The sequence below is a fragment of the Ornithorhynchus anatinus genome, chromosome 4 (genome assembly GCF_004115215.2).
Source record: "Ornithorhynchus anatinus isolate Pmale09 chromosome 4, mOrnAna1.pri.v4, whole genome shotgun sequence".
In the NCBI taxonomy this organism is placed as follows: Eukaryota; Metazoa; Chordata; class Mammalia; order Monotremata; family Ornithorhynchidae; genus Ornithorhynchus; species Ornithorhynchus anatinus.
Window position 1 is genome coordinate 114,087,183 of NC_041731.1, and position 72,089 is coordinate 114,159,271.

The window sequence follows — 72,089 nt, forward strand, 5'->3', positions numbered from 1 at the left end:
TCTTCTCTGTGAGCCTGGAATCTTTAATGTGTTGGTAATTCTACTATTTCTAGGAACTCATCAACTGAAGAATTATTATTTTGTTAAACTCTTCACTCTCCCCAACTCGCAAACACTGAGAAGCTGAGGTCTGGGAGATGGCCTGAATCAACTGGTTAAAAATGAATGAATATCTGAACTTCCTTCCCTGAAAATACCACAAAGCAAATCAAGTGGCTTCTACAACCAATCAGCATTTAAGTACATAAGCCTATAGTTACACCTATCTTCAACACTTGGACATTCAATTTTATTTATTCTTATTCCATCATTTGTAAAGATGTTTAGATCTATCTCCAACCTTAGAGTTTAAATCACCCATGGGCAGGGCCTATGCCTTGCGTTTCTGCTACACTTTTTCAAACACAGTGCAGAGCATTAAATTTGGTAGGGGCTGAATCAGTGTCATTAATGAATCATTGGAGGAGAGTGTCCACACTAAAATATTAAACATCACTGTAGACTCTTGCTATCATACCATATCAGACATGGAGTGCGAATTTGTTGCTGGTCTAAATCAAAGTGTCAACTTGTTTTTCATTTTCTGGTTTGTGCTGATCTCACTGACAGCAATTTTGTCCCTGAAATGTGGTTGTTTTAGAATTTTTGGATACAGGCTTCTCGAAGCCACAGTGAAATAGTTTGGGTCTCTTCTGACTAGTTTCCACTCTGTAATGTATCTTCCTCTATTACTTTTATTCCCTCTAAATAAACAGCATTATGGTTTAAGTAGAATTTTAAATGTTAGCACTTCGATTATAAATTTGGCAAACATCCGTAATTAGCCTCGCCAGGGTGCGTTTTGAGAGGGAGAAGTCTCAGTTGTAATCAAAGGTGCACAGTCAGGAAATGAAGCAAAGCTCTCTTTTCTGCGGCAGAAGAGAAGAGGCTCCCTTGAGTTTGCTCGACATTATTGTAAAACGCCTGAAGGTAAAGGTCCATTATGCCTGACCTTTGTCTGCACATGAAAAAAACAATTGTTGTCACTTGGGATGCTAGCTAGACTACGAACTCTGCTGTAATTATCAGTGCACCATTTTAGTATCATTTCGAGTCGATGTTGCTATTTGTATAATGCAGAGGCATCCTCAGTGATGTCTTTGGCCTGACGTTCTCTATCTGTCTTTTCTGTTTCATTAGTTGATACCATATTTCGGTGTTCTCAAGCAGGGCTTGTTTTTCAAGGATATTTTTAGATATTTCAGAAGAAGGGAGGATGTAGCAAATTTGTTCCATGCTGTTATGTACTGGGAAAATGACTTGTATTTGAAGGGAGTTTACTCTTGGTATTTAGGAGAAACCGGACGAGCTTTTACAACTTGGTCGATTGCCTTTCGTTTCTGGCACTGATGTGTTGAAGGGCACCGGGACTCCACTGGAGATAGTACATTCTTCACAGTTCCCAGCCTGTATTTTCTTTATCCCAACCGATTCTGGCCCCAACCCTCCTCACCTTCAACCTCAAATGCACCCCAAAACCTCTGAACCCCTTAGCTGCCTCTTGCTCTAATGTATTTATTCATATAATCCCTTCCTTGGGGCTTGTGCATTTCAATTCAGTTTATGTATTTGGCTCCATTGTTTATGAATACTTTCATGTTTCCCATGATAGAGTTCAAGCTGCTCTGGGCAGGGAACACATCTAATACTTCTGAAGGACTTTCCCAAGCACCTAATGCAATGTCTACATTCAGTAGTTACTCAGAAAACTAAATTTCTGCTACTACTACTGTTTTGACTTTGGACCAGTTAGAAGTTGTAATTTATACAGTGTTCTGTATTTCTAAAAACTCTGTCAATTTGTTAGAAGTTGGAATTTATACAGTGTTCTGGATTTATAAAAACTCTGTCAGTTTGTACCCCCAGTTCTATAATTCATGTCTTCTAAATCACCTTACTCTAAGAATCAGGAAGGAAAGAAGAGCAGTGACCAACGAGCTCAAAGAGAAACAGCCTGGTCTAGTGGAAAGAGTATGGCCTTGGCAGTCAGAGGACATGGGTTCTAATCCCAGCTCTACCATAGCCTGCTGAGTGACCCTAAACAGGCCACTTCACTTTCTCTGTGCCTCAGTTACCTCAAAGGTAAAATGGGGTTGAAGATTGTGAACCTCATGAAGGACTCGGACTCTGCCTAGCCTTATTATCTTGTATCCATCCCAGTGCTTAGTTCATTACTGGCACATAATAAGCGCTGAACAAATACCATTCAAAAAAAAAAAAGGCTGCCATTTTGAACTCTGCTACCTGCACTCCACCATCATGGAGTTTGTTTGGCCTGGGATGGTCCTCAGGGTTACCAGATAGACACATATGATGTCATGTGCACTTTGCTGGGCTTGCAACCTAACATAATGGCATCTTAAGCACCATTTGACCAAAGCCCACTCAAGGACAAGTGAGGATGGAAGCTCTGACTCCAGTACTTTCTCCCGTATCCTTGCATTCCATTCCTGGCACTCTCTGGACATGGACACTAGTAATTGTGGTATTTGTTGAGTGCTTGCTATGTGCCAGACACTGTACTAAGCACTGGGGTGGATTCAAGCAAATTGGGTCAGGCACAGTCCCTGTCCCATGTGGGGCTCATAGTCTCAATCCCCATTTTACAGATGAGGTAACTGAGGCCTAGAGAAATTCATTCATTCATTCATTCAATAGTATTTATTGAGCGCTTACAATGTGCAGAGCACTGTACTAAGTGCTTGGAATGAACAAATCGGCAACAGATAGAGACAGTCCCTGCCATTTGACGGGCTTACCGTCTAATCGGGGGAGACAGACAGACAAGAACAATGGAGATAAATAGAGTCAAGGGATAGAACATCTCGTAAAAACAATGGCAACTAAATAGAATCGAGGCGATGTACAATTCATTAACAAAATAAATAGGGTAATGAAAATATATACAGTTGAGCAGACGAGTACAGTGCTGAGGGGATGGGAAGGGAGAGGGGGAGGAGCAGAGGGAAATGGGGGGAAGCTGCGGGGAGGTGAAGGGGGGGTGGTAGAGGGAGTAGAGGGAGAAGGGGAGCTCAGTCTGGGAAGGCCTCTTGGAGGAGGTGAGTTTTAAGTAGGGAAATGACTTAACCAAAGTCGTACAGCAGACAAGGGCCAGAGATGGGATTAGAACATATGACCTTCTGACTCCTAGATCTTTGCTCTATCCACTCTGCTATGCTGTGGAACTCAGGTGGCAGGAACCATGACTTGACGGAGCATTAAAATAAATACAGCAGACATATAGGGATGGTATGTCTTGTCCATACTGGACAGGGGACAAACCAGCTAAAAACCCAGATCGACGGGCTAACTAGCAGCTGCGTGTTTCTCAATCAATAGTACGTATTGAGTGCTTACCCTGTATAGAGCTTCTTTCTCGATCTCTGTAGTGTGAGAGCCCAATGTAGAGTGTCAAATTATGCAAATGGGATTTAATTTTGGTCTGGGCTCCGAAAAGGATATCGAAAAGGGGAGGAGTATAATGTAAACTGTGGTGATAATTTTCCCCATAAAGCAAGAAAACCACTCTAAGGAGAGGGACCAAAATTGTGAGAACAGCTGGCGAAAGGACATGGAACACTCCCCTGTAGGAATATCCAGATGTGTTGATAAAGAAACATATTGTATCCTACAGGCAGACAGAAGGAGGATGGCGGTGCATAACAACGAGAGTAGAAACAAAGGCCTTAGGGAACATGGACAGAGAGAGGAGAATTGTGGCCCAGGGTCCAGGTGTAATATATGAGCAATACGAAGCAGGTTGTGAATTTTGCAGAAAAGTGTTATTTTTGCCCTCCCCTGCTTCTTGAGTGTGGTCTTCTGAGTATGCCACCCACTTCTCTGCTTGTGAATCTTCAGAATTATAATAATAATAATGACTGTGGTATTTGTTAAGTGCTTACTATGTGCCAGGCACTGTACTGAGTGCTGGGATGGATACCAGGTAAATCGGGTTCGACGCAGTCCCTGTCCCGCATAGGACTCATAGTCTTTATTACCAATTTACAGATGAGGTAGCTGAGGCACAGAGAAGGGAAGTGATTTGCTCAAGGCCACACATCAGAGAGGTGGCGGAGCTGGGATTAGAAGTCATGCCCTTCTGACTCCCATGCCTGTGTTCTATCCACTATGCCATGCTGCTCCTGTGTGTGTAGATGTGTGTGTATGTGTTGCACAATAATAATAATAATTATGGCACTTGTTAAGCACTTACTATGTGCAAAGCACTGTTTTAAGCGCTGGGGAGAATACAAGGTGATCAGGTTGTCCCACATGGGGCTCACAGTCTTCATCCCCATTTTACAGATGAGCTAATTGAGGAAGAGAGAAGTTAAGTGACTTGCCCAAAGTCACACATCTGGCAAGTGGCTGAACCAGGGCTTGAACCCATGTCCTCTGACTCCCAAGCACGGGTTTTTTCCACTGAGCCAAGCTGCTTCTTACACAAGAGGTAGTTTAACTTACCAGGTGTGGCTGGACAAGCCAGATCTTAACCATAGGAGAAGCAGCATGACCTAGTGGTTAAACCACAGGTCTGGAAGTCAAAGGACTTGGATTCTAATCCCAACTCTGCCATTTGTCTGCTGTGTGACCTTGGGCAACTCACTTAACTTCTCTGTGCCCAAGGTACCTCATATGTAAAATAATCACTTCCATGGTGAGCCCAATGTGGGACATAGACTATGTCCAACCTAATTAGCATGTATCTACCCCAGCACTTAATATAGTGCTTGGCTTATAGTAGGTATTTAACAAATGCCATAAAAAGAAGACATATGGTGCACATAAAAAGGACATCTTTTGTGTGGTGACTCACTGGCTATTTGCAAAGCTTTAAGGGTTTTGAGGATTTTTTTGGTTTTAGTTTCAGCAGCATATTTGAAATCTTGTGCAATTTCTCAGTCAGTGCATCCATGGCATTTATTCAGAATTTACTGAGTTTCAGACCTTATACTGGATCAATGCAACAACATCTCCTTTGCTGAGGAAGATCTAATTGCAGATAATCAAAGATGATGACTTCTTCCTTTTAGATGTCTCTAGGAATATCTTTAAATCTGGGTTTTTTTTTTCCAATTTTCATGGCTTTGACAGTAGAGGTCAAGTCCCCAAAAGTTAAAGGTAAAGCCATGCCTTCAATCAATCAGTCGTGCTTATTTAGCACTTATTATGTGCAAAGCACTCTACTAAGGTCTTGGGAGAGTGCAGTACAACAAAATTAGCAGACACATTCCCTGTCCGTAGCCAGCTTACAGTCTTCACATTTGCTCAGTTTTCTATGGTCAAATGACTTCTCTTGGGATGGTGGTAGTTGAGTATCAGGATCTCACTATAAAGAGCTTGCCATGTGTGTAAAATCCCTTCTTTGCTTGCATGGAGGGCAATTCCATTCACATTCTTCAGCAGTGTTGTAACTGTGTCTATGGGGCCAAACCACAGAGCTTTCTTAGTGATGAACAAAAATCTGGAATTTGATGCTGGACAGCCTGATTTTGCATATAGCTTCAGCTTTGGTATTTACCACTGGTTAGACAGGTTTCTTGGTTTGTATGACCTGTCACTGGTTTTCGCAGACCTCTATTTTATTTTGATCAGGAAGGGAGGTAAGGAATTTCCAGTGCCTTCCTTTCTTTGCTCTAAATAGTTTTTTAAAATCTATGAGTCATTTTTCTCTGACTAAAGACTATTTGTATGCTTGGACATCAAAAGGTTTTCAAGACAATGTGAGTATACTCCCTTCTTTTCTCCTTCAGCCTTCTCTGTTGTATCTTCTTCTTGAAAGTACAATTTAGGCTACATTCCTAACCAATTTTTACTCTTTCTATTCAGTCCAAGCATCCATTTTTTGAGGTTTATTTGTGATGAACCTAAAATTTTCAGGAATCTGTTCCATGAGAATATTTGTCATGGCATATAGCTACTACCACCCATAGTGTCTAGAAGCCATGAACTCCAGCTAAAAAACTGGTATTGTCTAGACAGCACAAAAAAAACACTTTAGTTTTAATTTTGATTCTATCATTCACTTTCCATGGGGCCTTATAAAATTTGCTTAGTCTTTCTATGTTTTATCTTTCTCGCTATAATAGAGGGATAATTATATTGACCTATCTCTCAGGGGGTTGTATGGTTTAACTAATTAACACTGTAAAACATTTTTAAAATTATACATGTGTGACCCAAATGTGAGTACTATTAGTAGCTCATTACTAATTCCATGAGCCATCAGTTTCCCACTCACATTAGATGTTCTTGACCACAAAACTAGGGATTTGGCTGCTGCCCAGTTTTAATGGTTTCTGTTTAATATCTTCTAGCTAAAAACCTGTTTTGCACATATTTTCCTCAATCTTCCCTAGCATTTTCCCTCCCACTTAGACTGTGCACCTCAGGTGGGACAGGGACTGTGTCCAACCTGATTATCTTGCATCTACCCCAGCGCTTAAAAAGCACTTTACAACACTATCATTATTATTATTATTTTAAAAGACAAACTTTACCATAACCCTTCACACAGATCATTTTTGCAAGTCATCATCATTATAGCTAATATGAAGGATTTTCTTCCTCCTTAAACCTATATTGGTGTTTAGGTTCATTTATTTCGGTCATTTTTAAATTGGTAGCTATAAGAGAAAAACATGGATTTTTTCTTAGTAAATATTCATTCATTCAATCGTATTTATTGAGTGCTTATTGTGTGCAGAAAACTGTACTAAGCGCTTGGAAAGTACAATTCAGCAATAGAGACAATCCCTACCTAACAACAGGCTCACAGTTTAGAAGAAGGAGACGGACAACAAAGCAAAACAAGTAGACAGACATCAATACCATCAAAATAGATAAATAGAACCATAGATAAATGCACATCATTAATGAAATAAATAGGGCAATAAATATGTATAAATATATACAAGTGCTGTGGGGAGGGGAAGGGGGTAGAGCAGAGGGAGGGAGTAGGGCAATGGAGGGGGGGATAAGCAGAGGGAAAGGGAGGGTTCAGTCTGGGAAGGCCTCCTGGAGGAGGTGAGCTCTCAGTAGGGCTTTGAAGAGAGTTAATTTGGCGGATGTGAGGAGGGAGGGCATTCCAAATCAGAGGTAGGACGTGGGCCAGGGATCGACAGCAGGACAGGTGGGAATGAACCACAGTGAGGAGGTCAGTGGCAGAGGAGTGGAGTGTGTGGGCTGGGATGTAGGAGAAGAGAAAGGAGGTGAGGTAAGAAGGGACAAGGTGATGGAGAGCTTTGAAGCCAATCACTATTTTTTGCTTCATGTGAAGGTTGATAGGCAACACCTGGAGATTTTTGAGGAGTGGAGTGACATGCCCAGAGCGTTTCTGCAGAAAGATAATCCCGGCGGCGGAGTGAAGTATAGACTGAAATGGGGAGAGGCAGGAGGATGGGAGATCAGAAAGGAGGCTGATGCAGCAATCCAGTCGGGATATTATGAGGGATTGTACCAGCAAGGTAGCAATTTGGGTGGAGAGGAAAGAGTGGATCTTGGCGATGTTATGAAGGTGAGACCGGCAGGTTTTTGTGACGGATTGGATGTGTCGGGTGAATGAGAAAGCAGAGTCAAGGATGACACTGAGGTTATGGGCTTGTGAGACAGGAAAGATGGTAGTGCTGTCCACAGTGATGGACAGGGAGGGAGGGAAGGGTTTGGGAGGGAAGATAAGGAGCTCAGTTTTAGACATTTTGAGTTTTAGGTAGCGGGCTGACATCCAGGTAGAGACGTCCCAGAGGCAGGAGGAGATATGAGCCTGGAGGGAGGGAGAGAGAACAGGGGAGGAGATATAGATTTGGGTGTCATCTGCGTAGAGATGATAGTTGAAGCCGTGGGAGCGAATGAGTTCACCTAGGGAGTGAGTATAGATGGAGAACAGACAGGGACCAAGAACTGACCCTTGAGGAACCCCTACAGTTAGGGGATGGGAGGGAGAGGAGGAGCCCATGAAGGAGATCGAGAATGAATGGACAAAGAGATAAGAGGAGAACTAGGAGAAAACAGAGTCTGTGAAGCCAAGGTTGGATAATGTGTTGAAGAAGAAGGGATGGTCTACAGTGTCAACGGCAGCTGAGAGGTCGAGGAAGATTAGGATAGAGTAGGAGCCATTGGATTTGGCAAGAAGGAGGTCATTGGGTTATGTTTTAAAATGGAATTAATTAGAAACATCTGATGAATAGGAAGACCCAGTATCTGTCATTTTGTCTGAAAACTCTGCTTCCCGCTCCTGGAACCACAGGCTCTAGGATCTCATTCTAGACTGTTGACTGCAAGTACTGGTCTGAAAGCTTGTTGTGGGTAGGGAAAGTGTCTGCCAATTATGTGATATTCTACTCTCCCAAGCGCTTTGTTCAATTCTCTGAACACATTAAGTGCTCAATAATTATGATTAATTGCTTCTTCCAGTAGAAGAAGCCTGATGTAGCCTGGGGAGCCTGATGTAGAACAGGGACTAGGTTCAACCTGATTACCTTGTATCTACCCCGGTGCTTTCCCCACTCAGGATCACACTTGGAGAGTTGCCAATACTTTACCAGTCTCAGCTTCGGGAGGGAGAGTTAAGCAGAGGCCTACCCCTTCCTCTCCTAGCTTGGTCAGTGACTAGCGAGTGGAAGGCAATTTGCTACAAGTCAAAACTCCTGTCCTGGGCAGCAGCAGCATGGGAGAGAGTCGAGGGTGGAGACTCAAGTTTACAATGCGGAAGAAGGCAGTGGTAAACTACTTCCATATATTTACCAAGAAAACTCCAAAGATACACTACTTGAATGATTGCAGATGGAGAGTGGGGTGTTCTGGGAGAGATGTGTCCATGGAGTCCCTATGTGACAGAGATGACTCAACAGCATGAGACAAGACTCCAGTGCTTAGTACAGTGCTTTTTGAGGACAGGACTGTGTCACTAACTCATTTCAATCAGTATCCTAGTTGCAGAACACTGGGGACAATGCAATTTTCAAAATCAATGAATCAATCATTCATATTTATTGACTATTTACTGTGTGCAGAGCACTGTACTAAACAATGAGGAGAGTACAACACGGGCTTTGGAGTCAGGGCTTATGAGTTCGAATCCCAGCTCTGCCACTTGTCGGCTGTGTGACTGTGGGCAAGTCACTTAACTTCTCTGTGCCTCAGTTCCCTCATCTGTAAAATGGGGATTAAGACTGTGAGAACCACGTGGGACAACCTGATTCCCCTGTCTACCCCAGCGCTTAGAACAGTGCTCGGCACATAGTAAGCGCTTAACAAATACCAACATTATTATTATTAATGGTGTAACAGACACTTTTTCTTCTCACATCAGGCTTGCAGTCTGGTTGGGGGACAAGCATTAATAAATAAATTATGGATATGTACATTAGTGCTATGGGACTGAGGAAGGGGGTGAATAAAGGGAGCAAATCAGGGTGACGCAGAAGGGAGAGGGAGGAAAGGAAATGACGAGTTAGGGACAGTCTCTTGGAGATGTGTGCCTTCAATAAGGCTTTGAAGGTGGGGGTAGTAGTTTTCTATTCTATATGAAGAAGGAGAACATTCCCAGCCAGAGGAAGTATTTGGGCAAGAAGTCACTGATGAGATAGATAAGATCCAGGTACTGTGAGTAGGTTGGGATTGGAGGAGCAAAGGATGCTGAGTTGTAATAAGATAGTAGTGAGGTGAAGAAGGAGGGAGCAAGGTGATTGCTTTAAAGCTGATGGTAAAGGCTTTCTTTCTGATGAGGAGGTGGATGGGCAATGATTGAAGTTTCTTGAGGAGAGGAGAAATATCGACGGAATGTTTTTGTAGAAAAATTATCCGGGCAGCAAATTGAAGTATAGACTGGAGTGGAGAAAGATAGGAGCCAGGAAGGTCAGCAAGGACACTGATACAGTCAGTAATCAAGGCAAGATAGGATAAGTACTTGAATTAACATGGTTGGAGTTTGGATGGAAAGGAAAGGGTGGATTTTAGCCCTGTTGTGAAGGTTGAACTGACAGGATTTAGTGATAGATTGAATGTGTGTGTTGAATGAAAGAGAGAAGTCAAGGATAACACCAAGGTTATGGGCTTGTGAGACAGGAAGGATGATGGTGCTGTCTTCAGGGATGGAAAAGTCAGGGTTTGGATGGAAAGTTAAGGTATTATGTTTTGGAATGATCCCTGCCCTCAGGGATCTTTCAGAAGTGTTTAACACAGTGTTTTGCACCCAGTAAGCCCTCAGTGAATACTACTGATTGACCACAATGCTAATTTGAAAGAGTGGGTGTTGTAAACGTATTGGTCACCAGGGCCTAACACAGAGGATTGGCCATGTACTTCCTATCACGATTGAATCAACCATCCATCCTCAGTCCAAGTGGAGGAGCACTGTGGCCTTATGGAAAGAGCATGGGCTTGGAAGTCAGAGGCTCTGGGTTCTAATACTGGCTCTACTACTTGTCTGCTGGATGACCTTGGCCAAGTCACTTAACTTGTCTCTCCCTCAGTTACCTCATATGTAAATGGAGATTGAGACTGTGAGCTTCAAATTGGAGAAATACTGTGTTCAAGCTGATTAGTTTGTGTCTACCCCAGCACTTAGTACAGTGCCTGGTACATAGTAAGTGCTTAACAAATACCATTAAAAACACAGAAGTGGCAGTGGGGTGATGTCTGACAGTGACCTCATTGCCCTATTTGAAACCAAGATACCGACAAGGGTTAGACAAAGACTCCACAATTAAAATAACATTTTAGAATGGAGAATGAAACCCCAGAAGAATGAAGCCAAAATAAAAAGTGACAGACAATGAAAGCAGAAGGAGATTAGATGCAGAGCACCATGCAAGGAAGCGAGCAGATGAAAGTCACAGGAAACATTTGCAAGATGACGATTAGAACAGGGTCTCATTTCAAATGGAATTGAAAACAAGAAATGAAGTTTTAATGAATAAATTGCAACCTGTCATTTCTGATGGGCATTGATGCTGGTAGAACGATGAAATTCTTCCTAGAACATGTACCAGCTATACATTTAATGAAAGAGAAAGCGCTTCTCCAAATGTGTTTGGGGTTTGTTGAACATTTGAAGAATTTGCAGAAAATTCATAAGTTCGTGGACATCAGCTCTTGATCTCAATGAGGTTTCACTTCTGATGGAAAAAACTTCCATAGGAGATTTTAGTTAGGTGTGAAGATGCTTAGCTACCTGGGCTTCTTTCAGTTTGTTTGTTTTTTATGGCATTTTTTAAGTGCTTACCATGTGTCAAGCACTGTACTATGCTGAGGGGTAGATAAAACCTAATCAGATTGGATACAGTCCCTGTCCCAAATGAGGCTCACAGTCTTAATCCCTGTTTTACAGATGAGATAATTGAGACTCAGAGTAGTTAAGCGACTTGCCCAGGTCACACAGCAGACTAGTGGCAGAGTGGGAATTAGAACCCAGGACTTCTGACACTCAGGCCCATGGCCTATCTACTAGGCCATGATGATTGATCTACGGCTCTGATTGATCTATGGCTGTGTCTGACCTCTGTTCCTGCCCTCCCCCTGCCCTTTAGTTGTGGGGAAGACCAGTGGGCCTAACACATGCTGGTACATCCATGTTTCTGGGCTGTTTCTATACATCCCTGGGTAGTAAGATAATTAGTAGCAGCAACTTCCCCAGCTGAGCTGGACAAAGGATGGTGACTGCAACCTTGGGGGCCAGAAAGCAAACTACTCTGGTATTTTCTGGAAGATGTTTTCCAGAACTCTGTCTCCTGGCCTCAGAATTCCCTATTCACCCAAACCCGGGACTGGCCCACAGTTTTGGGTGCTGACTGGGTGCTTTGCAACTGGAAATGGGCCTATGGATGGCTGGAAAGTTCAGAAGGGAATAGATGGAGGCTTTACCAAGCACCTTTGAGACTCCAAAGAGAAAATCAACCTATTGCTCTGAAATAGAAGAAAAGCAGAAATAGTTTGTGTTTTTCACTCCTTCCAAGCAAAATCAGTCTCCTTTAACCCAGTGGTCACTTCTAGCCCCTCCCTGAAATATTCTACCTCCTCAGAAACAAAACCATTTCCTCTCATCTTTCAAAACTCTTCTTAAAGTTCACAACTCTAGCTGGTATTCTTTGGTTCCCCTGACCTTCCCAGACATGCCACCCCTCTAGCCACATTGGCACACATTTACTCACTTTTTAATTCATTTATTAACCATTCACTTGTGCCTACTTCCCTCTTAGCTATGGCGTATTCATCAATTTATATCAGCTGTCTCTCCAGTAGATTGGCATCTCCTCTGAGGTGGGAGTTGTGTCTTTGGCATTTGTATGGTTCCCAAGGGCCTAATATATTCTCTTCTCAGTGTAGACACTCATAAATACTGCTGAAAACGATACGTATGCAATTCCAGTTGCTGCCTTTGCTATTGATGTCTTGAAACACTACTTTTTCATTTTTTTTAAGGACAATTCATTTGCTTTATAATGATCGACTAAGGCTTTTTAGTTGGCAAGACTTGGGATATATTTCAGTATTTCGTCAGTCAATCAGAAGCATTTACTGAGCCCTTATTGTGTGCAGAGAACTGTACTAAGTGCTTGGGAGAGTACAATAATAATAATAATGGTATTTGTTCAGCACTTACTATGTGCCATTCACTGTTCTAAGCATTGGGGTAGATAAAAGGTGATCAGGTTGTCCCACGTGGGGCTCACAGGCGCAATCCCCATTTTACAGATGAGATAACTGAGGCGCAGAGAAGTTAAGTGGTCACACCACAGACAAGCGGTGGAGGCGGGGACTGTAACCCACCACCTCTGACTCCCAAGCCCATGCTCTTGCCACTAGGCCGTTCTCCTTCATAGACCCGGTAGATAAATTCCCTGCCCATAAGGAGCATTCTGTCTAGAGGGAGAGACAGATATTAAAGTAATGATATGTACATAAGTGCAACGGAAGTAAGGGTGGAGTAAATATCAAGTGCTCAAAAGGTACAGATTTAAGTGTGAGATACAAGTTCATTCTCATAAAAATCAATGATAAAAATAATCTCCTAAAATTCCTTTTATAGTGGATCTATTTCACTAACCTAAAGCTTATTGCAGTTGGTGCTACAGTAATTGGTCCTTCAGGGCATTTTTCAATGTCAATTGATACGTGACATTTATTGAGCTCTTACTCTTTCAGAGCACTGTATTATGCGCTTGGGAGAGTACAATAGGACAGAGTTGGTAGACAAATTCCTTCCCATAGTGAGTTTACAGTCTAGGTGGAGAGACAGACAATAATATAAATATATATTTTACAGATATGTATGTAAATACTGCGGGGCTGAGTGTGGGGTAAATACCAAAGACCCAAAGGATACGGATTCAGAGACATAGATGACACAGAAGGGAGAGGGAGTTGGGGAAAAGAGGGCTTAATCAGGGAAGACCTGTCCTAAGGTGACCCCAGGGTACCCACCATATCAAGGTCAAATTCTTTCTTGTGTCTACCTGAGCCATCAGGCGGAACTGGGGAGTGTGGGTGGGATACCGCCCCCACAACCAAAACTACTAGATTGACAGCCCAAGCCAGGAATACAGGAGGTGTCCTTCCCCCCGTGCCAATCAAATTAGATATGGAGGAGGGAGAAGGGTGGCTAATGGATAAACAGAGGCCGGAAAGTGGAATAACCTAGAAGCACAGGTGATAGATACCTATGGCCTCTGACCTTTTATGCAGTCAATCGAGAACTGCAGCAGCCGGTTGCAGGTCACCTCTGCCCAGAGCATGAGATGCCCACTATGCCTACACCAAGTGAGGAGCTGTGGGATTGGTGAGTGTCCCATCCCCCTGAAGGCTCCTAGGGCTGGAAGCCAGCTCCTTTGCCATGGGTGTGTAACACATAAGTGGATTCCTCCCAAATAGAAAGTACTCATGAGTGGGACCCAGGTGCATCAACACAGGTGTGTAACTCATAAATGGATTCCTCCTAAGTGGGAAGTGCACGTGGGTGAGAGCTAGCTGCCTCACCACATGCGGGTAATGCATAACTGGATTCTGCCAGAGTGGAAAGTGCTCGTGGGTGGGAGCTAGCTTCCTCACCTTTTACGAACAAACCAAAAGTGAATTTCACCTGGGTGGGACCTGGGTGTTCTTCCATGCACGAGTAACATATAAGTATATTCCTCCCAATAGGGAAGCTCTAAAATCATTAAACATTCATATTTCTCCTGAAGGGGCAGTTTTATTTGCTGTGTCTAAATTAATCAAATAACTCAGTTTGCCTTGTGGAATAAATTTTATCTAAAACTCAGGCTTTCTGTCCCTAACCTCTCTCTCTCTCTTTCTCTCTCACCGTGCCGATTCCTGAACAAACACATCCCCCGGTGACAGGTGACAAGACCTCTTGGGGGAGATGTAACCTTAAGAAGTCTATGAAAGTGAGGAGAGTGATGGTCTGCCATATAAAGAATTGGGGGGAGTTTCAGGCCAGAGGGATGATGTGGGAAAGGGATTGGTGGAGTGATTGATGAGATTGGGACATGATGAGCAAGCTGGCACTAAGGAGCAAACTATGAGGGAAATGGAGTTCAGAGAAGTAAATACGGTACAAACCAATCTCCATATCACCGGTATTGCACTAGGATGATATCCCTTCGGGGGCAATTACCAAGGAAGCTTGAGCCCATCATTAAGCAGAGATTGTCTCTATCTGTTGCCGAATTGTACATTCCAAGCGCTTAGTACAGTGATCTGCATATAGTAAGTGCTCAATAAATACTATTGAATGAAATAGTATTGAATGAAGGGGAGAAGCTCCCCTTCTCCCTCTACTCCCTCTACCACCCCCCTCTTCACCTCTCCGCAGCTTAACCCTCTTTTCCCCCCATTTCCCTCTGCTCCTCCCCCTCTCCCTTCCCATCCCCTCAGCACTGTACTCGTCTGCTCAACTGTATATATTTTCATTACCCTATTTATTTTGTTAATGAAATGTACATCGCCTTGATTCTATTTAGTTGCCATTGTTTTTACGAGATGTTCTTCCCCTTGACTCTATTTATTGCCATTGTTCTTGTCTGTCTGTCTCCCCCGATTAGACTGTAAGCCCGTCAAATGGCAGGGACTGTCTCTATCTGTTGCCGACTTGTTCATTCCAAGCGCTTAGTACAGTGCTCTGCACATAGTAAGCACTCAATAAATACTATTGAATGAATGAATGAATGTATGAATGAAATGATTTAGGAAAAAAATTTAAAAATGAAACTGTTAAAAATTTAAACAAAGCCCCAAAGAATTGCTGTCATCACAGCTCCTTGTGTTGTCTCCTTCAACAGGTTAGATTGCAACTATATTCATTCATTCATTCATTCAATAGTATTTATTGAGTGCTTACTATGTGCAGAGCACTGTACTAAGCGCTTGGAATGTACAAATCGGTAACAGATAGAGACAGTCCCTGCCCTTTGATGGACTTACAGTCTAATTGGGGGAGACAGACAGACAAAAACAATAGCAATAAATAGAATCAAGGGGATGAACATCTCATTAAAACAATAGCAAACAAATAGAATCAAGGTGATGTACATCTCATTAACAAAATAAATAGGGTAATGAAAATATATACAGTTGAGCGGACGAGTACAGTGCTGAGGGGAGGGGAAGGGAGAGGGGGAGGAGCAGAGGAAAAGTGGGTGTTTTGTGATTTTCCAGCTCTTGTTTAAGAAAATCTCCATGAACAAAACACAAATTCACCATTCAGTGCCCTGGGTGAATCAATCAATAATATTTATTGAGACCTCCTGTTCACAGAACAATATACTAAGCTCTTGGGAAAATGCAATAGAGTTAGTTTGAATTAGAGTTAATTTGTGTCTCGGGAGTTTGTATGCTCTGTAATAGAGTACTGAATTTTGGCATCTAGTACTCCTGAAAGGAGTATTATATAATCCCGAAATACATTTCCATATTTCCTCCTGGAACAGTAGTTCTCAAATACCAATTTCCTTTACTAATGAGCTCTGATAAAATATACCTGTTAGATTTAGAGAGGAGCCTATTTCTAGACCGCCTGGATGAAATCTATTTAAGCAAATTATTCATCTGGGCCACCAAATTTTTTTCCAACCTCATAAAAAAAATTGCTAGTGATTTTCTAGGTGATTTTTAAACTTACTTGACACTAAATATTTAGGTACATAAAAAAATAATGAATGGCAGGAAGAGATGCAATTTTTGATGTAATGGGCCTGCAAATTTCAGAAATGAGGAAGTCTTCCCTTGTATTATACCACAAATAAATACAAATTGAATTCCTAAGACATTAAATATTGGAAGAGTGGCAGTAGACTCAAATCTCTACCTCAAGTGCTGGAGATATTAGCAAATATATTAGGCTAGTTTGAAAAAGAGAACATAATGAATTCATTATTTTAGTCAATATTGCATGACCGTAGCCCAAAGAGTGTTTTAACAAAGGTCTTTAAAATTTAAAATTGCATAAAAATGATAATTATTTCCATGGTCATGCTTATCAAGGCTAGATTAGCAAGGTTATTTGATTAAAATGGAGTTGGAACATAACATTATCTGAAAAGTCAGCAGTTGAGTCCACATCCTTTGTCATTTTCCCTCAGGTCTCCTTGGTGAAGAATTGTTGTGCTAATGAAGCCCTAAAGCTCCTTCACTTCTCAGTTTAGAATGACTATATTGTGTTGTTTTTTTTCCCTTGACTGATCTGCCATTTTGGAGTGGATTAAAGGGAAGGGTGGGAAGAAATAGTCCCCAAAGTTAAAATAAAGAAGAGGTACGAGTCAACTGATGTCTTCCGGTTCTGTCAGTCACTCAGTGGTAATTTTTTGAGTGTTTATTCTGTGGAGAACACTAACTATACTGATCATTTTTTGAACTTTTTAAAAGCTTAAAGTTAATTTCAACTTTATCCCTTCTTGATTTCGTGGCCATGGACCTTCCTCTTCCTAACCATTATTAGTAACATTTAATGAGGACCTACTTTATGCATAGCACTTTTCCAGACATGATAGGAATGCAGAAAAATAAAATAGAGCCTTAGTTTCAAAGTACTTACAGTCTAATGGAGAAAAGACATGGAAGGAATGCAGAAAAATTTAAGATGGAGTCCCTAACTTCAAAGCATTTTCAGTCTAATGGAGAAGACAAGCTTTCATAGAATGCTTGAACAAACCTAAAAGATTCTGAGAAGAGTGGAAAAATGAATAAGCAGCATGGTCTAGTGGACAGAGCATTGGCCTGGGATTCAGTGGACCTGGGTTGTAATCCCAGCTCTGCCTTTTGCTTGCTGTGTGATCTTGGGCAAGTCACTGAACTTCTTTGGGCCTCAATGCCCTCAACTGTAAAATGGGGATCAACTGCCTGTTCTCCCTCCTGGACTGTGAACCCCTTGTGGGCAGGGACTGTGTTCAACCTAATTAATTTGTTCCTATCCCAGTGCTTAAAACAGTGTTTGACACATAGTGTTAAACAAATACCAGAAAAAAAAATTAAAACAATAACAACAAAAAACCAAAGGACAGATGTGGATGGTGATAATGGGTGCCATGGAGACTGATTAGATGTATTCACCAAACTGATGGAAGGAATAATCAGGGAATGCCTTATAGGGGAAATGGCTGTTTTAGAATTTAGAGGGGAGGTAGGACTCTTGCCTTTCATAGAATAATAATAATGGTATTTGTTAAGTGCTTACTATGTGCCAAACACTGTTCTAAGCACTGAGGGGTGGGGAGAAGAGGTAATCAGGTTGTCCCACATGGGGCTCACAGTCTTAATCCCCATTTTACAGATGAGGGAACTGCACAGAGAAGTGAAGTGACTTGCCCAAAGTCACACAGCAGACAAGTGGAGGAGTCAGCATTTGAACCCATGACCTCTGACCTCCAAGCCCAGGCTCTTTCCACTGAGCCACACTGCCTTCTTGTATGAATTACAGTATTCTTTAAGCAGTGTATTAAACTCTGTGCTAAGTCTTGAGGTAATTGCACGATAATGACCTTAGAATGCTCTTACCCATTCTGAATGCTCTTTCCCTTTCTCATCTCTAGTCTGGCTTCAGGTCAGAAATTTTCAATTTATGTCTTTTGGCATTTTCCCCTGTTCACATGCTCAGTAGATTATATGACTGTCTCCCCCTTATGAGAGACAAAGATTTGTCACTCACAGCTTATCACTGTTTATCATCACATGTTGATTTCTGCTGTTAATATGCAGCCTATGAAATATTTTTAAGAATATGGGCTTAGGAATCAGAGGACATGGATTCTAATCCCAGATCAGCCACTTGTCTGCTGTGTGACCTTGAGCAGTCACTTAACTCCTCTGGGCCTCAGTTTCCTCATCTGTAAAATGGGGATTTAGAATTGAGTCCCACCCGTGGGACATCCGGATTACCTTGTATCTATTCCAGTGCATAGAACTGTGCTTGGCAAATACTAAGCACTTAACAAATACCATCATTATTATTATTATCCACATAAATCCAGGAAATCAGAAATGAAATGGAAGGTGTGCAATCATTCCAAGCACAGACAAGGGGCCCAGGTTACACCTAGGGTGAGGGTTGCAGTTCAATAAAGAGAAAGGTTGGCTCTAGTCACGCTCTTGATCTGTGAACATTTTGAGTTTTCAAATGTGACTTTTGATCCTGCCAACCCATTTTTGTTCTTTATGTTCTTTTTCTGATTCTGTCACTTTCTCTATTTGTGTGTTCATTGGGTTTGTGTTGTCTTCCCCATTAAACTCCTTGAGAACAGAGGACATATTGATTCCTTCCTGTAAATCTCCCCGCAGGATTGAAGATGATGTCTTGAATCCAGAGATAGGTCGGTAAATCCTCTTTCCTGATGGACTGACTGACTGCAGATTGGAAGGCAATTGGAGCTTCTCAATGAACTCTTCTGTCCCATCATTGCTCTCTCAAGAATGTAATTGAGTGTGGGTGTGGGGAATAATCTCTGTTTCCCATCCTGTATTTTCTGCATGAACTGTGCATTTGCCAGCTGGGCTTAGATAATCCAAATAGTCATTCAAACAATCAATATTTATTGAGAACTAACTTGAGCAGGACACTGGCTTAGTGCTTAGGAGAGTATAATGTCGTTGATAGATATGATCCGTGCCCTCAAGGAGCTTGCCATCTAGAAGGCTACAAACATTAAATCACTCTACTCTTCCAAGCACTTAGTACAGTGTATGCACTCAATAGATTGATTAATTGATTAAAAGAAACTATTAGTTTAAGGATATGTACACAAGTCCTGCAGGGGTGGGGTGAGTATATATGTGCTTAGAAGGTTGGACAAAGTATATGAGTGATTAGAAGGGAGAGAAAATACAGGGTGGATGAAAGAATAGTCTGGGAAAGCTTTCTGGAGGAGACACAATTTAGTTGGGCTTTGAAGATGGGGAGAGTAGTGATCTGCCAAATAGGTAAAGGGAGGTAAGTCCAGGCAGGAGGGAAGATGTGAGTCAGAGATGATGGTGGGTAAGGAGAGAGTGAGACACAGTGAATAGGTTGGTGTTAGAGGAGCAAAGTGGGTATGGTGGGTTGTAGTGGATGAGGAGCAAGGATAGGTAACGAAGAAAAAGTTGATTGTGGATCTTGATTCTGATGATGAGTTTCTGCTTGATGTGGAGATAGAAGGGCAACCAATGGAAGCACTTGAGAAGTGGGGAGACTTTTGCAGCATGATTTTTTAGAAAAATTATCTAGGCAGAAGAGTGAAGCTTGATTGGAGGCAGATAAAAGCCAAATTCACTAGTGCCAGGGGATTTATTTTTTATTTTTAAATAAAAATAATTGCCCAGCAACACCTTCCCCCAACCAGTTGTATCCATTGGTGGGGGATTTGTTTTTTATTCAGGGCAACAGTAACGGCAGCTCATTGTCTCCCTCCCCTCCCTTCCTGCAACCCCAAGAAGAGTGGTGGTGGTGGGCGGGGAAGGAACAGCAGCTCCCCATGTCCAGCCAGGAGACACCTGGCTGCAGCACCCAAATTGGGGTCCCTTCTGCCACAGGGGTCAGCCTCAGGTTGACCCACACATCTTGGAGGAGACTACATCCAGGACATCTCCCCTTGAACGTCTCGCCAACTCCTCCAATTTAACACAGCCAAAACGGAACTCCTTATCTTCCCACCCAAACCCAGTCCTACCCATGTCTTTCCCATCATTGTAGACAATACCACTACCCTCCCTATCTCACAAGTCTATAACTCTGGCTTTGTCCTCAACTCACATCTCTCATATAATTCCCATGTTCAATCTGTCACCAAATCCCTTTGGTTCTGCCTTCACAGCATCACTAAAATCCACCATCTCCTCTCTGTCTGAACCACTACCACTTAAATCCTAGAATTAAACCTATCCCACCTTAATTACTTTATCAGTCTCCTTGCTGACGTCCCTGTCTTCTGGCTCTACCCACACCAGTCCATATTTTACACTGCTGCCGGATCATTTTCCTTAAAAAATGTTCAGCCATATCTCCCCACTACTATAGAACCTCCAGAGGTTCATTCAATTGTTTTTATTAAAGCTTACTGTGTATAGAGCACTATATTCTGCATCACACAGAAACTCCTCAAAATTGGCTGAAAAGGACTAATTCAGCTTGGCCCCTCTTGCTTTACCTCACTGATCTCCTTCTACAACCAAGCCTGTGCACTTCATTCCTCTAGTGCCAGGTTGCACACTGTGCCCAAATCTGATCTACCTCACTGCCAACCTCTTTCTCATTTCCTCCCTCTGGTCTGGAACTCTCTCCCCCTCTATTTATGTCAGAACAGCACTCTCAGCACCTACAAAACCAATGTGGTCTAGTGGATAGAGCACGGGCCTAGGAGTTAGAAGGACCTGGGTTCTAATTCCAGACCAACCACATGCCTCCTGTGTCTCTTTGGGCCTGTGCTTCAGTTACCTCATTTTATGGGGATTAAGACTCTATCTTAGAGTTGCCGGGGGAGACGGACATTAAAATAAATTATAGAAAGAGAAATAAACTACAGATAGGGGATTACAAACTTGTTAGACTGTGAACCCTATATGAGGCATGTACCTTATTTGATCCAATTGTATCTTTTTCAGAGCTTAGCACAATGCTTGGTACATTGTCGGCACTTAAAAGACCACTTTTATTGTTATTATTATCATCAATATTGTCATCATAATTCTGCTGCATAGCAGAGTGATAATTCAGACAAAAGGGGGGGTCAAGGGGAGGCAGCTGAAAGGTCTGGGTAAACCAAGCTGGGTGTTCCAAAATTTTCCTGTCTGTTGCAACCTAGATAATTAGAATAGGATAAGTATACCAAAAAAAACCCTGTCATTTGAACTTCCCCACCACATCTTTGGATTTCGTTATCTGGGAACAGTTCTGCAATATCTAATTAGGGGTCACTATACATGATTCGTTCCTTGGCCACCCATTTTGAGTATTTCACATGACTCTGAGTTTCTAAAGGTTAGTTTGGGCAAAAGAGCTTCCTGGATACAGCACGTAGCAGGACAAAAATGCCATTCAGTTCCAGAAGCTGAACGCGCTTCCCCAGAGAAAACTGACTATAATGATATAACTTTAAGGCAGAATGTGCTTCTTTTTGCTGAGAAGTCTTTAATGTTTCTGTTAGGGCAGAAACATCACTTGGAAAATTACTCGATGCATTTAAGTTACCCTAATGATGTCTTCTCAACCATTGGAAAATGAACATAATTGTGATATTTTCCCACCTGATCATTATGGCTGTAGCTCCAGGCAGAAGCAGGAGAAGGTGCTCAGTTTTAGCTGGGTCTCTTGATAGACCAGATTAGAAGTATGACTAACCGAAAAGAATAGACACCGTTTCCCCTGCCATCAAAGCCTTATGATTTGAGACAAGAGAACCGTTTGGAAAGGACTAGAGGGTTAACACACGCTTCATTAGCTAGCTTGTGGCTGAATGCATTTGTAAGGTTTCAAAGGTGGGAACTGAAAATTAGGTAGAGCATCTTGGGAATTCTTTATACCTGAGAATGTTATCCACTATTTACCCTAGAGGAGTGGTTACAATCTAATTTTCTCACGGAGTCCAGGCAGGATGAGGTGTGTGATGGGAGGAAAGGAGAAAGGAAGGGGGGAATAATAATTTAGGGTGAAGATGGTGTGGGGGAGAAACTTATAGTACTGTGAAAGTCCCCTTCACATAGCCATGTGCTCACTGGAGGCATGGAAGATGATTCTTCTCTCCTCCACATTTTGTTTCTGTGTGTGGAGAGAGGAGAGACTGAAAGCTCATTGTGGGCAGGAAATGTGTCTGCTCATTGTTATATTGTACTCTCCTAAGTGCTTAATACAGTGCTTTGCACACAGTAAGTACTCAGTAAATATGGTTGATTGACTGAGACTGGGCAGATCTAAAAGAAAGGAAAATGAGGAGCAGCAATATAATGTCAGCAAGGTTGTCCCACATCAGCACTCCCATGATCCATCTCCCTTTTCTCTTTCTTCATTTACACTTCAATTCCCTCTTCCACATTCTCTCCTTCTGTTTGCCCATTTTCTTTGTTGTCCCAAACCTCCATTGAGTGCTGTGCTGACTATGCAGAGCACTGAACTACTACTAGAAGTCATAATAGTATTTATTAAATCCTGTATGCAGACAACTGTGCTAAGTGCTGGAAAAGAATGCACAAGTGGGAATCCGACATTGTCCCTGTACCTTGGGGAACTCACAGTCTGAGTTTAAGTGGGGAGGAGGGATAGGAGGCAGATACATCAAGAGAGATAAAACATCAAGAGAGATAAAACATCAAAACACACTATAAACAAATTCCCAAAATGTGTTCAAAGTTTCAGCAGGGATGGAGGTGTCTGAAAGCACGAGAACAGCTCTTACCCTCAGCTCAGCATGCACAAAGTGTTTCAGGAGCGGTGACCTTTGGTGGTGGTAGGGATGGGTTCAACTTTTATTCCTGGTCCTGCTAATGGTGCATGCCAGCACCAGGGTCCCTCTACTGATTGTGGTAATTATTAAGCATTTTACTTTGTGCTGGGTATTGAGCTGAGCACTGGGCTTTTGCTCTTGAGGACAGCAGGGAGGAAAAAGAAGAAAAAAAGTGAGGGGGAAAGAGATTGATAAGAAGGGTAAGAGAGAAAAGGGAAATAGCAATGAGAGGAGAGAAAGGGAGAGAGAGGAAACAGAATGACCTAATGGAAAAAACATGGGCCTGGGAGTCAGAGGACCTGGGTTCTTATCTCAGCTCTGCCAATTGCTTGTTGTGTGACCTTGGGCAAGTCACTTAACTTTTCTGTGCCTCAGTTTCTTCAACTGCAAAATGGGGATTCAATATCTGTTCTCACTACCTAGACTGTGAGTCCCATGTAGGACATGGACTGTGTCTGACCTGATGAACTTGTTTCTGCCTCAGTGCTTAGTACAGTGCTTGATACATAGTAATTGCTTAACAAATGCCAAAATGATTATCATGATGAGAATGGCATAACCACTGGTTACTATCAGGACAGGCCAGTTCAGCTGGGCTGCTACTGATGCCAGTCTCAGCTGTGTGCCGCACAGGAAGATGGTAACCTTGACTTAATTGGGCCATTCTGGACTGTGCTGCCAGGACTGCTGCCATCTCCATCTTATTCCCTTCTCATTCCTGCTGCCACAACTGGTAGTCAAGAAGGTCATGAAAAGTGGATGGTGAAGATGAGATGTTGCTGGGGCCTGGAGAGTCTATACCTGAAACCTGAGGGTTTCAGCTTTTAGTAGAGTGAAGTGGAGAGGAAGTAAAGATCTAGAGTGTTTCATGGTATTAGCTCAGAAGTTTTGAGTGGGTTAAGTAGCATGTGCTCTGAAGGAATCTAGACTCAGTACTGGTTATTACACAGGTCTTTTCACAAATAAGGGCACAAGAACACTTCAGTGTTTATGTACTTCTTACAGAAGACGGAATAAATGTAATTGCTTTATCTTTCAAATGTCTGCTTCAAGATGTGAGTCACATTAACATGCTTCCTTCCTGCTGACCAGGTGATGTTTTTATTTATTGAACCTTTTGAAGTTTATTCACAGATTTGCTTAACACACCATATTCTTATCTGCCTCACCTTTGCTCTCCTTTGTTCTTTGCTACTTTTTCCAGACTGATGACATCCTCAGAAACCCATGACCACAAGGTGATTAAAGCCTGATGATAAATATTGATTTCACATGATTGTGTTGTTCCACTGAAGTCCTCTCGGAGAAAAACCACGTCAGCCTTGTAAAAAGAGATCACAAAAGGTGATTGGTTCTCTTACCGATCTGCTTCTACAGTCTTTAGCTCTTTTGTTGCTAGTATTCACTCAGTTTTATTAAAGACAGTCTCTAATCTTTAATCATAGGTCAGTATAGTATAGCCCAATTCACCGTCTTGCTTGTTCCATGGAAAATTTTGTAAAGATGTAAACTTAACTTGCCATTTAAGTCTCAACGATTATATTATGCCCAGAGAAATTTTTGTCAGTGTGTGAAGATGTGATTTGTGACCTAAAGTAATGATGGTAATAATAGTAATAATAAAAATGACATTCGTTAAGTGCTTATTATGTGCCACGCACTGTTCTAAGTGCTGGGGTAGATACAAGGTAATCAGGTTGTCCCATGTGGGGCTCAAACTCTTAATCCCCATTTTACAGAAGAGGTAACTGAGACACAGAGAAGTAAAGTGACTTGCCCAAAATCACACAGCTGACAAGTGATAGAGCTGGGATTAGAACCCATAACCTCTGACTCCCAAGCCTGTGCTCTTTCCCTTAAGCCACCCGGCTTCTCTTAACAATAATGAGAAATGGTGTTTAAGTGCTTACATGTGCCACACACTTTGCTAAATTCTGAGTTAAATACAGGACAATCAGGTCAGATACAATTCCTGTTCCACAAGAGCTCACAGACTAAAAGGTGATAGAGTGGATATCTCATTGCTGTTTAACAGATGAAGAACCTGAGACACAGAGCAGGGCAAGTCACTTAACTTTTCTTTGTCTCAGTTTCCTCAACTGTAAAATGAGCAATACATCTATTCTCCCTCCCTCTTAGACTCTGAGCTCCATGTGGGACAGTGACTCCCTACCCAAGTAACACAATTCTGAAAAGAAAACAGATCTATTTTTAATTTAGCTGTTTTTCATGGGATTTATTGGATGAGAAACTGAGAACATATTGTAATGATCAATATCAATAACTTTCCCTAAGTCTTTATTTCAGTATATTTCTTACTTTAATGGTTTGCTTGTGCAGACTCTACAACCTATTTTTCATTAGCCAGGCATTACTCAAGAGATCAAAAGATAGTAGATGTTTTCCCTTTCTTCCCACAAAGAATTCTCATGGGCTCTGTGGTAAGCTCTTGGTGATAGTTTTAGACAAAAACACATTTTAAAATTCTACCGTGCAAAATTAGGACTAAACTCCTTGATTCCACAATGTGTATTTAAATATTTTCATATTCAGTTGAATTCTCTCAACACTCTTTAATGATGCCATAATGCTATTACTTTGGTCAGTTTTGTGGCAAGAAGGAAATCCCTTTTGCCTGAACGAAATTACACATATTCTACTTTGACTTCGATAAACTCATAATGTTTGTCCTGCAATTTTCATAATGACACCCAGATTTAGAGACTTCTATTGACCTAGCAGAGTGTTTAGTTGCCTTCCTTCTCTTCAAGATATGACAGTATTCTATGAGACTTATATTTGAGATTTGGGGCTTAGAGCTTTTCAATTAGAATTGTACTCTAGAATCAGATCAATTTGTCTATTGTCTCTTTGACTAGATGATGCTTTAAGGAATTTGGGAAAACATTCTGGGTTATTGTGGGTGGGTGGTACTCTGCATCTTTCTTTGAAGCAAGTGAGTCCATCACAAGTATAATCTGACATGGCATAGCAGAACTAGGTTGAAATGTATTACCAGAGATACTCCCGTGTTGGAATGCATATGGCTATACAGCAGGCTGTTGCCCATAATCCAGCAGAAGCTCTTGTTTAAGGAATGCTATGTTAATGTGATATGATGAACATCGAAAAATACCATGGAAAAAACATAATGCTACTCTGAGAAGACTTTGTGTTTTGCTGTTGCTATACATTTTTGTTTTAGGTCTAAGACTTACAATTTTCTAGACATAAAATGAATTTCTCTGTTTGATTTTTTTTATTCCTCAATGAAGGACTAACCTTCCTTTTATGGCAATTGCTCGATGCAAATAGACTGCCTGAAATTATTCCTTCTTCTTTGACAGAGGAAATGTCAGTTACTTCAAAGACACCTTCTCCATCCCCCCCCCCCCCCCACACTTCTGTAGTGTTTTAAGTGTGCCTCTGAGCATCCATTACCTAGAGAGGGACAAGCAAGAGGCCAATATAAGAAGGATCTGATTATCAGTGGCATTTGTCACAAGTGACTTGGTTGTTGGGACAGCTGTGCTGAGCTAAAGGCAAGTCAACATGGATACAAAGGTCTCTGACAGGGTTTTGAAAAAGAAGAAAGGATTTAGCTTTAGCCATCTTAGCACTGAGTTCCATCCCCCAGTTCCATCTTTTATAGTTTTAGGGTGTTTGTTGGAAAGCAAAACCAAATATCTACTTAGTATGGCCCGAGGTCAAATATAATGCTCCTTAGGAGAAATGGACATTTTTATTTTTCCCTCAATTTAATTAAATAGATATTGTATTAATAGAAGCTGTGAGAGATCCTGCAAAGAAACTATCAGTTTCAAATGAAAATATGTACTTAAATGAAATGTCCACCCAAATTTCCACAGGTGAAAGATATTCATCTTTTCATCATGTATAATGAGCACCTAGAGATGAGAACTCAGGGAGGAAGAAGAGTAGGATCCCAGAGGGCAGGGACACAGGAATTGTGAGAGGAATATGGGGCAAAGAAGTGGGTAAGTAGGACCAGAGAGTATAAAGGCAGTTGGACAGGAAGGCAGGTGGCTTGGCGCAAGCTAGTCTGGGCAGCTACGAGAGACGAAGGTTGAGAAAAGATTAGCATCTGGAGAAAGATGAAAGGGGCCATGAGAAATGCTGAGTTAGAGGAAGTAGAGTAAGACTCCCCTCCTCTAGACTGTGAACTCCTGTGGGCGGGGATTGCCACTGTTTATTGTTGCATTGTACTTTCCCAACCATTTAGTACAGTGGTCTGCACACAGTAAGTGCTTATAAATACCACTAAATGAATGAATGAATGGAGGAAGTGTATAGTAGTAGCAGAGAAGCAACATGACCTAGTGGATAGAGCATGAGCCTTGGGAGTCAGAAAGATCTAGGTTCTAATTCCGGCTCTGCCACTTGTATGCTGTGTGACCTCAAGCAAGTTGTTTAACTTCCCTGTGCCTTAGTTACCTCATCCGTAAAACGGGGATTTAAACTGTGAGCTCCAGTGTAGGAAAGGGATGATGTCCAACTTGATTTCCTTGTATCTACCCCAGGTCTTAGTACCAAGCTTGACATATAGTGAGAACTTAAAAAATACCATCATCATTATTAGTAGTAGTAGTATTAGTGAAAATAGTAATAGTAGTAGTGATGGAACTAATAGCATTTATTGAGCACTTATTTAGTGTAGTGCACTGTACTAGGTGCTTGGGAAATATGGAAGAGATGTCACACAGTCCTACCCCACAAAGAGCTCACTCTCTAATGGGAGAGACATTAAAATATTTACAACTGGAATTGCCAAAATAAATTGATGGAACAGAGATAGGTACACGAGTGCTAAGGAGGGGATAAATAACTTCATAAACACCATTGTCGGATGAAAAGATGATATGGCCCTAGGTCTCAGAAGATTAACTGGGGAAAGTCTATTGGAGGAAGTGGGAAGTTAGGAAGGATTTGAATACGGGGAGGGTTGCAGTCTGATGTGGGGAGGAAGAGAGTTACAAGTCAAGGGATCATCTGGATTGAGGGGTTGAAAATGGGGGAGTTGAAGCGAGGTACAGCTAGAAGGTTGACTTGGGAGGAACAAAGAAAGCAAGTTGGGGAATAGTGAGTGAAGAGAACAGATAGGTAAAATAGGTCCAGAAATGTGACTGTGTGGAGTTTTTGTTTGAAGAAGGGAAATGTAGTCCAAGCTATGTTCCAGGAAGACGATCAATGCAGCAGCATGCGGTATAAATTGGAGTCTGGAGGCTGGGAGATCAGCATGGAGGTTAAAGCAATAATCTAACGATGGCAAGATGAGAACTCGATTCAAGGTGATAGCAATTAGGGTGTAGAGGAAGGGACAGATTCATGAACTTTGTGGTAGACAAAACCAGTAAAGGCTGGAGGACGTCTCTGAGAATTCTCCCAACAACCTGCTCATAGAATTTAGAAACACTACATTACAGTATGAAACATTTAATCATTTGGAGAAAAAAAACAACACTTTATTGGGAAAATTCAGTCTGGATAGAATTCCAAATGCACTGCACTCATTTGCCATAACATTGGTTATAACTTCCTAGAACCTTCAGTTCTCTTTCAGAATTGGAATTTGGTTTTCACGTAGAATTTATTTTCCAAAATTTTGAAATGTTGAAAAAATTGGGGCTGAATTTATGCAGTAAAGTATACAAGCAGACCCAGCAGATGCTCTGACTGCAAATCTGTGTTTAACAGAGTGCTCAAAGGACACATGGATCTTCAGGATAGACTGTAGACTCAACTACTGGAGGGCAATGTGTCTACTAACTTTGTTATATTGTATTCTCCCAAGCACTTAGTACAGTGCTCTGAATATGATTTTTAAATGCTGTCAAGTCATTTCTGATTCATAGAGACTCCGTGGATATACTTTTTCCAGAACGTCCTATCCTCTGCCATAATCCGTAACCTTTCTAATAGTTCTTCCTTTATAGTTATGTTCGCCATCCATTTAGCTGCTAGTCTGCCTCTTCCAAGTTTTCCCTGAACTTTTCCTAGCATTAGTTTCTTCTCCTGAGAATTAGTCCTGATTAAGTGTCCAAAATATTCTAATCTAAGTCAAGTCATTTAGCCTTCCAAAGACCACTTTGACTTAATTTGCTCCAAAATTCACTCGTTTGTCTTTCAGGCAGTCCATGGTATCCACAAAAGCCTTCTCCAACCCCACATTTCAAAAGTATCATTGTTCTTTCTATTTTGTTTTTTAACTGTCCAGCTTTCTCATCCAAACAATATCGCTGGAAACACATAGAATTGACTGTTTGTACTTTTGTGGCAATTGTTACATCAGCACGTTTCATTACTTTTTCCAGGCTCTTCATAGCAATTCTTTCTAACTTTAGTCTTTAACGTATTTTTTGACTACTAATTCCTCTATTATTGATTATTGATATCAGGAGAGAAAAACTGTCAACTATTTAATTCTCCTCTCCATCCACTACAAATGTGGTAAAACTTCCAGTTGTCATGATCTCTGATCTTTGAACATTCAAATGTAGGCCCATCTTTTTGCTCTTTTCCTTATTCAATACGATTGATTGATTGACCGAGTGTGATTGAAACCAACAGACTCACAGTACCTTTCTACATGGAAACAATATTTTAAAATCATTATTATGACTGAGACCACTTTACCTTCACATTTGAAATTTCCTACTCAGATACCATACATATTTCCTTATGTAATTCTACCTCTTTCCCTAATGTAAACTGTTAAAATGATCTTGTACGTCTCCAAGAAGTAGTGGCAATACTTGTGAAATAATGGACTAATGATAATATCATCATCATTGGCTTTTTGGTCAATCCATATGTCAACTCAAGTAGATATGAGTTTGAAAAGTCTTACACGCCCAATAAAGATCAGCAATCATTAAAATTAACCACATGCTGATTTAATCAACATATAGCTTTGTTAATTAGTAGCTCTTCCTTCATGTCCATCTGTTTTTAGGGTTTTAGTTAACCTGCACAGATGTTCATGTAAATATAATAAGCTGGTTGCCATGCAAATATAACATTTTCAAGTGTATTTGTATAACTGCCTTTCAATTTATGCACGCTTTTGTCTGTATCATGTCTTTAGTGGTTTAAATACAAAACTGATAACTTTGTTAAAAGCCCCATTAGACACAGATTCTGCTTTAAGCTTTTTTTTTTTTTTACTTTTTGTTTTTGCAAATTGTGCTCTGTGGGATTAGACCCTGGAGACGTGCCAGAGCATTTAACTAGGGGTCCTGGGAATGGCAATAGAAAAATGAAATGGAACTGTTCCATTTTCACTCAGTTCAAGAGTATCAAAAAATAATTACCAAGTTCACAGTAAATATGATGCATTCATCTTGAATGGCACAAGTGCAAAGTGGTTCATGTACGTAAATGTTTCAGCTTTGTAACAATCATTGCTATTAAACTTTCAGTCTTTCTGAGAAACTGTAGCATGAGTTTAAGGAGGAAAGCGACATTTGCCATTTTCACTTTTTCAAATGCAGGGTTTTTAAAGAAACTGGGGAATGGATCCAAGGGAAATATGACAGAATTGGCCCATAATAGGGTTGTATGTAGCACATTAGATCAAATTTGGGTTGTTTTAAGACAGAAATTGCATTTTTCAATAACACCCTGCAGGATAGATTGAAAAGAACGTTTTAGAAACTCGAAGTGGGTTGCAGGAAGGAAATCCTGGATCCCAGGTGGTTAAGGGCACGGCAATCTAAGCTACAGTTTAAACTGAAAGGGAAATCAGTCTAAAGAGCATTCGATCAACTAAAGATTGTAAAATGTGACTTTGTTCCTTAGAGTATTCAATTTGCCTGAATTTAGGAACTCATCCACTTAAAATTACAAACAATGGTTGGTAATAGAATACTTTCCTCATAATTGGAGGAAAATAGACCACCGAATTTCCATCAATCTGAATAAAACAAAATTGAGTTGAAACAGCTTAGAAACTAGTCCAAGGAAGCTACAGGAGACTAACTGCAGGGGAATGCTGAGGATGTAATCTAAACTGAGGACGAGATAAGCCCGATTTTGGTAAGCACTGAGTTTGCTCAAGCCTAGAGCATTTCTCTTGGGAACACCTAACCCCCTCCCTCCATGCCCCCCCACCCCACACTCTCTCTCCAGGGTCAATATCTTTCCTCTCCCAGGTCCCTAAAATAATAATGATAATAATAATACTATAAATTCATTCATTCAGTGGTATTTATTGAGTGCTTACTGTGTGCAGAGCATTGTACTCAGCAATTAGGAGAGTAAAATATAAGAATAAACAGACACATTCCCTGCCCACTTGCTTACAGTCAAGAGTGGGTGATAGTAAGAGCTGTGGTGTTTGTTAAGCCCTTACTATGTGCCAATGTAATAATAATAATGATGGCATTTGTTAAGTGCTTACAGTGTGCCAAGCACTGTTGTAAGCACTGGGCGGGATACAAGGTAATCAGATTGTCCCAACTGGGGCTCACGGTCTTCATCCCCATTTTCCAGATGAGGTAACTGAGGCACAGAGAAGTTAAGTGATTTGCCCAAAGTCACACAGCTGACAAGTAGAGGCTCAGAGATTAGAACCCATGACCTCTGACTCCCAAGCCCGGGCTCTTTGCACTGAGCCACGCTGCTTCTCTATGTGGAAGGCTTCATGAATTTGCATGCCATCCTTGCCCAGGGTCATACTAATCTTCTCTGTATCGTTCCGATTTTTTAGTATATGTGCTGCCTAAGAGCCAGGTAAATTTGGTTCAGATAATTGAAGTACAAAACATTCTCTGTCCAGCCTGGGACCCAGAATTTAAGAGAGGGGTAGAATAGGTATTTAGCCTCCATTTTACAAATGAGGAAACTGGAAAATGGAGAAATTAAGTAAATTTCCCAAGTTAACCCAGCAGGCAAATGGCAGAGATGAGATTAGAACCCAGGTCCTCTGACTCCCAGGCCCATGCTCTTTCCACAAGGCCTTGCTGAGCTATATATGAGGAAAAACTGTGACATATGTTTGGTGACCCATTTGAGACAGGGGATGTGTCCAACCTGAATACCTTCGCATTTACCCAACACTCACTACATTGCATGTTAAATAGTAAGCACTTAGCAAAAATCACAATCATTATCACTGAGTGTTGCTTCCAAGCCATGGAATTTTATAACAGGATCCAAGATGAGGAGAATCCAGGGGGCTCAAAACAAGGATACTGGATATGAAGGCCTCTGATACCACAGCAGTATCGGATAGGGGGCGGATCGGCTTGAAAAATGGCTGAATTACCTGCCTAAACGTAGACCTATAGATATGACCCTAAGCACACAATAATGTGGCTACACAGAGAGGATTTCCTGGAGCTGCTATGATTTTTTTTTTTATATCCTCCAAATGCCAATTGTGACTCTCTCAAGCACTCTCTTCAAGACCTAAAACAAGAAGAGTGGATGCCTACCCCTGCCTAGGAATTTGGAGAGGAGTTAAAAGAAATCTCTGAGGCCAGATATGGTCCTTAGCTCCTGAATTGCCCTGGTTAAGTTTCATAGGCCCCGGGGAATCTTTATGATTTGCGTTTTTGGCCGCAGTTTGGGACACATCTCTACTCTTCCATTAAGGAGCTGCAAAAAGTCACTAATGGACACATTATCGAAAGAATGGATTGACCTTTCAACTTCTCTTCCTGCCTTCTGATTTTTCAAAATGTTAATTTGAATCTGTAGTTTATGCTATGGAGGGAAAATTCATTCATTCAATCACATTTACTGAATGCTTGTTGTGTGCAAAAATGAAAGCAGAATAACTCAAAACAATGCACACAAATTAAATTCTGTCTACAGAGACTGAAAAAAATTTGGATCATAATTTCATAAGGCTAAGCATCTATAGAGGCAAAGTACATATGTGTTTCATTTATGGAGGAGAAGGTATTTTATCCTCTGTTCTGAATGGCTCATATTGTGGATTTGTTCCAGGCCTAATCGAAGATGAGGGGAAACACATTTGCTGTGCTGAGATTTTTACAACCCTCAAGCATTCAGTTGGCACCGCATGATAACGAATGTGTCATACAAAGGTAGACAAAATGCCTTGCTGTAACATAAATAGGTTAAGTCCCCAAGTAATAATTGTTACCTAGGCCAACAGGATTTTGGAGCAGTAGTTGTGGTAATTAGTATTTGTTGACCACTTCGTGCAGAATACTGTACTTAACACGGGGGAAAAGTATATAAGTGGGAATTAGATAGGGTCCCTTGCAATTTCTGAAGGGCTCACATTTTATGAATACAGGTTGTGGGTTGGTGGGGCAGAGAAGGGCTGAGACGGACACATGGAGAGCAAAGAAACACTAAAACATTAAAACACATAAGGAATAGGGGCAAATGGACAGTACACAAAATTAAAACAAAAGTCAATAGGGCATTGTGGTTAGAGGAGCAGAACCTCTCCTTGTGACATAGAATACAGAACAATGGCTATGCAGCCACTAACCTTCTAGAGGTTATCTAAAGCTTGATGTTGTGGGTGCTCTTCTCATTCCTGCCAGGGCCATGGAAAGCAGGATGGGGTGAATAATCCTCAAGGATGTGGTAGGGAACTGGTGCCGGCCATGGGTGACCGGGAGGGAAAACATGATGTAATGGATAGAGCATGGACCTTGGAGTCAGGTCATGGGTTCTAATCATTCATTCATGCATTCAATCATATTTATCGAGCACTTACTGTGTTCAAAGCATCGCACTAAGTACTTGGAAAGTACAATACAGCAATGAAGAGAGACAATCCCTGCCCACAAGAGGCTTACACCCAGCTCCATCCCTTGTCTGCTTTGTGATCTGGGATGTCACTCAACTTCTCTGTGCCTCAGTTACCTCATCTCTAAAAATGGGGTTAAAACTGTGAACCCAGTATGGGACAGGGACTGTGTCCACTTGGTTAACTTGTATCTACCCAAGTGCTTAGAACAGTATTTGGCATATAGTAAGCACTTAAGTAGCACAATTATTATTATTATTATTATCAATAAAATGGTATTTTCAGCTGCAGTGGCTGGGGGGCGGGGGGAGGGGGCTGCCAGAAAACTTGGCTATCATTAATTATATCTTCATTTCATTATTTTATCTGAACAGGAGGGCATTCCCAGTCATAGATATTTTTAGTTATGATACATGAACCAGAGACAAATTAAGCAATAATAACAGATGACCTACAGGTCCATTGGAAACAGTCTTCTTGATTTTTCTCTATATTTAGCTGTAACTTACCAATATCTGGAAGTCTATGCATGGGTTCTTATGCATATTTATGCTGAAAAGTTCTTTCACTGAAATGTAAACATGTTCCAAACCAGTTTCCGTATTCTTCTGTCACACTGAGATGAGACTTACTGCGATGACTTGTTAAAAAAAAATCAAAATTAAGAAAGAAAGCTGAGACTTGAAAAGGAAATAAATCTGCAATCTCAGAAAAATTTTTTTAGGATTCATTCTTTCTAAAGTTGCTGGAAACATTAGAGTGATTTGGGACTTTAAAAATAGCATATGCATCAATCAATCAATTATATTTATTGAGCATTTACTCCGTGAAGAGCACTGTATTAAGTGCTTGGTAGAGTATAATGTAACAACATAACATACACATTCCCTTCCCACAGTGAGCTTTTAGTCTAGATGGGGAGACAGATGTTAATATATGTGAATAAATTATGGATACGTACATATCCACAGTGCTGTGGGGCTGGGAGGGGGAGATGAATAAAGGGAGAAAGTCAGAGTGATGCAGGGGGTGGAAGAAAAGGCAAAGAGGGTTAAGTCACAGAAGGCCCCTTGAAAGAGATGTGCCTTCAATAAGGCTTTGAAAGGGAGGAGACTAAATTGTCTGTCAGTCATGAGGAGGGAGGGTGTTCTAGGCCAGAGGCAGGATGGGTGAAACTGAGGTACAGTGAGAAGGTTAGCATTTGAGGAGAGAAGTTTGTGGGTTGGGTTGTTAGTACAATTACTACATCAGCCTGGTTTCTGACCTTCCAGTCTCATGTCTCTCACCACTGCAGTTCATACTTCACTATGCTGCCCAGATCGGAGAAGCAGCGTGGCTCAGTGGAAAGAGCACGGGCTTTGGAGTCAGGGCTCATGAGTTCGATTCCCAGCTCTGCCACTTGTCGGCTGTGTGACTGTGGGCAAGTCACTTAACTTCTCGGTGCCTCAGTTCCCTCATCTGTAAAATGGGGATTAAGACTGTGAGCCCCACGTGGGACAACCTGATTCCCCTGTGTCTACCCCAGCGCTTAGAACAGTGCTCGGCACATAGTAAGCACTTAATAAATACCAACATTATTATTATTATTATTATCTTTCTTCAGAAATATTCTGTGCATGTCACCCCCCCCAAAAAAAATCCCCAGTGGTTGCCTATCAACCTCCATATCAAGCAAAAACTCCTCACTATTGGCTTTCCCCTTCCCTTCCTTCTCTCCTTCTACATCCCAGACTGCACAGTCCGCTCCTCTGGTGCTAAGCCTCTCACTGTGCCTCATTCTCACCTGTCCCACTGTCAACCCCCAGCCAAGATTGTACCTCTGGCCTGGAACACCCTCCTTCCTCTCACCCAGCAAACAATCACTGCTTCCCCTCTTCAAAGCCCTACTGAAGGCTCACCTCCTCCAAGTGGCCTTCCCAGACCAAGCCCCCCTTTTCCTCAGCTCCCCCTCCTCTCCACATCGCCTGACTCACTCCCTTTGCTCTATCCCCCTCCCCAACCAAAACACTTGTGTAAATATGTGCAAATCTGTAATTCTATTTATTTATATTAAAGCCTGTTTACTTGTTTTGATGTGTATACATCTATAATTCTATTTGTTTATATTGATGCTATTGATGCCTGTTTACTTGTTTTCATGTCGGTCTCCTGCTTCTAGACCTTAAACCTAATGTGGGCAGGGATTATCTCTCTTTATTGCTGAATTGTACTTTCCAAGCACTTAGTACAGTGCTCTGCACATAGTAGGTGCTCAATAAATACCATTGAGTGAATGAATGAATAGTAGGAAAATAGAAAGGTGAGGTAAGGTGGGGCAAGGTGATTGAGTGCTTTACAGTCAATGGTGAGTAGTTTCTATATCACATGGTGTGGATGGACAAATACTGGAGGTTCTTGAGGAGTGGGGAAACATGGACTGAATATTTCTCTAGCAAAATGATCCGGGCACCAGCGTGAAGTATGGATTGGAGTGGGGAGAGACAGGAGACAGGGAGGTCAGCAAGGGGGCTGATACAGTAATCAAGATGGGGTAGGATAGAGCTTGCAATAGCATGATAGCATTTTGGATTGAGAGGAAAAGGCTGATTGTAGCAGCATTTTGAAGGCTGACCAGACAGGAATTAGTGACAGATTCAAAATGTAGAATGAATGAGAGAGAGGAGTCAAGGATAATGCCAAGGTTACAAGCTTTTGAGACAGGAAAGATACTGGTGCTGTCTGCAGTGATGGAAAAGTCAGGAGAAGGATAGGATTTGATTGAGAAGATATATATATATTTCTGTTTTTGACATGTTAAGGTCGAGGTGACAGCAGGACATCCCAGTAGAGATATCTTGAAAGCAGGGGGAGATGTGAAAATGTAGTTAGGGAGATAGATCAGGGCATCATCATAACAATAATTATGGTATTTGTTAAGTGCTTACTATGTGTCAGGCACCATTGCCAAGCTCTGGGTTGGACACAAGCAAATCAGGTTGGACACATTCCCTTGTCTCACATGGGGCTCAGTCTTAATCTCCATTTTACAGATGAGGTAACCGAGGCACAGAGAAGTTAAGTGACTTCCCAAGGTCATTCATTCATTCATTCAATAGTATTTATTGAGCGCTTACTATGTGCAGAGCACTGTACTAAGCACTTGGGATGAACAAGTCAGCAACAGATAGAGACAGTCCCTGCCGTTTGACGGGCTTACAGTCTAATCGGGGGAGACGGACAGACGAGAACAATGGCAATAAACAGAGTCAAGGAGAAGAACATCTCATAAAAACAATGGCAACTAAATAGAATCAAGGTGATGTACAATTCAATAACAAAATAAATAGGGTAACGAAAATATATACAGTTGAGTGGACGAGTACAGTGCTGTGGGGATGGGAAGGGAGAGGTGGAGGAGCAGAGGGAAAAGGGGAAAATGAGGGTTTAGCTGCGGAGAGGTAAAAGGGGGATGGCAGAGGGAGTAGAGGGAGAAGAGGAGCTCAGTCTGGGAAGGCCTCTTGGAGGAGGTGAGTTTTAAGTAGGGTTTTGAAGAGGGAAAGAGAATCAGTTTGGTGGAGGTGAGGAGGGAGGGCGTTCCAGGACCGCGGGAGGACGTGACCCGGGGGGTCGACGGCGGGATAGGTGAGACCGAGGGACGGTGAGGAGGTGGGCGGCAGAGGAGTGGAGCGTGCAGGATGGGTGGTAGAAAGAGAGAAGGGAGGAGAGGTAGGAAGGGGAAAGGTGATGGAGAGCCTTGAAGCCTAGAGTGAGGAGTTTTTGTTTGGAGCGGAGGTTGATAGGCAACCACTGGAGTTGTTTAAGAAGGGGAGTGACATGCCCAGATCGTTTCTGCAGGAAGATGAGCCGGGCAGCGCAGTGAAGAATAGACTGGAGCGGGGCGAGAGAGGAGGAAGGGAGGTCAGAGAGAAGGCTGACACAGTAGTCTAGCCGGGATATAACGAGGGCCCGTAACAGTAAGGTAGCCGTTTGGGTGGAGAGGAAAGGGCGGATCTTGGCGATATTGTAAAGGTGAAACCGGCAGGTCTCGGTAACGGATAGGATGTGTGGGGTGAACGAGAGAGACGAGTCAAGGATGACACCGAGATTGCGGGCCCGAGAGACGGGAAGGCTGGTCGTGCCATCCACGGTGATAGAGAAGTCTGGGAGAGGACCGGGTTTGGGAGGGAAGATGAGGAGCTCAGTCTTGCTCATGTTGAGTTTTAGGTGGCGGGCCGACATCCAGGTGGAGATGTCCTGGAGGCAGGAGGAGATGCGAGCCTGAAGGGAGGGGGAGAGGACAGGGGCGGAGATGTAGATCTGCATGTCATCTGCGTAGAGATGGTAGTCAAAGCCGTGAGAGCGAATGAGTTCACTGAGGGAGTGAGTGTAAATGGAGAACAGAAGAGGGCCAAGAACTGACCCTTGAGGAACTCCAACAGTTAAAGGATGGGAGGGGGAGGAGGCTCCAGCGAAGGAGACTGAGAATGACCGGCAAGAGAGTTAAGAGGAGAACCAGGAGAGGACAGAGGCCGTGAAGCCAAGGTGAGATAAGATATGGAGGAGGAGGGGATGGTCGACAGTGCCAAAGGCAGCAGAGAGGTCAAGGAGGATTAGAATGGAGTAGGAGCCATTGGATTTGGCAAGAAGGAGGTCATAGGTGACCTTAGAGCAGTCTCGGTAGAGTGGAGGGGACGGAAGCCAGATTGGAGGGGGTCTAGGAGAGAATGGGAGTTAAGGAATTCTAAGCATCGATTGTAGACGACACATTCTAGGATTTTGGAAAGGAAGGGTAGTAGGGAGATAGGGCGATAACTGGAGGGGGAAGTGGGGTGAAGAGCGGGTTTTTTTAGGATGGGGGAGACGTGGGCATGTTTGAAGGCAGAGGGGAAGGAGCCCTTGGAGATTGAGTGGTTAAAAATAGAAGTTAAGGAAGGGAGGAGGGCAGGGGCGATGGTTTTAATAAGGTGAGAGGGAATGGGGTCTGAGGCGCAGGTGGAGGGGGTGGCACTTGCGAGGAGGGAGGAGGTCACACAGCAGACAAGTGGCAGAGCTGGGATTAGAACCCTTGACCTTCTGACTCCCAGGCCCATGCTCTATCCACTACGCCATCCTGCTTCTTCATATCTTTTAAGCGATCTGATCACTGTATCTGTTCAAGTTGAATGTTATGATGAAAAAACTGCAGTTTAGTTTGCAGTTGTTGAGATGCTGAAATCATGATGTTCTTCATTTCTGTTGTTAGTCTTATAGCTGAGAAGACTCTACTTAGCAAAAGATCTTGTCAGAATGTTGAACAGAAAAATAGTGTGTGGTTATGCCATTCCCAGGACCCCGAGTTCCACGTTCCCATAATCAGTGTAGAAGCCACACCCAGGCTACTGGGCCTGTACTCTTGACCATTTCTTCTTAGTGCTCTGTGGCTACACATTCTCCCTGGATCAGAATTGCCAAGTACTGAACAATCTCAAGCAGGTTTGATGGCAACAGAACATTTTCCCCTTCTACACTCAGCACTCAAAGAGAAGATTCTGGGAGCGGGGGGGAAAGCTTTTCTGCACAGAGCTATCCACGTCAAATCTGACCAATCTTGTGATATTGATGGAATGAATAATTGTAGCATTTGTTAAAATGCTTACTCAGTACCCAGCATTGTCCTAAACACTGGGAAGGCTACAAGATAATCAGGTAGGCAGGTGCTCCCATCCAAGTGGGGCTCACAGACTTAAGGAGAACAGACACTGAGTCCCCACTTAAAAGATGAGGAAATTGAGGCCCAAAGAAGTTAAGCAAATTGCCCAAGGTTGTAGAGCAGGCAAGTGGGAGAGTTGGGATTAGAAAGTAGATGGTCTGACTCCCAAACCTGTACTCTTGCTACTAGGCAGCACAGTTTTCAGTACATTGACACCTTGGATCTATCTGGTTAGAAATCATCTGATGAGTCATCATGCCAACTCAGTTTCAGTGAGCAGCATCAACTTAAGTGGCTGCACTCTGACCCTGAAAGAGTCGACTGTGGTCTTCTTTCAGTCCAGACACATAATGCACTGCTTCAGACCACATTGTACTGAACTGCATGATCGGTAGTTAGACTTTGCTGTCGCATATCTTTGAGGAGTAGAGGTGGGAGTTTCAGGCATGTGAGTTAGTGAATCCTCCAAGGGAATGGATGTAGATGGATAATAGAATTGGACTGAACCTTGAGGGACAACCAAAGTTAGGGGATGGGAGGCATAGGAGGGATAGGCCTAGGACCTCCGATCTTTTCACCTCACTCAATTTTCTCAACTCATCATGCTCCATTTAGCCTCCATACCCAAACTATCTTCCCTTTATGATAAAATTGACACTCTCAACACCCCCTTTCTCTTGAACTCAATTCACTTGCTCCCCTAACCCTTCGTTGATCTCATACCACTGACCCATGGCTCTATTGACAACCCCCTTCCTGAAACCTTATCCAATCTCGGCTTCGCTTATGCTGTCTTCTCCTGATTCTCCTCCTATCTCTCTGGCTGCTCATTCCCAGTCTCTTTCATGAGACCAGAGAAGTTAAGTGACTTGCCCAAAGTCACACAGCTGGCAAGCAGCTGAGCTGGGATTAGGACCCATGACCTCTGACTCCCAAACCCGAGCTCTTTCAACTGAGCCATGCTGCTTGGTTGGAGAGTGGACAAGTTGGGGTGGATCAGGAGGTCAATGGCACTGATGAGTAACAGAAAGCAAGAGAAGAAGGGTTGTCAAGAACATCTATGTGGATATTAAAGTCCCAAAGCATCAATGTAAGGATGGAGAAAGAGAGAAACTGAAAAGGAGAGAAGGATTAGGATGGAGTAGAGGACACTTGATTTGGCAAGTAGGAGATCATTTGTGACCTCTGACAGGATGGTTTCTGTTGACTGAAGGGGAAGGAAGTCAAATTGATAGGAGTCAAGGAGAGATCAGAGGAGAACTTGAACTAAGGGTGTAGACAACTGGCTCAAGGAGTTTGGAGAAAAATGGTAGGAGGGAGATGGGGTGATAAATGGAGGGAGTTGTGTGGCCAAAGGAGGATTTTTATGGGATAGTGGAGCCATGGGCATGTTTGAAAACAGTGCGGAAGAAGCCTTTGGAGAGCAAACAATTGAAGATGACAACTAGAGATGGGAGATGGGAGGGGGCAAGTGTTTTGATAAGGTATGAAGGGATAGGGTCTGATGCACATATGGAGGGGGTGAAATTGAGATGGGAGATTTGAAGGAGCAGAAGGAGGGAGGGACCTGAGAATGACAGGAGGAGATTTTGGGGAAATTCATTCATAATAATAATAATAATAATTTGGTATTTGTTAAGCCCTTACTATGTGATAAGCACTGTTCTAAACTCTGGGTAGATATAAGGTAAACAGGTTTTCCCAATTGGGGCTCACAGTTTTAATCCCCATTTTCCAGATGAGGTAACTGAGGCACAGAGAAGTTAAGTGACTTGCCCAAAGTCACACAGCTGATAAGTGGAGGGGCAGGATTAGAACCCATGACCTCTGACTCCCAAGCCCATGCTGTTTCCTCTGAGCCGTGCTGCTTCTCTTCATTCAGTCGTATTTATTGAGTGCTTATTCTGTGCAGAGCATTGTACTAATCGCTTGGGAAAGTACAATTCACCAGTAAGATCAAGACTGATAGTTTTGCTTTTCTCAATAAAGTAGGTGATCAGTTAATTAAGGGCAACAGTGAAGAGTCGTCAAGAATGTCTATGTGGATATTAAAGTCCCAAAGTGTCAATGTAAAGATGGAGAAAGAGAGAAGGAATGTGAATCTGTGGAAGTATTCTAATCTGAAAAAAAAATATTGATAGCCAACTATGTGAAAAGTAATACAAATGGAACATGGAAAATTCAGAAGTTCATTTTCCAATTACACGCAAACCCAGTGGTGAATGTCTCAATTAACGATGCCTTCTTCGAGAAAACAGGACCAACTTTCTCTCCAAGTTGCATGCTCTCCAAATCAAGGTTTGTTTGAATAATTAGATCGAAGAAAATTGGGCATATTCATGTCTGAGAAAATCAAATCCAATTTTGTTCAGTTATCTGATTTCTTAAACTAGTCTTGGCCTCAATTAGTGGGGGTTACTGATGTTCCACTTTAATGATGTTGGTAACAGTACTGCTTTACATGGAAAACCTACTCCTTGTGGCTGGGAGCCAGGAAGAGGAAGCAGAGTCAATTTTGCTGGCCAAAATTAAACATTGGGCTTTTTTTAACCTCCCATGGCAATTAAAAGCTGCTAAAGGAATTTGAGTAGTTTAGTAATAATACTGATCCAGCACCCAACGGGTGTAATGCACTGAACTCAGTGCTTAAATACCAAAGAAGTGACTCATTTCCTGCCCACAGAGAGCTTACACTCTTAATGATGGAGACGTCTATTGAAATATTTGCAAATAGAGCAAGCAATAAAAATTATAGGGAGAATTTTTTAAAACTTCACAAAATTGCTGAGGGTGGGTATAAATAATGACATAACTCGAGGTGGTGGAAGGGTTCATGTCAGGCAGGGTGCTGGGAAGGGAAATAGGGAAGGCTTGTAGAATGAGGATAACATTTTAAGAGGCCTTTGAATATGGGGAAATCTGTGGTCTATTTATTGAATTTGGGAGGGAAGGAGTTCCATGCCAGGAGAAAATTATGAGCCAGGGGATAGTCGGGGAAGAGTTGAGAGCCTTTAGAGAGCAGTTGAGAGTAGTTGAGAACAATTACAATCTCTCCTGCTAGATAATAACTCCTAATGGAAGGGATCATGTCCACTTATTCTGTTGTATTCTCCCAGCTACCCTCAAGGAGTTTACAATCTATAGGCACCAGCCCACAAGGATTTTCCTGGTACCTGAATGGACTGATCACCCTAACACTTAGTACAATGCTCTTCACAGAGTAAATGCTCAATGAATACTATTGATCATGATGAAGAGGAGGAGACAGAGAGAGGGGAAGGCTGGGATAGAGAAAATGAAGTGATGGCCAAAGGAAGTCTGATGTACTGATAAGAGAAATTATCATAATTCTGAACTTCCTTTTCCAGTGACCAGCACATATTCTGAAGTTGGGTCAAGCAATAAGTAACCACTGTTGTTGTAGGGATAATGATGGAATTAAGCTAAGACACTTTTCAATAGCTGATATCTCTTTTATTCTGTTTCATCGTTTTAATTTGGATTTTCCCTAGTTTTTAGTTTTATTAAGTTTTAATTGGGGAACATCTTGTAAAATGTTTTACACCCAAATTAGAAACTAATGTTCAGGTGAAAAAAAAAAACTGAAAGGGGAATAAAGAACCAAACGGCTTCAGAACTATTAAAAATTAACTTTGAAAATAATGCAATTTTCACAGAAAATTATTCTTAGAATTCTCCCAGTTAGTAAAGAATAGCTGGGGAAAAAAAAAACAGAAGCAATTCGAATGTATCTTGCTCCATTTTCACACAGAAGATAATCAGGAAGTGGTTCCCTTTGTTTTAGCAGTTTAACATAAGCCAAGCTTTACCTCTGGAAGAAACAGATTTTTGTGCTTGTGATTGGATTCCCCACAGGCTTCCTATTTGGCTCAACACTATTTCAATCACTCAATCAATGGAATTTATTGAGAGCTTACTTTGTGCAGAGCACTGTACTAAGCTGTTAGGAAAGTACAATATAGTAGAGTTAGCAGACATAATCCCTGTCCACAAAGAGCTTATATTTTTGTCAGTTAAGCTACACCTGTTTATTTCTCTTTCCTTTCTTTATGAAAGGTAATGGAACTACTGGAAGCATGTTTCCTTCGTTTACTGAAGTCAAAATGTAACAAGATGTAGGCCCCTCACTCATTTACCTCAGGAATTCAAACATTGATTTAGGAAGATATCAACACTTTATTAATATCCATTTTCAGCACAACCTGTGTATTGAGCAAGCTCAATTTTTCAGCCTATTTTTTTTCTAATTTTTTAATGTGTTAAGCACTTACTATGTGTCAAATGCTATTCTAAGTGCTGGGGTAGGTTCAGGTTAATTAGGTCAGAAACAGTACAAGTCCACATGGGGCTCACAGTGTAAGTAGGAGGAAGAAAGGGTACTCAGTTTCCACTTTAGAGTTGAGGAAACTGAGGCACAGAGAAGTTAAATGTCACACAGCAAGCAATTGGCAGATCTAGAGTTAAAATCCAGGTCATCTGACTCCCAGACCCATGCTCTTTCTACTAGTCCTTGCAGCTTGATTTGTAATATTTCTATGTCTGTTTCCCTCATTAGATTATATGCTTCTTGTGGAAAGGTAATATATCTTTGGTACCCTTCATATGTTTCTAATTTAATTTCCTGTTAAATGCCATCACTGCTACTAGTAACTCCTTCCATTTCTCTTGTTCGGCTGTTAGATTATTTATGCAAACAGAACTGTTAGCCTTTCAGATGGTATATTTATATCCGTACTTCATCACCCTGAGAGTTTGAGCACCTCTAATTTGTCCTCCCACTTGCAAAGCGTAGGACATGATGATTTTGAAGGGTGCCATTTGATGACTGTGTTTTTACAAAAATAAGGCTTTTTTTGAACAAATTTCATCTCTGTTATTGGTATGAAAATCTATTATATTGATAGCAAAAGATTTAGGGTCAGAGAAGGTCAGGTAAAAGACAGAAGTCATGTTCTAATACATGAGAATAATACACATTTTCATCCCCTATATATTCTGAAATTGGGGATGCAAGTCAAGATGCGTAAAACAAATTTCTTCAAAATAAGAGGTGGAAACGCTGGTAAACGTTAATGATACCACCTCACAACTCTGGTTCCTTAGGGTTATATAGGCAGCCAGGCTGGACTTGGTGAAACAGCCCCTGTCATCCTGGTTTGGCTGCGAAGACACAGAGAAATTCAGATTGCCCCACAGAACCACAAACCTATGAGAAAGCATATAGAATTGGATCAGACCTTGAAAAGTAAAGGTTATAACTTTGAAAATACCTTGGACAAGTCAACCATGGCTGAGGGAAGAGATTTCTGCTTGCAAATTGATGCAAGACTTTCAAGATTGAAATTGCAAAGATTTGCTTTCAAGACTGAAATAGATTCAGGGAAGCAGTATGACGTAGTGGATAGAGGATGGGCCTGGGAGTTAGAAAATCATGGGTTCTAATCCCAGCTCTGCAACTTGTCTGCTGTGTGACCTAGGCAAGTCATTTCATTTGTCTGTGCCTCAGTTACTTCACCTGTAAAATGGGGATTGAGATTGTTAATCCCATGTAAAACAGGGACTATGTCCAAACCTGATTTGCTTGTATCCACCAGTATACTGCCTGGCACACATTAAGTGCTTAACAAATACTAACTTTATTATTATTATTATTATTGAATTTCACTCAATTTCCCTCTTCCAAGAGGATGTATCCTCATAAAGGTAAAAGGGAGGAGCCTTCAATTCTATCCATGAAGGTAGGTCACAATGGGACCCAAGCAACAACATTCTTGAGTCTGATCATTTTGGCTGGAATTGGCTTGTCTCAATGTGATTGTGTCTTTGGACATAGCTGTTCTTTTATTTGAAAATCATGGAGTTGATAGTGAGTGCCTATCCAGGTATGCATTTGTGAACTCTGACCAATATCTTATACATCTAGAGCATAGAATTATTTTCCTTGCATCCTCATACAGTGCCACATATGGGCCTACTAATGTTTTTCAATTCACTTTTTGTACCTTCACTTTCTCAAATCAATTGTATTTATTAAGTGCCTACTGTATATACCACACAGTACTAAGTGCTTGAGAATACAATATAACAGATTTGGTAGATATTTTTCCTGCCCACAGAAGCTTAGAGGCTAAAGAGGGAGTCAGACATTAAAATAATTTATTTATATGTACATAAGTGCTGTGGGGCTGAGGGTGGGGTGAATAAAGGATACAAATCCAAGTGCAAGAGGCTTGGAGAAGAAAAGGGAATAGAGGAAGTAAGGGTTTAGTTGGGAAAGGCTTCCCAGAGGAGATGTGATTTTAAGAAGGCTTTCAATGTGGGGAGCGTGTCCGGTAGATATGAAGGGGAAGGGACTTCCAGGCCAGAGGAAGGATCTGGCTGAGTGGGTATCAGTGAGATAGAGATACAGTGACTAGATTAGCATTAGAGGAGATAAGTGATTGGACTGAGAGTTGTGGTAAGAAATTAGTGAGGTAAGTTAGAAGTGGGGGAAGGTGATTGAGTGCTTTAAAGTCAAAGTTAAGGAGTTTCTGTTTGATGTAGAGGCAACCACTGGAAGTTCTTTAGGATTGGGAAAACATGGACTGAATGTTTTTATAGAAAAATGATCCAGTCAGCAGCCTGAGGTATGGCCTGGAATGGGGAGAGACAGAAGGGAGGTCAGGAAAAAGGCTGTTGCAATAATCAAGGCAGGATAAGGACTAGGATCAACATAGTAGCAGTTTGAATGATGAGGAAATGGCAAATTCTAGCAATATAGTGAATATAGAAATGAAGTAATTTGATAATAGAAATGAGCGAAAGAGATGAGTCATGAGTAATGCCTAGTTAATGGGCTTGTGAGCTAGGGAGGGTAGTAATGCTGTCTACAGTATGGAAAAGTCAGGGGAAGGACAGAGTTTGGGTGAGAAGAAGAGTAGTTCTCTTTTGGACAGTTTAGGTGTCAGTGGGACTACCAATTAGAGATGTCCCGAAGGCAGGAGGAAATGCAGAGACTGCAGAGAAGGAGAAAGATGAGGGCTGGAGGGCTAGACCAGGGCTAGACTTGAGAATCATCTGCGTACAAATGGTAGTTGAGGCCATGAGAGCGAATGAGTTCTCCTAGGAGGTGTGTGTAAATGGAAAATAGAAGGGGACCCAGAAATTAGCCATTAGGGATTCCCACAGTTAGAGAGTAGGAGGCAGAGGAAGAACCCACAGAAGAGATTGAGAATTAGCGGTCAGAGAGATAGGAAGAGAACGAGTAGAGGACAGTATCAGTGAAGCCAAGGTTGGATGTTTCCAGGAGAAAGAGGTGGTTGACAGTGTCAGAGGCAGTAGAGAGATAGAGAAGGATTAAGATAGCCTAGAGGCTCTTGGATTTGTGAAAAAGGAGATCATTGGTGACATTTGAAAGGACAATTTCTGTGGAGTGAAAGTGGCAGAAGCAAGATTGGAGGGAGTCAAGGAGAGAACTGGAGGAGAGGAAGTGGAGGGTGAGGGTATTGAGGACTCTCACTTAAGGAGTTTGGAGAGGGATGGGAGAGGAAAATGGGGCGATAACTGGCGGTAGCCATATTGTCATGAGCCCTTCTCACACCATCAGGTGCTTTTTCTCTAAGTCCATCCCTGGTACTGTCTCACCCTATCAGGCACTCAACGACAAATTGAACCACAGTGAAACCAAACCACCACGGTATAGAGTGGAAAGTTTTATTCAACTCCCAGGCTAATTGAAAGGAATTGAAATGCATATGCACACACACACACACACACACACACACACACATAACTAACCTTTCCGACTGTTTTCCCCAAGTTCACGCAGGTGGTCCCACAGCAGAGGAGCTTGAGGTGTCTAGCTGATCACAGCACGGCATCCTGGAACAAGTCTTTAGGTGGTTCTTGGCTGCCGTGCCGTAGGCATCTTGGCTCAGGTGGTCTTTGCTGCTACCCGGGGCTGGATTCATTAGCTCATGGCCACCACTTGCTTCAGTCTTTTGGCTCCCTTGCTCTGTGCTGGCTTGCTTTCCTTGCTCTGTTTTTTTCTCTCTATCAGTCATTCACCCTCTCTCTCCCCCCAACCTTATTTCAGAGGGGTCACAGCGGGTCCTGACTCACTGCCTTGACTTGCTTACTATCTCAAACCCATTTCCAGGTAAAGCCGGGGGAAGGGGGGACAGCTATCCCTCTCCCCATCCCCAGCCCAAGCGCTGTTTTTGCAAGTTAGCTTATCTTGTTTACCTCCCACAGTCCTCTTTTTGCCTAATGGCAAGATGATTCAGTGTCTCATCAAGGTCCTCCTTCTGTGTTATCAGTTCCTCCCCAAATTCCTCCTTCTGTGTTGTTATTCATGGAGTCAAATGATGGTCACTCATAAAATGGTTTATTTTACAAAACGAGTCACTCATGCTCACCACACATATCTTCTCACAGACAGCAGCCTCTCTCCTAATTGCAACCTGTCAGGTGGTCACGAGTACTGCTCTGCCAGACTGTTGGACTCAGGGCTTTACTGCATCTTTCAGAGTTTACTGTGCCCGCCCTGCTTATATGTGCCACGTTCAGTTCACCAATCACAGAAGCCTAGAGGAGCTGCTTACCATTCTCTTCCTCCATTTTGAATGCGTGCATTTCCTTTTCATTTACCTGACTAAGATAACGGAGGGAGAGAGGATTCCAGTGACCAGTCATCAATAACATTTTATAGAAACATAGACAATTACTCCATTTTATTCCAAGTATCTGATTGGATCCTGATTGGTTGTACCATGCTGTGTCAATAGGGAGACTCCGCTAAGTCAAAAATGAGCCCCTATCTCTTTGCAGCATGGAATCCCAGATGACAAGAATGCCACACTGTGACTTTTGCTCTAGGGAATAACTTGTTGTATATGACATGTCTTTTTCCAGATAAACCTTCTTTTTAACTTATCCTGGAAGTAAGTAGTCATTACATGGCTGCAGCCTAACTATACTTGAACTAAATCAAATAGAAACAGAAAGGAAGAATTGAAAACAGATACAAACAGGAAAATCAAAGTATTTGTGCAGCCATGCCTGCCTTTGATTAAGTTCCTTCGAAACCAACTTACATGAGAGACACTAAATTACTATAATTAGTGCTGAAATCTGCCAAGCAATTTCATAAAACTAAAATCAGAACTTAAAGCCTTAAATGATTTTGATTTTTCTTGCATGAGGGAAATAGTATATGGCTAGTTATATATCATTTTAATATATTTTCTTCTTTTGTCTCAGTCCCCCTCTGCCCGATTATCTGGTTTCTTTCCAGGGGAAACAATCCAAAGTAATTTCAATGCCTGCATCAATGCTTGTTTATTTTTCAAGACTTCAAAGGGTGTTTCTCTGAAAAAAAGTACTAACAAGCCCCCTGAAAGGGACATTATCACAGTAACATCCTATTCCCAATCAAACCCCTGTTGAGCACCAACAGCTAGAGTTTGTACACTAGATTGAGAATGATGGATCATTTCCCTAGCAGTGTATCTAGATGTTCCAAGCTGATGTTGGCCAACCCAAGAAAATTTTTCTCTCTTTACCTACAAACCCCAGTAAACCAACTTTGTCTGCTAAACATGTTGTTCCAGGAATGGATCATCAGATCTCTTAGAAAGAAATCAACTATAAATAAATTTGCTGAGATCCTTTAAAGAAAACAGAACTTGGAAACAGTATTAGGAAAATCAGGTGTCTTGCAGAAAAATAGGATTAGCCTTACACTGGAAAACAATTAAATATAATTACAAGTGGTAGAAAGGATGCTTTTGCTAGAATTCTGACTGGCCACACATGGAGCACATACAAGTTGGAGCTCTTTTTGATCCCACCCAGTTTCTCGAAGAACATTTCTCTAGTAGTTTCTCTCACCAATGATGTCTATTCTTTTCTTAGAGTACTCACTTCCACTTAGAGAATGGCATTTACTGACCATAGCTTGTGTGCAAAGCACAGTATTTCCTGTAGCTGTCCTCTTCAAATAATAATGATAATAACAATAATAATAATAATATTACAGTCCTTGTCCCACGTGGGGCTCACAGTCTCAATCCCCATTTTACAGATGAGGGAAATGAGGCCCAGAGAAGCAAAGTGATTTGCCCAAGATCACACAGAAGACAAGTGGCAGAGATGGGATTAGAACACATAATCTTCTGACTCCCAGGCCCATGCTCTATCCACCATGCCATGCTATTTGATAATGTCCAATTTCATTTCACCACCCTGCAACTCCTTGGACATCGCAACACTAATTATTCTCCTCGGGTACCTGGCATGGATATGAGCTGCCTAAACTACCTCTGACTGGATTAAAGCCATTTCTGAATGTTCTTATCTGGTCTTAATTTGCTCAGGTTCAGGGTTAATGCACAACACAATAATGAGTCATATCCTCCGATTGGTTCCTGCCAACATGAGCCACTTTCTCAGATTGGTTCCTGTCTTCAGGGTCTGAAATTTTATTTAGAAACCAACCCTGAAAAATGGAAAGAATGTTTACAATAATTCAAAATCAGCATCCTTCCTCATTCCCCGCTCAGTTGCTTCCATTTTGGAAAGGGTTTGGAGCCAGGGCTGCATCATCTTAGTAGGTCCTAGGGGCAGGAGACACAGAGACCAAGAGATGGAAAGAATGTCTCTGAAAAATCAAAATCAGTATCCTTCCCCATCTCCAACCCTACTTCCCCTGCCATGATAAGGATTTGGAATCAGGGTCACCATTTCTCCCTGCCTACAGCCACCATGGTTCCTCAGGGTGGAGAGCCACGGGGGGGGGGACCAGGATGGTTAAAATATGGGGTCACCACATGACCCACCAGACCTGGAGTCAAAAACAGCCACCCTGGCTCTTTGGGGTGCAGAGCCACAGAGGGAGACAGAGAGGAGGCAGAGGCGGGGAGGCAGGAGGTGGAGAAGATGGGCTCACCACATATGTCACCTCCCTCTTTCTCACTTCTGCCCTCTTGTTAATAATAATAATAATAATAATAATTATGATGGTGGTATTTTTTAAGCACTTACTATGTGCCAATCACTGTTCTAAGCACTGGGTATATACAAGGTCAACAAGTTGTCCCACGTGGGGCTCAGTCTTAATCCCCATTTTACAGATGAGGTAACTGAAGCACAGAGAAGCTAAGTGACTTACCCAAAGTCACCTAGCTAACAAGTGGCAGAACTGTGATTAGAACCCACCACCTCTGATTCCCAAGCCCATGCTCTTTCCACTAAGCCATGCTGCTTATAAAAGATGGTATTTGTTAAGTGCTTACTATGTGCCAACCACTGTTCTAAGTGTGGGGGGTGGATACGAGGTAATCAGGTTGTCCCACGTGGGCTCTCAGTCTTAAGCCCCATTTTACAGATGAGGTAACTGAAGCCCAGATAAATTAAGAGACTTGCCCAAAGTCATTCAGCTGCCAAGTGGAGGACTGGGAGTAGAATCCATGACCTCTCACTCCTAAACCCATGTTCCTTCCACTAAGCCATGCTGCTTCTAGGCTGGTGAACACATAGGACTACATAGTTTAGATCCAATACTTGTTCTCCCTTTGATTTCCACATCCCTGAAGACATCACCAACATCATTTCTGTCTCATGAGCATGTAACTATGACATTATTCTTGAATCATCTCTCTCAATCAACCCATATGTTTAATCTGTCACAAATACTTTCAGTCCAACTTTCACAACATTCATAAAATCCAGGCTTTCCTTTTCAGCCAAAAGGCTACCATGTTAATCCAAGCACTTATCCTATCCACCTTGCTAACTCGATCATCCTCCTTACTGACCTACCTGCCTTCTGCCTCTCTATACTCCTTGCTATATATTTCACTCTGTTGCCCAGATCATTTTTCTACAAAAACATTCAGTATATGTTTCCCCACTCCTCAAGAATCTCCAGTGATTGCCCATCCACCTTCACATAAAACAGAAACTCCTTACCAATGGCTTTAAAACACTCAGTCACCTTGCCCCCTCATACCATACTTTGCTAATCTCCTCCTACAATCCAATGTGCACACTTTGCTCCTCTAATGCCAAACTGCTCATTGTAACTTGATTTCAGGCTCACTGATGATCTCTCATCATCGACCTGCTTCTGACCTGGAATGCCCTCCCTCTCCATCTCCATCAATTACTCTCCCCACCTTCAAAACCTTATTAATAACACATGTCTTCCAAGAGGCCTTCCCTGACTAAGCCCTCATTTTTTCTTCTCCCACGCCTTTCTGTCTTAATTTTGCATTTAGATTTGCACCCTTTATTCTCTCCTCCCTCAGCCCCACAGCACTTTTGTACATATCTATATTTAATTTATATCTATGTCTGTCTCTCCTCTAGACAGTAAGTTGGTTGTGTGCAGGGAGATTGTCTACCATTTCTGTTGCATTCTACCAAGCACTTAGTAAGTACTCAATAAAAATGATTGATTAATTTAGACCCCTTAGAAAATGGTTGAGGCTGTGAGAACCTGCTAAACTTAAACTATCTAATTGGAGGACTTTGCCAGATAAATCGGTTGTAGTTGAAAATGGCACTACTCCTGTGTGAAACCTCCTCAACATGTTTTCCTTGGTAAAGCTATGTTACCTCAAGCTCCTTAGTCTGCATTCCAGCACTTTGTTGTAGATGTTCCTTAACTGCCGTTTAATGTTTATTATTACGTGTAAGTGGCACTGGTGAAACTAATTTAGAAACCTATATGCTAAGGGGAATGGAAGATTTCACCATATAAGATTATATAGCTTTATAGGATGTCAGTTTAGTATGATATTTGCCTCCAAACTCTATCTGAAAAATTTGCAAGGGAAATACTGGTTTTCCAAATGTGTTTTTCTATTATTTTTTTTGGTGTACATTGTTTCAGAGCATCCTGCTTTGAGGAACTCAGTATAGAAATGAAAATCAATCGACCGGTGCTATTTACCGAGCACCCTCTCTGTGTGGTGTACTGTACTAAAAACTTGGAATAGTACAACAGAGGTAGAGTTTACTGGTCAGTGAGGAAGACCGAAGCATCATTACTTTCAGAAGCATTAACTAGCCAAGTCTGAAAAGTGTTATGTACCAAAGTACAGTGGGAGTTTCTGGGTGCAGCATTGCATAGGTTGTACAAAGGTTGGAAAGATGAAATCTGAAAAGAAAGAAATTGATTGGGAAATGCATCTGAGAGGAAGTGGAATTTCAGAAGGGAATCAGAAGTCCTTGATCCTCTGCTAATAGGGTGAAGGGAAACAAGCAAGAATAAACATATACAAACCTTGCTAGCATTCATAGCTCTATTTCTTATATGTTGAAAAGTGATCACTGTAAAACTGGACAAGGATTCTGAAAACAATTAGACATTCTTCATATGAGTGTAGATTTTTGTGTGTAGGAAGCCACATTGCATGGCGTAGTGGCAAGAACACAGGGCTTGGGAGTCAGATGAAATGGGTTCTTATCCTGTCTCTGCCACTTGTCTGCTGTGTGACCTTGAGCAGGTCACTTCACTTCTCTATTCCTCAGTTGCCTTATCTGTAAAATGGAGATTAAGACTGTGATCCCCACATGGGGAACCTGATTACTTGTATCTACCGCAGCACTTAGAAGAGTGCTTGACACATAGTAAGGGCTTAAATACCATAATTATCCAGTGCTTAGGACAATGCTTGGCACATAGGCAGCACTTAACAAATATCATCATTATTTAATAGAGATTCATTGCATTTTAGTAATCTTTGTGAGGAGAGGCAGTTAGATGACTTCTTTGAGCTTATGGATTTTATAGCATTTCTGTTCTCTTTTAAAAGCCAAGTTCCAGGAACAGCAGTGTCTTGATGTTTTAAAGATTGCTTAGCAGGATTACTGCATTCTTCAGGCATCCGAGAGTAAGACATGGCCTCTAGTTTCTCCTTGACAGCACTTTCACAGTTTGAGAGGATATAGACTCCATAGGGGAAATTTATTTTGGAACCTCTATTTGGCAACTTGGAGCTGGATTTACAGTTTTATATACCTCAGCAACTCTTTAAAGGTCATCTTTAAGATCTACAATTTTTGACCCTCTTCCTACCTCTCTCCCTCCCCCCACTACACACACACATTCTTCCATGGGCAATTCTGAGATTTGTGACTTGTGACTCAAAGGTGTGCAGGATCTGGGGTCCCTGTTGGACAGCAAAAGCTCTGGCACATGGATGTCTTTGCAGAAGTGGAAACGGAAAGGTGGATGAGCACTTCTCCCATTCCTCAAGATTCCTGAAGCTTTCCCCATGCCCAGCAAGGCTCTGAATCACATAGACAAATTTGTGCACTCTCACATTTCCTGCAAAGAGTGTTCTTTTCATATACTTGTCTCTAGACCTAAATCTCCATTCTGAATCTAGATGTGTAAGCTCCTTGTTGGCGGGCAACATGTCTGCCAACTCTGTTGTAATATACTCCCCCAAGTGATTAGTAGAGAGTTCTGTCTGCAACATAGTAAGTAAACAATAACTAACGATTGATAGGACTAGCAATACAAGAAAATGTGCCAGACTCACTAACTGAAGGAAAGTCATGTTTTTTGCTGCTGCTTCTCAAATGTAAAGTGAAAATCCCCAGAATAAAGATTTGCTTTGACATTAGAAATTAATTTTAAAAAGGCAAGTCTTTCTCCAGAGAAAAATGTTCACTACAATGCCATTCTGATTCAGTGGTAGCAAAACATTCTTAGGTGTTCTACAACATCGCCGCTGAGAAAAGCATCCATTGAAACTGCCACCTTCCTTCATGCCACGGGAGGTCCCTGCTGTAAGTGTGCTCTAGGCACACTGAGATGAGAATGAAAGCAGCTCCTACTCTTTCTCCATCACCACCTCTGGGTTCTAATTCTGGCTCTGTCACTTGCATGCTGTGTGACCTTGGGTAACTTAACTATTCTCTGCCTTAGTATCCTTATTCATTTATATCATTCCGTCATATTTATTGAGAACTTGCTGTATGCAGAGCACTGTATGAAGCGATTGGGAAAGTACAATACAACAACAGATACATTCCCTGCCCACAACAAGCTTACAATCTTTGCTGCCCCCTAGACTATGAGCCCCATATGGGACAGGAATGGTTTCTGACCTGACAATTTTAGATCTACCCAGCACTTAGTACAGTGCTAGGCATATAGTAAGTGCTTAACAAATTATCATTATGATTATTATTATACATTATTGTTATAGATATTACTGTTATATTATTGTCACATTATTTATACTTTTGTTATTATTATAACTATTATCTTCCACCTGCACTATAAGTGCTAGGAGAGAATACACAAGTGGGAATTAAACACATTCCCTGTTCTTTTGGGACTCACAATTGAAGAGGAAAAATGTGGAGAAGAGATTGGAGACAGATACATCAGTACTGATGAAATAAAAAACAACCTAGAAACACAAAATATATTAAAAGTTTTGGCAGGGATGCAGGAGTCTGGGAGATTGAAGAAGTTGCTTTTCTCTCTGGCCAGGGTGGGCAAGGAGCATGCCAGGGGTAGGGACTCTCAGTGATGAGAGGGAACGCGGAGGTTTCACCGTGCTTTTATCAGGTGTGATGGAAAAGTCCGAGAGCTCATGGGAGCAGTTTTTATCCTCAGCTGGGCACCGAAGGGTGAATGCCAGGAGAAGGGACCCAGTGGAAGGAGGGAAGACAGTGGTTACTGCTAATATTACTATTTCTATTACTTCTACTATGACTACTAGAAACTGTGGTATTTATAAAGCACTCTACTATGTTCCAAGCATTGGGCTGAGCAGTGGGATAGGTGCAATGCGATTAGATCATACACAGTCCCTGTCCCACATGGGGCTGTAGGCACTTGGGAAATAGAAAATAAAGCTTAGTCCCTGGCAGTTAGTCATCACACGATCCATGTTTTCCAGATCAGAGATAAAAGCTGCTTGTCATGCACCCTCCACATGAGGCCTCCACAAAACTCTGGCAAGAAGGGTAGCTATGGGTTTGCCTTAAATTTGAGCCCTGAAGACCCTCAAATTCTGCTCATCTAACCAAAGCATCCTATTGATTTCATTTTCGATTTGTGAATTTGTCTGTTGTGTTTTAGTGTTTCATCATATCTGATGTGTTTGTCTCCAGTTCCTTCTCCCTACTTATGCTCTTATATTTTAAGTCCCACAAGGAAGAGACCATGTCTAATTCCACCTGCATAGTCTTTCCCAGAACTTAATACAGTGCTCTGCACACAGCACGTCTTTAATAAATACTATTATTACTACTCGTTATTACTGCTACAACTCATATACAAATTATGTATTAAATTGAACAGTTTTGTCTTTAACTGACAAAGATATATAAACCTCCATAAAAATGGTTTCTGCTTAACTTGCATGGATTGGCAGTGCCAGCAAACATATTTTAGGAGAATATCTTATGTTGGGAAACAAGAAGCTTTCCCAAATGGATTTTCTATTTCAGGATTAGTACTGGCAGTTGATTTTTTGTTTTAACCTAGAAATATTAAATTTGAAATTACTGTTGGGGATTATTTATCTTCAATGTCTGCAGTCAATTCAGCAATCATCTCATCAATTTTAGCCACTGTCAATATCAATCGTTGGTCTAAATCACAGCTTTACATGTTCAGCACTAGATCTGTTCTGTGTGAAGTTCTTACTACAAATCCTGTGTTAAGCACTGGACAAATACAAAATAATCAGATCAGGCACAGTCCTTTTCCCACCTGGGACTCATGTGCAGGGAGAACAATAGCTTATTCATGTTTTACAAACATAAAAACCAAGGTTCAGAGAGGTTACAGAACTTGACCAAGGACATCCAGCAATCCAATAGCAGAGGAGTGAGTAGAACATAGTTGTCCTGATTCCCCACCCATGCTCTTTCATTTGGTCATGGCCATAAATCTAGAAGGAAACAGAAAGTCTACATGGATAATAAAGTAAAAGTTTCTTACTTTGAAATACCTAAACCTCTCTTCACTGTAGAGAACTCAGGTGACTGGATGACTACTGCCCCATTTCTAATGGCCACTTACATTTTCTTCTTCAGCATCGTATTCATCAACAACAAACATCTAGTAAATGCCTCCCAGAGGAACGGTTCTTACCTGTCTGGGAAATGGAAAACATGAGCTGTCTCTCTTCAAAGAACTCTCTTAACTTGCCAATCAGGGCAGGGTTAAATGTTGGGAAGTCATATTTCCAACAATGATAAAGGTTTGGATAAGAAAATCAATTGGCTTAATTTGCATACAAGATAATTGCAAGGAGCTGTTTTTCACCATGTCGAGAGTTTCTACTAATTTCTTCTGGGAAACCTAGGACTTTTTTGACCTCATTTCAATCAAGAAATGCAGCTGAGAAATCTGAGTGTTTTCCAAATGGAGAGGAAATCATTTTTTTTTTTTCCTGAGAGTGTCTTTCATTTTAGTGTGGAGTTCCTCTTACATATGTACTGGCCCTTAGGTCTATATGAGTTTTGGAGCTATTCATTGACAGCTGCAAAAATGCTTTGCCAAGTTAAAAAAAAAATCTGGGTTCTGAAAGACTCTTATTTACTAAACATTCAGAGATTTGTTTAGTTGTCTATTTATGCCATTCCTAGGGAAATGTAACTTTAGAAAGTGTATTTTTATCAGCATCCTTTAAAATATGGGTAACTCATTCTTCTATATTTCTTTGATCTACTTGGTGGCTCAATATGTGAATAAAATTTTCTGAATATGTCTATATTCACAGTAGCCCAGTACTGTCCTACCATTCCCTATTTTTCAAAGATGAAATCATTTAATCCTACATGGAGCCTGTATTTCTGGTCTATCCAAGCAGGATCAGAAAAGCTGGACAAGATCCACAAATGAGTCAAATCAACCCAATAACGAAGCTTCTCGTTATTGCTAAGGATCTGACTGTAGTTTTTTGAGAAGAGGGTCCGCTGGCATTTGGATTCCTTTTTTTTTTTTTTTTTATGTTTGAAGAGTATCTAGTGAAAGGAGTTTGTGTAAATGCTTCCCATTTGCAAGAACCAGTTTGCTGGCTTATTGGGAAAGCAGTAATGAGGAAAGACCAACAAGCTATCAGGACAAGCTCGGGCATCTAGTGTGGGCTGAGTGCCATGATTCATGAAGGGGAATAAAGTTTCCGATGTTCCTCTTCTAGCCTGAAGGCCAAATCATTTCTAGGGAACAGCTGCAGAACTGATATTTGCTCTTTCTGATTAAATAGTCTTTCAAAAAGCACATACAGTAAGTATATATGGCATGATTGGTTCCTGAATGTAGTCGGTCTTTTTTTCCATTTAAATGTCAGAGATGTATTAAAATATCCCCCTGAAATAATGAGTATTGCAAATGATTATCATATCCAAAGATCACACAATCCTATGTTCAATATGAGGCTATAGCCAAAGAGAGAATAGTATGTACTTTCTGAATTGTATTGATTAGGTCTTGTGTCTCTTCTCAGTTAAAGCCATGGTAGAAATTTCTTATTGAATGGGATAGTGAAAACTAGCTGAATTCAAGTCTAAACTACTTTAAGTATTTTCCAGAAATATTCATCCAAATATTCTTCCTCATTTTGTCTCTTACACATTCATAACTTTCTTTCTGTAATATTTATATAGAGGCAAAAAATCTTTAAGGCTTTGCATCCTTTCTTTAGACCCAGGGAGAGATACTTTACTGAAAACAAATGAATTGTGAAAGCTAAAATGTTAAAGTTTGTTTAAAATTCAAAGCTAAATTATTACCATCTGTCTCTTTGCACAGACACTTACATGGACAGTTTCATTTCCTTCACTCCTGTAATAGTATTTTCTGACTGCTTGCTTTGTCCTGAGCACTGTGCCAAGTGTTATTTGCAAGACTGTGGTCCAGATAGGAAAAGATTTAGAAACCTAACAATCATCCTAAAATATAGGTCATCACTGAAAAAATAAGCATTCAGGGAAAATAGCTTTTATAACCATCACTAATGTGTTACTCATTACTACCATGTACATTCAATTTTATTTCATATTTTTCAAAGATCTTTTTCATACATTTTTCTCTATTAGCTATGCCCCTCTTGTTGGTAGAAGCCTCCAATATATTATTTTTGGTCAGTACTTATTTTATGCGAAAGGAATAGTGGAATCAGATGGATGTTACTAACTGGAAGCTAAGTGGCCCAGTCCTGGTTGCTAATAGTCAAGTTTAATAGAACTTTTTATTTTTGCTTTCATTCATTCATTCAATAGTATTTATTGAGAGCTTACTATGTGCAGAGCACTGTACTAAGCACTTGGAATGAACAAGTTGGCAACAGATAGAGACAGTCCCAGCCATTTGACGGGCTTACCGTCTAATCGGGGGAGACAGACAGACAAGAACAATGGCAATAAATAGAGTCAAGGGGAAGAACATCTCGTAAAAACAATGGCAGCTAAATAGAATCAAGGCGATGTACATTTCATTAACAAAATAAATAGGGTAATGGAAATATATACAGTTGAGCGGACAAGTACAGTGCTTAGGGGATGGGAAGGGAGAGGGGGAGGAGCAGAGGAAAAGGGGGAAAAGAGGGTTTAGCTGCGGAGAGGTGAAGGGGGGGTGGTAGAGGGAGTAGAGGGAGAAGAGGAGCTCAGTCTGGGAAGGCCTCTTGGAGGAGGTGAGTTTTAAGTAGGGTTTTGAAGAGGGGAAGAGAATCAGTTTGGCGGAGGTGAGGAGGGAGGGCGTTCCAGGACCGCGGGAGGACGTGACCCAGGGGTCGACGGCGGGATAGGCGAGACCGAGGGACGGTGAGGAGGTGGGCGGCAGAGGAGCGGAGCGTGTGGGGTGGGCGGTATAAAGAGAGAAGGGAGGAGAGATAGGAAGGGGAAAGGTGATGGAGAGCCTTGAAGCCTAGAGTGAGGAGTTTTTGTTTGGAGCGGGGGTTGATAGGCAACTACTGGAGTTGTTTAAGAAGGGGAGTGACATGCCCAGATCGTTTCTGCAGGAAGATGAGCCGGGCAGCAGAGTGAAGAATAGACTGGAGCAGGGTGAGAGAGGAGGAAGGGAGGTCAGAGAGAAGGCTGACACAGTAGTCTAGCCGGGATATAACGAGAGCCCGTAGCAGTAAGGTAGCCGTTTGGGTGGAGAGGAAAGGGCGGATCTTGGCGATATTGTAAAGGTGAAACCGCAGGTCTCGGTAACGGATAGGATGTGTGGGGTGAACGAGAGAGACGAGTCAAGGATGACACCGAGATTGCGGGCCCGAGAGACGGGAAGGCTGGTCGTGCCATCCACGGTGATAGAGAAGTCTGGGAGAGGACCGGGTTTGGGAGGGAAGATGAGGAGCTCAGTCTTGCTCATATTGAGTTTTAGGTGGCTGGCCGACATCCAGGTGGAGATGTCCCGGAGGCAGGAGGAGATGCGAGCCTGAAGGGAGGGGGAGAGGACGGGGCGGAGATGTAGATCTGCGTGTCATCTGCGTAGAGATGGTAGTCAAAGCCGTGAGAGCGAATGAGTTCACCGAGGGAGTGAGTGTAAATGGAGAACAGAAGAGGGCCAAGAACTGACCCTTGAGGAACTCCAACAGTTAAAGGATGGGAGGGGGAGGAGGCGCCAGCGAAGGAGACCGAGAATGACCGGCCAGAGACGTTAAGAGGAGAACCAGGAGAGGACGGAGTCCGTGAAGCCAAGGTGAGATAAGATATGGAGGAGGAGGGGATGGTTGACAGTGTCAAAGGCAGCAGAGAGGTCAAGGAGGATCAGAATGGAGTAGGAGCCATTGGATTTGGCAAGAAGGAGGTCATGGGTGACCTTAGAGAGAGCAGTCTTGGTAGAGTGGAGGGGACGGAAGCCAGATTGGAGGGGGTCTAGGAGAGAATGGGAGTTAAGGAATTCTAAGCATCGATTGTAGACGACTCGTTCTAGGATTTTGGAAAGGAAGGGTAGTAGGGAGATAGGGCGATAACTGGAGGGGGAAGTGGGGTCGAGAGCGGGTTTTTTTAGGATGGGGGAGACGTGGGCATGTTTGAAGGCAGCAGGGAAGGAGCCATTGGAGATTGAGTGGTTAAAAATAGAAGTTAAGGAAGGGAGGAGGGCAGGGGCGATGGTTTTAATAAGGTGAAAGGGAATGGGGTCCGAGGTGCAGGTGGAGGGGGTGGCACTTGCGAGGAGGGAGGAGATCTCCTCTGAGGATACTGCAGGGAAGGATGGGAAAGTAGGGGAGAGGGTTGGTGGGGGGGAGGGGAGAGGTGGAGGGGTGACTTTGGGGAGCTCAGACCTGATTGTGTTGATTTTCGTGAGGAAATAGGTGGCCAGATCATTGGGGGTGAGAGATGGGGGAGGGGGAGGAACAGGGGGCCTACGGAGAGAGTTAAAGGTCAGGAACAATCGGAGGGGGTGAAGAGCATGGGTGTCGATGAGGGAGGAGAAGAAGTTTTGCCTGGCGGAGGAGAGGGCAGAGTTAAGGCAGAAAAGGATAAATTTGAAGTGTGTGAGGTCGGCTTGGTGCTTGGACTTTCGCCAGCAGCGCTCGGCAGCTCGAGCATAGGAGCGTAGGAGGCGGACAGAGGAGGTGATCCAGGGCTATGGGTTAGTGGAGCGAGAGCGGCGGAGGGAAAGGGGGGCGAGAGAGTTGAGATGAGTAGAGAGGGTGGAGTTGAGAGCGGAGACCTGATCATCGAGAGTGGGAAATGAGGACAGGGCGGCAAGGTGAGGAGAGATGCTTTTGGAAAGACGGATGGGATCGAGAGAGCAGAGGTCTCTGTGGGGCAGTAGCGAAAATTTGCAGGGGGAGTGTGAGAGATGAGGCAGGTAAGAAGGTTATGGTCAGAGAGAGGGATTTCAGAGTTGGAGAGGGAGGAGATAGTGCAGCGGTAGGAGATGACGAGATCGAGGGTGTGACCGAGTCGGTGAGGGGGCGCAGTATGGTGGAGGAGGAGGTCAGCAGAGTCGAGGAGGGATAGCAGGCGGGCGGCAGAGGAGTAGTCGGGTACATCCATATGGATGTTGAAGTCTCCGAGGATCAGAGTGGGCAGAGAGAAGGAGAGAAGGAAGGTGAGAAAGGGGTCATGGTGGTTGAAGAAGTCGGAGGTGGGACCGGGACGGCGGTAGATGACAGCGACAAGTATCTGGAGGGGGTGGTAGAGGTGAATGATGTGGGCTTCGAAGAAGGGGAAGGAGAGGGAGGGGGGAGGAGGGATAGTGCGGAAGCGGCAACGGGGCGAGAGGAGGAAGCCGACCCCTCCTCTCTTACCAGTGAGTCTGGGGGAGTGGGAGAAGGAGAGGCCTCCGCTGGAGAGAGTGGCGGTGGAGACCGTGTCTTCAGGAGAGAGCCACATTTCCAAAAGGGCGAGGAGGAGGAGAGAGCGGGAGAGGAAAAGGTCATGGACGAAAGGTAGCTTACCTGTAATAGAGCGGGGGTTCCCGAGGCCACACTTGAAAGTAGCTGTGGGTGCAAGGGGGGGAGGGGGGGGATCATCTCTGTACTTCCTACTGCACACTTAAACTTAGACCATCCAGCCGAAAGTGACTAAATGATCTTTGTTTTAGTCTATATATAATTGTCCTTGTAGTTGAAGAAGATGCCAATGCTGGTGAAATTCCCCTCTGCCTCCATGTGTGACTAAACTGGCTAGGGTGGCTCTCTCAGTCCTGGCCCAATGATGGGCCCTCAAAGATAGTTTTTTGTTGTACTTTATTGCTTGTTTTTTGTAGTGCCTGGCACTGTTTTCTCATTTGCCTCCTTGTCTCTCCTCCCTATGAAACTTTTGCACAAAAAGAGTGACTCCCTTCTTGACTGCAGTGAGCCATGCCCGTGTTACCCTGACAATTGTTTTTCAGTTGTCAGCTGGGTTGCAGGATAGTGTGAGACTTTTTCTACTATATCCCTGCAATGTTTCCTCCACTTTTCATGGGCCTGGGAGTCAGAGGACTGGGTCCTAATCCCAGATGAGCCACTTGGCTGCTAAGTGACCCTCGGCAAGTTGCTCAGCTTCTCTGGGTTTCCTCTTCTACAAAGTGGGGATTCAGTGTCTGTTCACCTTCTTACTTAGACTGTGACCTCATATGGGACAAGGACTCTGTCCACCTTCTTTACCTTGGATTTATCCCACAGCTTAGTACAGTGCTTGGTGTGCAGTAAGTGTCCATCAAATATCACTATTATTATTATTATCATCATTATTCTTACAACAGCTGTTTGGGTATGCTGTTGAAATTAACTCAGTCATGAGTCATCATTGATTGTCACTTACTGTGTGCAGAACACTGTATTAACCTCCTCAGTGAGTATGCTAAAAGATAATTGGTAAACATGATTCCTTCCCTCAAGGAGTTTTCAGTCTAGTTGTAAGAGAGAGAGAGACTAAAATTAACAGAGGGGCAAAGAAGCAGAGAATAAGAACACAGAAATAATTGTGTTTGGGTGGGGATAAACCTAACCCAGCCAACTTGGTTATAGTAAAATAAGCAAAGTTTCAATGCCTGGATATTGATTTTGTGCTTGAACTCCATCATTTGTTTTAGAGGTGAATGATACATTCATCCTCTCATATCCCCCCATCTTTATGGTGTGATGAGCAAGAGTGAAGCCATTTAGTAACACAAGAAACTATTTTACAAGTGACTATTCTTCAGCCCCATGGACAACAACATAGAAGGAGGACCTTGAGGAGGAACTGAACTGTTTGGCTGCAGGGCAGAAGAAATGTGCACACCAGATAAGCTCAAAAACCAGTCCGCGAGTTGGGTATGGGAGGTTAAGTAGCCTTCCTTTCTTGCTTTAGTAATGGAGCAACAAAACAACTGCTGTGACACCCACAGCAGGGAATTGGGAACTGCTGAGACACCTGCAACAGCCAATAGGGAAGGGCTTTTTCACCCTAGCTAATAGGGGGAAGAACTGGATCTCTGTGGCAGCAACGCCCAAGACTTGGGGCCAAACAACTGAAAGATGGTGGTCACAGTGACTAAGAACCGGATGCCGGGCAGTGGCAAAGACCAACTGAGATCCATACTCAGACACCTATGCTACAGCCTCTGGAATCCACCTGAGAAACAGCATGGCTTGGTGGCAAGAGCATGGGCTTGGGAGTCAGACATCATGGGTTCTAATCCTGGCTCCACCATTTGTCAGCTGTATGACTTTGGCAAGGCACTTAACTTCTCTGTGCCTCAGTTACTTCATCTGTAAATGGATATTAAGGCTGTGAGCCCCATATAAGGTGACCTGATAACCTCATATCTACCCTATTGCTTAGAACAGTGCTTGGTACATAGAAAGCTCTTAAAAAAACAAAAACAAAAACAAACCTACCTCAGACTTGCACTGGGATGCCTTGCTGTGGGCAGCCAGATTCCTTGAACTCCTCCAATGTTGGACCATCTACACAAACTTGGAGAAAACAGCCAGACAGGTAGGTGTGTGTGTGTGTGTGTGTATGCGTTTAGTGTTTTAATTAAATGGAGAATTGACTAAAACTTTTCACCGTGTACAATGGTGGTTTGGTTTCACTCTGAACTTGTCATCGAGTGCCTTACACTAAATTAGAGAAGTGAATCCTTAAGGGAACTCAGCGGGGCGAATCCCTAAAGGACCTCGGAGAGGTGAATCCTTAAAGGGTCTCAGAGAGGTGAATCCCTAAAAGACCTCAGAGACGGGTTTATTACATAAATTAGAGGTGAATCTGTAATTGACTTTAGCGAGGTGAATCCCTAAAGGACCTCAGAGATGAGCTCGTAAATTGAGTGATAGAAAATAGGGGGAGGTGCACCCTTAGGAGCTCAAGCCCAAGAGGTCAGGTGGGGCAAAAGATGTGATGCTCCTTTAGGCATCTGCAGGGAGGCTGAGCCGGGTAAGGACCTCAAAGACAGGTTCATAACATATGGTTATCTCTAAAAACCTTGCTCCTGAAATTGCAAGTCAATGACTGTGAGCTTCTTGAGTGGAAGGGTCTAATCCCACTTGTATACTCTTTCTCAACATTTTGTACAGTGTTCTTCACACAGCAAGTGTTCAATAAATACTATTTCTACTACCATTTAATACTATTGCTAAATGCACTACATGAAATGAATGCTCTCTCCTTTGGTTCAGCATCTTGCTTTTCAGAGGAGGAAAGAGAAATGCCCTTCTGAACATCAAAGGAAATTTGTCCACTTCTGAGCAAAATCAGCTTTGGTGAGGTGAGTCTATGGCAGCTTTGAGCTCTCTTCTTTACCCCATAGAACTGGAACTGCCTGGGAATTCAGATCTAGGACAATATCCCAAATGACCTGAAGGAATTCAGGTCAAAAGGGAAAGGAAAAAAGCCAATACCTTAAATTGTATTGAGGTAAAAAGGAACTCCAAAACAACAAAAGATAGATTTTTAAACCTCCAACTGTGAATCACAGTATGATGGGACCAGAGTGACTTTTATGGATTTCAAAAACATATCAGGAAAGGCTGCCATTCCTAAAAGGTTTTTGAATCATTGCTTCATCCAAATTTTCATCATTCTGAAAATAGCCAAGCATCATTCTCCTACTCACTGAGCACAATGTTCAAAGTGCTATGACTTGTCATTTTGGTAGGGAGCTAAACATAATGAGGCCTATTCTTAGACTTCCCTGGCTCTTTGTGTTAAAACTATCACTAAATGAATGTCAGAGCATGGAAAAAGGAGAAAATGTGTTGAAATACGCTAGTGTTTTTGCCGTCCTTACTATGAGTCTCAGAATGCTTTGGGAGTTAAACTGAGCTTGCCCCGGTGGAAGTGAAAGTATTTAAAGCAATCAAGATAGCTGAGAGTGTGTGCAAGATAGCTGGCCAGTTTGGTAAGGATATTCCCAGTTTCAGATCACTAATGGAATTTTCTGAAAGTGCTCAGAAACCTTCAAAAATTTGAGGCAGCAGAAGAAAACTGATGAAAATTCTTCATCACTGTACATTGCGATGATGATGCCTGACCAAATTCCACAGGAACTGCCACCATTCCTGAATGGGGAGATAGCCATGATGCCTCATTTACTCAGTGGTGATGGATCGCAACAGGTCAGTAAATGTGTTCAAAGAGAAATGTTTTTAATGGTAAGTTTTCTATTGCTCAGCATTTTAATAGCTGTGGAATGCCCACCTCAAGGAGGGATAATAACTCTATCATTTTCCATGTATAGGTCCTTCGGCCCCATTGTCGAGAACTCAGAATCTAAGTTTAAAGATTTTAGAATCCAAAACCTAATTACAAGAGGTTGATCAATGTGCTTCATGCCCTGTCTCATGCCCCAGTACTGCTTTACACCATTTCACCTCCCCCATCCCTTTCTTTCCCTTTGTTCAAAGTGCAAATCATCTGCCACTACCACCTACTCCAGATTCTAGTTACGGTCATCTACCACCCCCTCAAGACCCACCTCCAACTTTTTAAACCATTTTGATGCCTTTTGCACATTCCCTCTTTCTCCATCCCTACATTGATTCTTGGGAACTTCAACATGAACCTTCCGCTGCCTGCTTTCTATCACTCCTCAACTCCTCTGACCTCCTGCTACACCCCAGCTCATCCACTCACCAACTTGGACATACACTCGATCATCTCTGGCCCCTGCACAATCTCTACCCTTATCAACTCTGAAATCCCTTTATCTGACCACAACCTCCTCACCTTCCTTCTCTCCCACACACCTCCTCCCCACAAATCTGTACTATTCCCCCAAAGAAAACTCCAATCTTTTCACCCCACCCAATTTTCTTAACTCATCAAGCCCCATTAAGCCTTCATACCTAAACTGCCTTCCCTTGTTGACCAAATTGGCACTCTCAACACCACCCTCTCTACTGAACTCAACTCACTCACTCCCCTATCTCTCTGCTTATCTCATACCTCTAACCCACAGCCCTGGATCACATCCAGAATATGCCTCCTTCGTTTTTGTGCATGAGCTGCAGAGCGCTGCTGGCAACAATCTAGATATCAGGCCAATTGTGTTCACTTCAAGTTTATCCTTGCTTTCTTTAATTCTGCCCTCTCCTCTGCTGGCAAAATTATCTCTCCATTCTAATTGACACTCATGCCCCATTGCCCTTGCCAATTGTTCCAGACATTTAACTCCCTCCTCAAACCCCTTGTCTCCCTGCCTCCCTCAACCCTTTCTCTAATGACCTGGCCATCTATTTTATTGAGAAAATCGTAACTATCAGGCATGATCTCCCTAAAATCTCCCCTGCCTTCCCAGTCCCTCCCTCCTCCTGCCCCTTCTTCAACTCTCCTAGCTCTCCCAGCAGTATCTCAAAAGGAGTTCTCCTGCCCTCTCTTAAAATCTATCTCCTCCACCTGCACATCTGACCCCCTGTGTAAAATTAACTGACTGAGTGGCAGTTTATAAAAAAAGTATGTATAAACATTTCCCAAGCAACCGGTGCTCTATTCTTCGAGGACATAATTATTTCTTATTAAGTTGGGCGCTACAAGATTACCACTGAAGGATGACTGTCCTCTCAATACTATGCCAGATTTTCCTTAACTTCTTTGTTAAGTAAAAGCTGGTGAGAAAGGAAATGGACTGTCCATGAAGGTGAGATCTGTTTTCATCAGGCTTGCACCATGGCCTCTTGTCTTCCAGCTCCTCTTCTTTTTGCTGAAGGATAATACTAGTAATGATGATAATTATAATGATAATATTTTTAAGCACTTACCATAGACCATGCACTGTAATAAGCCTTGAGGTGTAGTAGACAAGATAATCAGGTTAGACACAAGTCCCTGTGCTACTTGGTGCTCACAACTAAGGTGGAGGCAGAACAAATATTGTACCTCCATTTTAAAAATGGGGAAACTGAGGCCCAGAGAAGTTAAGTGGCTTGCCCAAAGTCACTATAGCTTAGCTTGTCTGTCCTTCAGTTTTCTCATCTGCATAATGGGGATAAAATATCTGCTCTCCCTCCTACTTTGACTGTGAACCCCTTGTGGGACAGGAATTGGGTCCCACCTGATTAATTTGTAATAATAATAGTACTTACTATGTGCCAAACACTGTTCTAAGCACTGAGGTAGATACAATTTGTTCAGTTTGGGCTCAGTTACTGTCCCATATGGGGTTCAGAGACTTAGTAGGAAGGACTAGGATTCAATTCCATTTACATATGAGGAACTGAGGCACAGAAAAGTTAAGTGACTTGTCCAAGGTCACACAGAAGATATGTGGCAAAGACCAGATTAGAACCCAGGCCCTCTGACTCTTAGGCCCTTGCTCCTTACATTAACACACACTCCTTCTCTATTTATCACAGTGTTTAGGGCAGTGCTTGGCACATAGTAAATATTTTCCAAATACCATTATCATTTGAGAAGCAGTGTGGCTTAATGGATAGAGCGGGGGCTTGGGAGTCAGAAGTCATGGGTTCTTATCCCAGCTCCTCCTCTTAGCTGTGTGACCTTGGGCAAGTCACTTAACTTCTCTGTGCCTCAGTTATGTCATCTGTAAAATGGGGATGAAGACTGTGAGCCTCACGCAGGACAACCTGATAACCTTGTGTCTACCCCAGTGCTTAGAACAGTGCTTGGCATATAGTAAGTGCTTAACAAATATCAACATAATAATAATAATTATTATTAGAAGTGATTTTAGGAAGGAAGAGAGCATAAGATCAGATGTGCAGGTACTAGGGGGGATTTGATGACCAGAGGGAAGACATCATCTTGAGAAGCATCTGAGTGGTGGGAGAAAGATAAAGAGGTGTATGTGGAATGGTGAGAGGGTTATAGAGAAGCAGCGTATCTTAGTGGAAAGAGCACAGGCTTGGGAGTCAGAGGTTGTGGGTTCTAATTGGGAACTCTGCCACTTATCAGCTGTGTGACTTTGGGCAAATCACTTAACCTGTCTGTGCCTCAGTTACCCCATCTGTAAAATGGGGATTAAGCCCCATGTGGGACAACCTGATTACCTTGTATCTACCCCAGCTCTTAGAACAGTGCTTGACACATAGTAAGCGCTTAACAAATACCATCATTATCGTTATTATTATTACTATTATGGAGAGACTTGGGAGAGTTCCCACCCAATTTTTCATTTTTTAGAACAAAGTAGTTCTAAAAAGGTCATCAGGGGTTAGGGAGGGAGAAGGTAGGGGGCTGGGAACTTCAGGGACAGCTGGAAGTTTAGAAGAACTGGAAGCGGGTATGGGTTTGCTGTAGGTCAACCCCCCCCACACACACACACAACGCCCCCACCATATTCATGGCCCACACAGTTCTGTTTGGTGATCCATAATGCTGCTTCCAAGAGGAAAATGAGCAGAGCTGTGGTGACTTCACTCACTAGAGGACTGCTACAAAAGTGTGCCTGGCCCCACCTTTCTAGTCAGACCCCAGCTCCTTTGGAGTCATGATTGATTGAAAGAATTATAGGCCTGAAATATAGGGTGAGCAGCCCACAAGTCTTCCAATGGTTCACTGCACACTATTCACCCCCTCAGCAGTGAAGGAACCCGGGCTTGTTGGATGCTGAATTATCGAAGGAGGAAAAGGGCCACCGAGTTTCTAGGACATTCATCATTTTGTCTGGCTTTGTGTGATTCCCCCAAGATGTATGGCTCCTGACAACACTGGATAATACCCGATTTCCCTTTGCCAGTCTGGAAGCAACAAACGTTCTTTAGATTTCATTTGTTACATAGGTTATGTAATGGACCCTTATGTTGTCACCAGGTCACACAGAAAAGTTCTTTGTGGAAATATAGACTGTGTTGCTGTAGGAACTCTTGTCCCTCCCTTGCTACAGAGCAATTGTCTTCTCTCAGATTCCTTTAATCTGTTTTCAAGCAGCAGGACTTTGGGGCAAAAGTCAAGGTGAAAGAGGCTGGGTGTTCAAAATAAAATTCAAATTATATTAATAATAATGATAATAGTGTTTTCTGTTAAACACTGCACTAAAGTGTTGAGTGAAATAGAATATAATCAGGTCAGACACAATCCCTTTCTCTCGTGGCGGTCCAAGTCTAAGTAGGAAGGTCGAACAATCAATTAATCAATGTGTCATGAGCCTGTCTCTGGGGACTCCCCTTCCCCTATTGTCAGACACTCAAGTTATGAGCCCGTTTCTGAAGTCCTTGCCTAACTCAGCCTCCCCGGAGGCAACTAAAGAAGGCCCATGCCCTCTAGCTTGCCTGGTCCACTTGGCTTTGAATTTCTAAAGATTCCCCTCTACGTTTGGGCCCGAGACCCAGTCCAGCTTCCACCAGGGAGCCAGGTCAAGACTTTAGTCAGGCACTCAGTGACAAGTTCAAAGTGAAACCAAACCACCACAGTATATAGTGGAAATCTTTATTATAATCGAAGGGAGTCTAACTGAAGGGTAAATGCACTCACACCCACAGGCTCCCACACTCCCCAGGGAACTCTCCCCACTCACGTTCAGTAGACCACATCTCTCCCAAAGCCCTCTCTTCAAAGCCCTTCTAAAATCACATCTCCTTCAGAACGCCTAATCTTTCATCTGCCTATCCCTATTTTCTCTGACCACTTTACCACTTCCATGTTCACTAAATACTTGAGTACTCACTTCCCCCACCACCCTAGTTGCCCTTATACAGATAGCTCTAACCTCTGTTACTCCCCCATACTTGTAATTTACTTTAGTGTCTATCTCCCATGCGAGATTGTCAACTCCTCGAGGGCAAGGATCATGACTTCTAAACCGATTGCACTCTTCCAGTGTGGAATACCGGACTCTGTCCATAATAATCCTAATATTTATTAAGCACTTACTTAAAAACCTTGCCTAAGGTCACACAGTGGACAAGTGGTTAATTATGTGCTCAATAAATATTGTTAATTTTTTTAAAAATATCATTTGTCAAGTACTTGCTATGTGTCCAGCCTAGAATAGCAGTGTTGCCTAATGGCAAGAGCATGGGGCTGGGAGTCAGAGGACCTGAGTTGATGATGATGTTGGTATTTGTTAAGCGCTTACTATGTGCCGAGCACTGTTCTAAGCGCTGGGGTAGACACAGGGGAATCAGGTTGTCCCACGTGGAGCTCACAGTCTTAATCCCCATTTTACAGATGAGAGAACTGAGGCACAGAGAAGTTAAGTGACTTGCCAAAGTCACACAGCTGACAAGTGGCCGAGCCAGGATTCGAACCCATGAACTCTGACTCCAAAGCCCGTGCTCTTTCCACTGAGCCACGCTGCTTCTCTACCAATTCCAGGTCTGCTTCTTGTCTGCTATGTGACCTTGGGCAAGGTATTTAATTTATCTGTGCCTCAATTACCTCAACTGCAAAATGGAGATTAAAACTGTGAGTCCTATGTGGGACAGGGACTGTATCCAACCCAGTTACCTTGTACCTTGTATCCCCTGTGTCTACCCCAGAGCTTAGAACAGTGCTCGGCACAAAGTAAGCGCTTAACAAATACCAACATTATTATTATTATTATTATCTACCCCAGCACTTAGTCACAGTGCTTGGCTCATAGTAAGTACTTTGCAAATACCAAAAAAAGCACTCTTCTAAGTGCAAGGGTAGTTCTAAGTTAATGAGGTTGCTCAGAGTCTCTGTCCCACATGTTGCTCACAATCTAAATAGGAGGGAAAATTGCTTAATCCAAGACAAGTGGCTACTCTATTCTCAATCCATACTTTCCATAATCATTTCCTGAGTCGATAGCTTTCCAGGTCTTGGTTACCTTACATAATTTTCATTTGGAAATGTCAGCACCAAAGTGCCCATATTCTTTTAGTCGGTAAAACAAACAAGTACTAAAATTTTTATTTCTTTTTTTAACATGCTAAATGTTTTACTCTCAAATTGCATACTGAATTGATTTAGAAATGCATTATTATGAGAGACTCCATTTACTTTTCTCTAAGTGAAAGAGTTTTATCTCTGGATACTACCAAGAAAGAAATATTCTTAACAAGATGCCATTAAGAGACTCGTGCAGACTTCCAGGCAATCTAAGGAGTTGCAGCAAAAACTGAGCCGAAAAAATGGTGAAACTTTGTACACACTCAGCTAAAATATCTGTTGCTTGAGGAAATGAAGAAGCGTAAGTAACTCTAACATAGCTCATTCAGAAAGTCTCTTCCCGTGCTTTAAGACTATTTTATTCAGATTTGCCTCCTACATTTTTCAGAGCCCATTTACTAAACGTTTGAAATGATCCCTGCCCATTTCTAAATGATACATTTTATGATGTTGATTTTGGTAAATGAGAAATGAATGTAAACCTTCATAACTTAGTTTTGCCATTCCTTCCTTCCAATTCACCATTTTAGGTAATTTGGGGGAAAAAATGATCAAAGTTTACACATTACTGTAGGTGAGTTATGAAATCCACTCTCAAGAGCATATTAACTGGGAGTAGGAAAATATAAAGTGTGATTCTGGGATGGAAGATATATGCTTTTTTTTGTGCCAAGTACAACACAGAGAAATGTGTTAGGTAACTAGAAGGGAGAGATCTAGCTTAGTTGCAAGAGCCTCAGTTATTTCATTGGAGTGGTTTTTTTTTTGGGTCGACTCTATTTTACAAAGATTATTTGGAGGTAAAATTCAAGTTTAATTAAAACCCTAAAACTCTATATCCTGATCATAAACACCTCTTCCTCAGTTACACCTTCCAGTGTAATATGAAATGAAACCACCAAATCTACTAGACATGTTCAGATATCCTAGGTAAGTTTATCAAGATCCTAATAGTTGGTTTTTAAGTGGACACTTTATAGATGTGGTAATTTATTCTGTAAAAACAACCAAC

The 72,089-nt window shown here is 42.3% G+C and overlaps 1 long non-coding RNA gene and 1 other non-coding gene across 2 annotated transcripts; both read right to left on the reverse strand.

Annotated features, from left to right (window-relative positions):
• Positions 1-24,053: 24,053 nt before the first annotated feature.
• LOC114811336 lies at positions 24,054-47,497 on the reverse strand. The gene is made up of 3 exons (XR_003759019.2): positions 47,156-47,497; positions 34,200-34,330; positions 24,054-24,258 (listed from the first exon to the last, which is right to left on the reverse strand). It is a non-coding gene; the product is annotated as an uncharacterized LOC114811336 (long non-coding RNA).
• LOC114811657 lies at positions 31,582-31,685 on the reverse strand. Its single transcript, XR_003759353.1, has one exon. It is a non-coding gene; the product is annotated as a U6 spliceosomal RNA (small nuclear RNA).
• Positions 47,498-72,089: the final 24,592 nt, after the last annotated feature.